Source organism: Arachis hypogaea, chromosome 6 (assembly GCF_003086295.3).
Source record: "Arachis hypogaea cultivar Tifrunner chromosome 6, arahy.Tifrunner.gnm2.J5K5, whole genome shotgun sequence".
Classification (NCBI taxonomy): Eukaryota; Viridiplantae; Streptophyta; class Magnoliopsida; order Fabales; family Fabaceae; genus Arachis; species Arachis hypogaea.
The window spans coordinates 35,631,355-35,703,443 of NC_092041.1; the positions used below are offsets into that span (position 1 = coordinate 35,631,355).

At 39.2% G+C, this 72,089-nt stretch overlaps 1 non-coding gene across 1 annotated transcript; it reads right to left on the reverse strand.

The window, feature by feature from the left end:
• Window positions 1-47,343: 47,343 nt before the first annotated feature.
• On the reverse strand, window positions 47,344-47,447 carry LOC112699935 (small nucleolar RNA R71). Its single transcript, XR_003152866.1, has one exon. It is a non-coding gene; the product is annotated as a small nucleolar RNA R71 (small nucleolar RNA).
• Window positions 47,448-72,089: the final 24,642 nt, after the last annotated feature.

Here is a 72,089-nt window from a genome sequence, read left to right on the forward strand (position 1 = left end):
GGGTAAAAGGATCCAAAGATCCTAAGAGTGTGCTTAAGAACTCTGGACACCTCTATATGGGGATTCCAGCAACGCTGAATCACAATCCTAAGGGGTTCACCTCGTTAAAGTGTCTGTGGCATTTATGTATCCAGTGGTAATACTGGAAAACAAAGTGCTTAGGGTCACGGCCAAGACTTCGAAAGCTGTGTTCAATAATAAAAAAGAACTAAACTAGGAGAATTAATAATATCATCTGGATTCTAAGTTCCTAAAGAGACCAACCATTATGAGTTTCAATGGATAGTGGGATGCCAAAACTATTCAGAAGCAAAAAGCTACCAAGTCCCGCTCATCTAATTGAAACTGAGCTTCATTGGAAACTCTGAGATTTATTGCACTTTACTCTTCTTTTTATCCTACTGTGTTTTTAGTTGCTTGGGAACAAACAATATTTTAAGTTTGGTGTTGTGATGAGTGGATATTTTATACGCTTTTTGGCATCATTTTCATATAGTTTTTACTATGTTTTGTTTAAATTTTATTAAGTTTTTATAGGTTTTAGTGTAAAATTCACATTTTTCGATTATACTTTGAGATTGTGTGTTTTATGCAATTTCAGGTATTTTTTGCCTGAAATTGAGCAGCTGGGATAAAAGCCTGATTCAGAGACAGAGAAAGCACTACAGATGATGTCGGATCTAACCTCGCACTCAAAAGAGCTTTTTTGGAGCTATAGAAGTCCAAATGGAGCGTTCTCAACGGCTATGGAAATCTGACTTCCAAATCTTTCCAGTAATGGCTAATAGTCTATACTTTGCTTTAGAATAGAAGGCCTAAAACTGGCATCTAACGCTAGCCTCCTGCCCCATTCCAGGCGTCCAGCGCCAAAAGGAGGAGACCAGCGTCCAAACGCCCAAAGAGGACCCCCTTGCCAGCGTTTAACACGCTAGAGGCCTCATACCATGTGGATCTCATCAAAGCTCAGCCCAAACACTTACCAAGTGGGCCCCAAAAGTAGATTTTAGCACTAAAAGACTGTTTTACCCTTTCTTATGTAATCCTTAGTCATTAGTTTAGTATTTAAGGGATATTTTACATAATCATAGGGGACTTTATGCCATATTTTCGTGTATCATTATTTTTCCATATCAGTATGTGTTTCTAAACCTCCTAGGTTAAAGGGTGGAGCCCTGCTGAGTTTTATGGATTAATAAAAGTATTACTATTTCTCTTCAATCCGTGTTTGATTTAATTCTAAGATGTATTTTCGTTCTTCAACATGATGAACAGGATGACCCGTGACAATCATCTTCATTCTTCATTCTAAGACTACGTTCCTGACAACCACCCGTGTTATTCCTGGGTTCGTGTGAATACTTAAGTGGAAAGTATTGAACCGCCAGCTTGACTATACATCTCTTAAATGGCTAATCCACGACTTCGTTGGGGACTTCTTGAGACACCAGTTCAACCGAGGTATGGGGAGATTAGGGTCTCTATGGTAGAGGCTAGAACCAAGGTGCAACATCCTTTGATCCGGAAGATTTGACCTTGTTTGTGTCGTTTTGAGTAGGATCACCAAAGAGAATGAACTGCAGGAGCTTCACCCTCAATCAGAATGGATCCGCACTAACACTGAGGTTCAGATCTGAAGGAGTATTGGCGGTTGCTCAAACCAGCGTCAATCACATATAGCCTGCCATAGAAGAAATCATTCACAATTGAAGAAGACAGTAAAACCAGAGTTAATCCAGAAGGACAAAGCATCTCCAAGCCTTAACCATCTAAGATTATCATTGTAAACATATAAACCTAGTTCAAATCTCATAAATCCAACAACTCTTCTATCCGCTTGACTAAGATCTGCAAGATAACCATAACTTGCTTCAAACCACAATCCTCATGGGATCGATCCTGACTCGCTCAGGTATTACTTGATCGACCTTGACTCATTCTCAAGTTCCTAACTCTTCATAACCATCACCGGTTTCCAATTTCTCAAATTACTATCAACTATCACCACCTCTTAAGTTCTCTGAAACATCACCAATATAATACTCCGCCCGTTCAACCATAACTTCAGAAACCTACGTTACCGTCTTCTAAACTTATATGGAAATTTATCTATTTAAATCTCTAACTCATCTTTAATAATATTAGGACCTAAGCACTAGATCGTATTCTTAAATGGAATTTGAAGGAAGTTTGGAAAGTTAGAGAACCCTTAAAAATGAAGAAAAATTATTTTTCAACAAAACAGGGTCTATGCGTACGTATGCCCCATGTATGCGTACGTATACTTAAAATTTTGCCCATCTCGTGTACGCATACAAGTGGTTGCGTATGCATAGGTACCAAACAGAATGGCACGCTCGCGTATGGAGAGGTTCACGTACGCATACCCTTCCAGACTTGTAGAATTTTATAAAGTTGCATAAATCAGTTTTAAACACTAAATTTAAACGTTCATAACTTCTTCTACAGAAAACTAAGGCTCAAGTTATGATTCGTCAAAGTTCACCAAAAATTGGTTTTTACAAAAAATTTGCTAGGTTCTCGAAACTTCCAAAATACACAACCAAACTAAATCAAAATATACCCAATCCATCACAAAATACTACCACACACTACACGTTACCATTCCATTGTACTTTCATCACTTCTACACTTAATTCACTCAATTTTTCCTCCATAATTTAACACAAATCTATAATTTCAATTCAATATTCTCCTACCAATAATTTATACAATCTAATTCTTCATATACACCCTTCATCACTCACAACACCATCACATCACTCCCATAGCATCACAATCATATCATAATTATCACTATTCAATATCATCATTCACCAACATCATCACAATCCTCACAATCCTTATATATCACAATTATCAACAATTAATATCAAACCTATCCTATGGTCCACAAGTCTAAGTGAAACGACCTAACTCCTAGCATGTCATGATCATACTAGAAGCTGAACGTTACCAACTTGTTTCCCCAACTTAAGTAATATTTAATAAATATAAGCCTGTTCGTTGTTAACACCTCGCGAGACTTCGAGTAATTTTTTTTAAAATAATGGTAGTTTAGAGTTGCATATATACAGTATAACAAGGAAACATGAGTACACACATTCAAAGAATAGTAGAAAGCAATACATAGAACATCACACCATAATATACATCATAATACAGAAGTGGCTCAATTATACCAGTATAGAATTATAATACAGCATCTTTTAGTTAGTGACTCACACAATACATACATATATGTACATAAGATGTCCCAGGGCCTGGCCTATCCAAAAGCCCCTAAGCTGGCACCCAGGCTAGCCTAACTCTATGACATGCCTATTTCCTCTGAGCATGCTAGTAAAAGTGAGGGAGACACTCTAAGGTACTGGAGTTAGAGTGGATGCCTCAAAGGTCTCCTCGTCTCTGATCCAAAAGCCCCTCACAGAAAACCATTGGGTAGGTGGTGACGCCCGCTCACTGATGTCTCATCTAGCTCATCACTTCCAGAAGAGATACCTATGATCTCAAAGTCCTCCTCAGGTTGCATCCAAGAAAGAGAAATGTCAGAGGATACATCGGGATCGAAGAAAGGTGTAGTAAATGGACGCTGTACTATATAATCACGTACAAGAGGTGCCACACAACAGATATAATACTCGCAGCCGCGCACTGCGTCGTCGTGGATTTACGGATGATTAATTTCATAAGGCTAGGGTAAGAACTGGGGAGTTCTTAGTAAGGTCGGGGTTTATAGTTAAGTCCATAAAAGGTTTTTGAATATTTGATTGTTAAACCATCAATTTTCAAAGGATTTAGAAACTTGCAAATGACATTATAAATGGACTTAACTATAAACCTGTACTGGATCATAAACATAAAAGTAGTTACCTACGTGGTATGAATGATCATCCTATTCCAAGCATAGGTTCATTAAGTCTATGCTGAAGCAGTCAGATACTTTATACAGAACAAGATGTCAAACAAACCAACCACGGCCTCAGGCCCAACAACTCAATCAACATCCAATAACCACAATCTCAAACAATCAGTTATAAACACAAGTAATGAGGTTCAAACACAATCAAGAGCAGTTATGTCAAGTATAGAAATTAGCAATTAAACATAATTATTCACATAGGCAAACCAAGTACAATTTGCACAAACAAGTATGATGCATGTCTAGTCCTACTGCAGGTAATGAGCTCATTTGTCGGTTTCGACCCGCACCTGACGCAATTTGACCCTCCAAGTTAGATAAGGCCTTCCCAGAACTTAATCCCAGATTAAGTACCGCATACCCTCTACCAAGTACTCTCGACTTGCAGGGCTGGTAATCACAGTGAGCTCATTTCACAATTTTCTGCTTACTCTGTAAGGTCAAGCACACTACTATATAGCTTTTAACTCATTTTCTTTCTAACATGTATGAAAGTTTCTGAATCCTTTTTCATTACCTTACATACCTCAATACCGTCTCTTATACCTTTACTTAGGTGTTTAATAAATAGAATTAAGGAATTCTGGACTCAAAACTGCCTTCTTGAGACTTTTAGGAAAAACTATTTTTTATCAATATTTTATTATTATTAATAAAATAATATTAATAATAAAAAAATATTTTAATATGTTAATATTAAAATAATAATATTTTATTCAACTTTTAGAAATTGCATTTTGACCCCCCAAATTTTTAGAAATTGCATTTTAACCCCCTTAATTTTTAATAATTGCACTTTGACCCTTTAACTTTTCATTAATTAACTTTCAACCTCAAACTTTTTTAATAATTAAATTTTGACCCCAAAATCATCAAACCAACACGTTTTTCTTGTCCTTCCAAAATCCAAAATAATTTTTTTCCAAAAGTTTATCAGATTTCCACTTGGTTTTCAGCTAGTTTTTCAATCTTTTCGGTAACTGATTTTTACCTGATTTTTACCAAACCAAAGAGCAACGTTTCAGCCATCAAATACACATAAAAAAACATAAAATATCTTGAATTTCATGACTGGAAAGCCACGTTTTCTAGCAGCGACAACAACGACTTCAGAACCATCAAAAACTTGATTTTCAAGCATTAAACAACAAGATCTCATGATCAAACCATCACACAAACACTCAAAATCAAGCCTCAAGCAACAAGATCTGGTTTAGAACTTCAAGAACACAACCAATCATTGATTGATTTATCAAACCTTACCTCCTTTGCAGCTGCCAAGAAATGAACCAAGAACAAGCTTCTAAAAGCACTTTTACGCCTATTTTAACATCAAAAATAACTTTAGAACCATATGAACCATGAAGGCTGAAGCTTCATGATGATTAAAAGAAGGTTTTACTCACCTCAAGGCAGCTAGAAATCATGTTTTCTTAGAGCCTATGGTGATTGAACAAGAGATCCTAAGAGAAAACATGAAGAACACATCATCAGCTTGAGTTTCCACCATGGCTGAAACTTCAAGGAGGAGGAGGAGCAGTCATCATGCCTTAATTTACCCCATGAAAATTGATATAAAAATAAAGAGGAGGAAGAGGTAAAAACTTTTGTTGGATTAGATTTTTGATAGGGGTTTAGTTTGAGAAAGAATGGAGAAAGAAGCCTGAAGCTTTCATAGAAGTTCTTCCATTTTTCTCCCATGAAATTTTCGAATTTTGGCTTGCCTTGGAAGAAAAGGTGATGGTAATTATGAGCCTAGGGACCCATGAGGTTAGGATAAGCATTATCCTAAGGTTTGGTGTAAAAATATCTCAAGAAATGATAACTATTGAAGCTAGATGTATTAGAATATAAGTGTTTCTTACTTTTTCCTTTAGAAACCTTTTCTTGAAGAGCAAGAAAGGAAACACGTGGTGGCTAACCTTGGGAGAGCCACATGTCACAGGGTGCTGACTCATCAGAGTTTAATAATAAAATATCATTATGAAGATAATTACTAAAACTAGATACATCAGATTACACTACAAAAGGATAAGCGTGAGCTTTACTATTATAAATGATACTAGTAACATGATAATCATGAGGATAAAAGATATATGATGAAGTATTAGTATTGCTAAGTTCATATAAGAGCTCGGTATTATCCATTACCGGTAGATTTCTAACTCAGTTATTATATTACTAAACATAGATGTTCCGAGGGTTACCTGAAACTGTAGGTCGATCTCGGTCGAGATCTTCTGTGTTGGTCGGAGCCGACGTGTCCAGCAGGTGTATAGCGGCCGGAGCTGGTGTGTCTGACTTGTGGAACTGAGAGTGCTACTGATCCTTTATTACCAAAGGGTGGGGGTACCTGCAAGGGACTCCGATGCTTAAGTTAGCAAGGGTATTAAATAGGTATTGAGTAGAATCAGAATATGAGTTATACTTGGGTGCTCCAGTGTATTTATAATGCTGAGATGTGGCCTTCTGTGGATAAGAAAAGTTAGTTATCTTATCTTATCTTTTATCTTATCTTCAAGTGGGGTCATCTTATCTTCAAGGGAACTGCCCTTCTCTTGTAGGCTTGGGCTGCCTTAGGATCTGGGGCGTGTTCCTCTATTTGGGCCCTTTGTTTGGGCTTTCTCGTGACTTGGCCGAGCTCTTTAAGAAGAGGTCGGATTGTCCTGACCTGAAGAGGTCGGTCGCTTTGTTTGTAGAACATCCCGGGTCGGACAACTCGACCCAGGATATGAACAGTGCCTCTGCTTGAGCTCGGTCTTCTTTTTGAGATCGAGTCCTTGACTTCGGTCTTTCTTTGGTGAAGCTGAACTCAAGCATTTTGTCGACTCCTTTGTAGCAGCTTTGAATGTAGAACGTTTTTTCTAAAAGACGCGCGCTTTTATATCGGCGCTTTTTTGGGAACGTGCGAGGGTTTAACGCCCTCTTTAATTTGAGCATTAATTGCCCCATTTCCCTTTGGTTCTTTACTTTGATTTTGAAAACCCAGAAACGGTTTTTCTTCTTTAGCCTTTTCGTAACTTCTTTTCTCTGCTTTCTTTGCTTTCTGTTCTTTTGTTTGCGCTTCTGCTTTCTCTTGGAGTTCGTAGTTTTCGTGTTTTCTCTTCTATGAAATTGCTCTTTGTTCACGTTTTTGCTTGTGAGAGGGCGTCCCAGATTTCGTTTCAATTTCCTCGAAGCTTGCTGTTCTTTTCCTGGTATGTACTGGCTTTCTTGTAGCTTCGTTTTCAATTTTTGGTGAAGCTTCGATTTTGCATGTTTGAAAGTTTGAATCTTTCGAAGTCTTGTATTTGCTTGTCACTGTAACATGTTCTTCCTGTCTTTCTTTTACGCATTGTCTTGGCTTTTCCGTTGAGGCTTTCTAGGGTTTTATTATCGTTTATGGTTTTTTCCTGCCTGATACTTGATAAAAATCTGCGTTTGTTCCTCGCTTTGTTTGAAGATTTACTTTTTGCCTGATCTTTGAAAAAAGGTTGCACCTTTAATGGTCTCAGCTTGGCGTGTTTGGTAGAGTGCAACGATTTTTTGTATTTCTCCTTGCAGAAAGCTGTTTTACTGTTTTTTTGGATTTTTTTTGTGATATGCTGGGATGTAAGCTTTGTAGATTGATTTCTGGAAACCTTGCTTTGTTACTGCCTCCAAGGGATGCCCAAGGACTTTTGGTTTGAGTCTTGGGGTTTTCCTTTTCTTTGTTCCATCGCCTGAGAAGTATTGACCGAGTTGTTTTCTCCCTTCATCCGAGATGTTTGTGGTAACCCCATTTTCTTTTCTTACTTGTAGGGTTAGTTGGCTCATGTCTTCTCGCAATAACATTGTAGAGATGTCTTCCAGAGTTCCCGAGGGGATGTCCGATTGGCTGGACTCCCTTGTTTTGTTGTGTGTTTCTATTGTGGATGCTGAGTTTTGCACAGAGCTGAGGAAGCGCCATAGGATTTGTGGTATCAATGCCCGTGAAGAGGATTACGAGCTTATTGCTCCTGATTCTGATGAGATAGTTTGTTTTCCGACTTCCATTGAGAGGGAGCGTCCCTTCTTCTATGCCTATGAATACTTCTTCAGCCAGTTGAACTTTACCTTTCCTTTACTGCTTTTGAGACCGACCTGTTGTGGTCGTGTAATATTGCTCCATCCCAGCTTCACCCCAATTCTTAGGGTTTTATTAAAATTTTTCAACTTCTCTGCCGTGAATTAGATGTAACACCTTCCCAGACTCTTTTCCTTTATTTGTTTGTTTCCGCCAAGCCTGGCGGTTCTTCAAAAAAGAAAGCTTCTTGGGTTTCCTTTAGGTCCCCCAGGGCCACAAAGTTTTTGCTATGTATGATGAGTCCTTTAAGGATTTCAAGAATTACTTTTTTAAGGTTCGTGCTGTCGAGGGGCCCGCCCCTTTTTTCTTGATGAAAATGATGAGCCTTCTTTCCCTCTAGAGTGGCAGAGGGATGTGAGAGTGTCTCGCTATACCTGGGAGATACTTGATGATGTTGAGCATGCTTTTGTTGTTGTTCTTGAGGATCTGTAGGGAAAACCACCCCATCTTGATACAAAAAAGGTTTTTGAATGACCCGTCCTTGGTTCAGACTGTTTTGGGTACTTGTCTGACTTGTCTCTTATACTTGTTTCTTAATTTTTTCTTTCCTTTGTTGTGACCATAACTCTTTGCTGTGGCTAATTCTGTATTTGCAGAGATTTCTAAGAACAACGACTCCATGAAGGCCTTTAAAAGGGCAAAGAAGGCAACTGATGCTCTGAACATCTCGGCTAAAGTGACCGGCGAGGGATCTTCTCAGGTCTCAGTGAAGCCTCCTGTGCCGAGTTCTCTCGGACCGAAGAAAGTAAGTCCTACTCCTCGGTTTCATCAGGTCGATCCTCCTCAGACTTCTGCCGTTGCTTCTGGTGTCCCTCCCTTAAAAAAGCAAAAAACATCTGAGCCCTTTAACCTGGATGCCCCGGACTTTGATGCTATCGAGTTTGTTGACCAACAAATTGCCCCCTATGGTGGGCTTTCTATGGACGACGTGTCTCTTCTTTAGCATCTGGATTTTATCACCAAAAGTAGTGTGAAGATGGCTCATATGGGTGCAGCTATTTTCCAAACAGTTCAGGGGATCCCGATTCATGCCATAAAATCCTTCATGGAGGAGGCCAAGTCAGAATTTGATCGGATTAAGGGTCTGAAGGATGAGTTGGAGGTGAAGTTGGCGAAGGTGGAGAAGGAGCTGGAGGGTGAGAAGGCTAGCTCTATTGCCTTGGCTGCTTCTTTGAAGTTGGCTGAGAACATGGCACTGAAGCATAAGGATAGCGATGTCTCGGCTTATAGGGAATTGATGCATCTCCGGGATGATTTGGAAACTGCTCGGATTAATTATGGTGAGCTTCAGGGTCACCTTATGGGCAGCGTAACTGCCGCCTCCAAGAACCTGATGGAGCAGTTCCGGATTGTTGCTCCTGATGCCGACTTGACTCTCATCAGCCTGGACAATGTTGTGAGGGATGGTAAAATTGTCCCTGATGACCAGGATGATGATGAGGCTGACCCTCCCCCAGTGCCTTCTCTTAAAGTGTCGACCTCCTCAGTTCCTCCCGTTACGTCCGATCCGGATTGCTAGATTTTGAATCGGGATGATGGAACTGTAGATGCGGTGCCTATTCAGACTTGCCCTCCTTCTCCCCGTACTGATGCTGCCGGGAAGGCTCCAGATCTTGGTTGATCTCCTTTGAGTATTTGTGTAAATAGCCTGGTTTGTGGGCTTTGAACTCTTTTTTTGTAAATGATGTTTTATTGACTGTTGATACTCCAGTTGCTATTTTTAGCAACTTTATTTTGAAAACAAAATGGTTTCCCTGAGGTTGATTTTGGTGGCCTCTTCGAAGCTTTATCATACTATGCTTTCATTGTGCTTTAGCAGGGTATCTGTTGGAATCTTGCTGCTTGGCCTCTTTAGATTGCTTTCGTATTTTTTGTTTGTAGCTTGGATCCTTCTGAGGTCGTGACTTGTGGGGGATCCAACTTGTTTCTCGGTTTCCTCGCTTTTGTTTGTATTTTTAGCGCCTTATAACCGATTTCTTTATGTTGGTCCCCTTCTAAGTTATTTTTGTAATCCTCTTTCTTGGACCTTTGCCAGGTCTCTTTCAGGGATTACTATTAGGTTTCTTTCAGGGATTACTTTTACAACTTGTTTTGTAGGAGACTGACTTCGTTAGGTCGATCTCTTCTAAATTGTGTAATCCTCTTTCTTGGACCTTTATTAGGTCTCTTTCAGGGATTATTTTTACTACTTGTTTTGTAGGAGACCGACTTTGTTAGGTCGATCTCTTCTAAGTTGTTTTTGTAATCCTCTTTCTTGGACCTTTATTAGGTCTCTTTCAGGGATTACTTTTACAACTTGTTTTGTAGGAGACCGACTTCGTTAGGTCGATCTCTTCTAAGTTGTTTTTGTAATCCTCTTTCTTGGCCCTTTATTAGGTCTCTTTCAGGGAATACTTTTACAACTTGTTTTGTAGGAGACCGACTTCGTTAGGTCGATCTCTTCTAAGTTGTTTTTGTAATCCTCTTTCTTGGACCTTTATTAGGTCTCTTTCAGGGATTACCTTTACAACTTGTTTTGTAGGAGACCGACTTCGTTAGGTCGATCTCTTCTAAGTTATAGCAATTCCTCTTTAATAGGGTTGGCCAGACCTCTTTCCAGGAATTCGCTGATAACTTGGACTGACTTGGTCCGACTTTTTAATGTCGGCCAGTCTTTTTTAAGTTATTATATAGCAATCCATAAGACCTCGTCAGGTTCTTTTTGGGATCACTTTCGATAACTTCTTGCATTATTCTGTGTTCATCTTTTGCCGATTTGTAGATTGTGGTTTTTGTCCTGGTTTAATCGACCTTTAGGTGAATTGTGTTTTTACCTTTGTCGGTCGATTATTCCTATCAAGATCGTATAATGAATTTGTTCTTCACTTTCTGTTCGATCTGTTGCTTTATAATCGGACGATGAATGCTTCAAATTAATGTGTCTTGAGAACTTGTAGAATATCTGAAATGTATTTTATTTAAAGAAAGTGCAAATATATACAGGCGGGAGTTTTTAATACCCTTAAGTCGGATTAAATCTCAATCTTGACGCCTCATTAAAAAACCTTTTCAGGAAAAAGAGTGCATCTTGTGATGAGATCTTTATCTAACTATAGTACCTTCTTAGGTTATAGGCGTGCCATGATCTGGGGAGTTCTCGTTCCTCGAGTTCGGATAGTCTGTAGTAGCCCTTCCCAAGTACCTCTGTGACTTGGTAGGGTCCTTTCTAGTTGGCTGCCAGCTTTCCTTCTCCGGGTCGAGTTGTTCCAATATCATTTCGGATTAAGATGAGATCATTCTCAGCGAAACCTCTTGGTACTACCTTTTGATTATATCTGGAAGCCATTCGCCATTTTAGTGCTTCTTCTCTGATCCGAGCTCTCTCTTGGATTTCCGGAAGTAGGTCGAGCTCTTCTCTTTGAAGTTGAGAGTTGGTTTGTTCATTGTAGTGGACTACTCGGGGAGACCCTTCCTCAACTTCTATTGCAATCATTGCCTCCACTCCGTATGCTAATCGAAATGGGGATTCATTTGTAGTGGAATGTGGAGTTGTTCGATACGCCCATAGGACTTCTGGAAGTTTCTCGGCCCAAGCTCCTTTTGCTTCTTGTAGTCTCCGTTTCAGCCCGGACAATATGACTTTGTTGGCTGCTTCGGCTTGTCCATTGGCTTGGGGATGTTCGACGGAGGTGAACTGGTGTTTTATGTTTAAGTCGGCCACTAGTTTTCTGAAGCTTGCATTTGTGAATTGGGTGCCATTATCCGTGTTGATGGAGTATGGAACCCCAAACCTTGTAATAATGTTCCTATATAGGAATTTCTGACTTCTTTGAGCAGTGGCGTTGGCTAGGGGCTCTGCCTCGATCCATTTTGTGAAGTAGTCTACCCCTACTATGAGGAATTTGACTTGTCCTGATCCCTGGGGAAAGGGTCCGAGAAGATCGAGTCCCCACTTTGCAAATGGCCAGGGTGAGGTTATGCTGATAAGCTTTTCCGGCGGGGCATTATGAAAGTTGGCATGCTTCTGACATGGTGGACATGTCTTTACAAATTCGGTAGCTTCCATTTGTAGAGTTGGCCAATAGAATCCCGCCCGGAGTACCTTTTTGGTGAGAGCTTGCGCTCCGAGATGATTGCCACAAATTCCGCTGTGTACTTCCTCCAAGACTTCCTTTGTATTGGAAGTCGGTACGCATTTTAACAATAGTGTCGAGATTCCTCTTTTGTATAGGGTGTTGTTTATGATAGTGTAGTACTGTGCCTCCCTTTTTGACCGCTTTGCCTCCTTTTCATCTGTGGGGAGCGCTTCTGTTTCGAGGTAGTTAATTATGGGGGTCATCCATCCTTGATTCCGACCTGTTATGGCTAGGATTTTTTCTTCTTCCGATATTGATGGGTTCTGCAGTATTTCCTGGATGAGGCTTTTATTGTTGCCCCCTAGTTTGGTGCTGGCTTGTTTTGAGAGTGCGTCAGCTCGGGCATTTTGCTCGCGGGGTATGTGGCAGATCCTATATTTCCCGAGTTGTCCGAGCTGTTCTTTGGTATTATCCAAATATTTTTTCATGGTAGGATCTTTGGCTTGGTTGCTTCCCGTTATTTGTGAGGTAATGACTTGTGAGTCACTGTAGATGTTGAGTTTCTGAGCTCCAACTTCCCTAGCCAACTTCAAATCAGCTAATAACGCTTCATATTCCGGTTGGTTATTTGAGGCCGGGAATCCGAATTTCAGGGAAAGCTCAAGTTGGGTTCCTTGGTTGCTTTTGATTATCACACCTGCACCGCTTCCAGTTTTATTCGAGGAACCGTCCACGTATATGTTCCATTCTATGGGGATTTCCGTGGTGTCCGTGAATTCTGTAATGAAGTCGGCTAGCTATTGTGATTTGATGGCTGTCCGCGCTTCGTATTGAAGGTCAAACTCGGACAACTCGATTGCCCACTGTAGGATTCTTCCTGCTAGATCTGTTTTCTGCAGTATCCCTTTTATGGGCTGGTTGGTCCGAACTTTGATGGTGTGCGCTTGGAAATATGGGCGAAGTCGTCGGGATGCGAGTATCAGAGCGTAGGCAAACTTCTCTATTTTCTGGTAGTTCAGCTCTGACCCCTGTAGTGCTTTACTAATGAAGTAGACGGGTTGTTGTCCCATTTCGTCTTCTCTAACTAGTGCTGAGGCTATTGCCTGACTTCCTACTGCGAGGTACAGTATGAGTGGTTCTCCCTCTCGTGGTCGAGATAGGATGGGGGGGCTGTCCCAAGAATTCTTTAAAGTCTTGGAAGGCTTGTTCACATTCCGTTGTCCACTCGAAGTTCTTTCCCTTCCTTAAGGTAGCGTAGAAGGGGAGGGATCTTATTGCTGACCCTGCTAGGAATCTGGACAAGGCCGCCAATCTCCTATTGAGTTGTTGTACCTCTTTGACGCAGGTTGGGCTTTTCATGTTGAGTATGGCCTGGCATTTATCTGGATTTGCCTCGATTCCTCTTTGTGTGAGCATAAAGCCCAAAAATTTACCTGCCTCAACTGCGAAGGTGCATTTAGCCGGGTTGGGTCGCATGTCGTGCTTCCGTATGGTGTCGAACACTTGAACCAAGTCGGTTAGTAATGTTTCTTCACTTTGTGTCTTTATCAACATGTCGTCCACATAGACCTCCATGATTTTTCCGATGTGGTTTGAGAAGACTTTATTCATTAGCCTTTGATAAGTGGCTCCCGCGTTCTTAAGGCCGAAAGGCATTACGATGTAGCAATAATTTGCTTTTGGTGTGTGAAACGAGGTTTTTTCTTGATCCGGTGGATACATTGGGATCTGGTTGTACCCCGAGTATGCGTCCATGAATGAGAGATACTTATATCCCGATGAGGCATCTACTAGAACGTCGATGCTTGGGAGTGGATAAGGGTCTTTTGGGTAGGCTTTGTTGAGGTCGGTGTAGTCGGTGCACATTCGCCACTTCTCATTTGACTTTTTCACCCAGACGACGCTTGCTAGCCATAGTGGGTATTTAACTTCTCTTATGAACCCTGCCTCTAGTAGTGCTTGTACTTGTTCTTCTACAACATGAGACCATTCTGGCTCGAGGTTTCTTCGTCTTTGCTGTACCGGCCGGGATCCCGGGTAGACTGCCAACTTGTGGCTCATTAGTTCGGGATCTATGCCTGGCATGTCGGCAGCTTTCCATGCGAAGAGATCGACATTATCTCGTAGGAATTGTATTAGTGATTCCTTTGCGTATCCTTTCAGGATTGTGCCAATAATAGTTTTTTTATTCGAGGTATCCCCGATCTGGACTCTTTCTATTTCTCCCTCAGGTCGTGGGCGGAGTTCTTCTCATCTCTGAACTCCGCCGAGTTCGATTGTGTGGAAATCTCCTCCTTCACCTCGGAGGTTTAGACTTTCGTTATAACAGCGACGTGCCATCTTTTGGTCTGCTTTTATTGTAGCTATCCCTTCTGCGGTTGGGAATTTCATACATAGATGTGGAGTTGAAACTATTGCGCCGAGTTGATTTAACGTTGTCTGACCTATTAATGCATTGTAGGCTGAGCTTACGTCGACCACGATATAATCTATCTTGAGTGTTCTGGATCGGTTCCCCTTTCCGAAGGTTGTATGTAACGATACGTATCCCAGTGGCCGTACTGGGGTATCCCCAAGTCCGAACAGGCTGTTCGGGTATGCTCTTAGCTCTTTTTCTTCTAAGCTGAGCTTGTCGAAAGCAGTTTTGAATAATATGTCGGCAGAGCTTCCTTAGTCAATTAATGTACGGTGGAGGTTGGCGTTTGCCAATATGATTGTGATGACCATGGGGTCGTCATGTCCTGAGATGATTCCGGATGCATCTTCTTTGGTAAATGTGATTGCTGGGATGTCTGGTGTCTCCTTCTTTCCTTCAACATGGTATACTTCTTTGAGGTGTCACTTGCGGGATGATTTGGAGATTCCTCCTCCAGCAAATCCGCCATGTATCATGTGGATGTGTCTGTCTGGTGTGCGGGGTGATCGTTCGAATCGTCCGACATCTTCATCCCTTCTTCTTTTTCTTGGTTCTTCGTCCCGATTGGCCAAGAACCGATCTAGTTTTCCTTCTCTTACTAATTTCTCTATGACGTTTTTCAAGTCAAAGCATTCGTTGGTGGAATGTCCTCGGACTCGGAGATACTCGCAGTATTCGTTCCGATTTCCTCATCCCTTTTTGCCTTTGAATGGCCGGCTGGGAGTATTTTTTCCATGTGGCAGACCTCTTTGTAAACATCTACCAAGGATACCCTAAGAGGGGTGTAGTTATGATATTTTTTGATTTTCTCCCCGGAGCGATCTTCCTTCTTCTTGGATGCTTTATCTTTATCTCGGTAGGCAGAATCGAACCTCGAGGCTTCCCCAAGTCGAGAATTCTCCTCCATGTTAATGTACTTCTGCGCCCGTTCTTGTACTTCGTCTAGGGATGCTGGGGACTTCTTTGATATAGATTGGCTAAATGGTCCTTCTCGTAGGCCGTTTATGTGGCCCATGATGGCAGCTTCTATTGGTAGATTTTGTATGTCCATGCATGTTTTGTTGAATCTTTCCATGTAGTTACGAAGACTCTCCCACTCTCCTTGCTTGATTCCTAGTAGGCTGGGTGCATGTTTGGCTTTGTCCTTTTGTATGGAAAATCTGGCCAGGAACTTTTTGGCCAGGTCGTCAAAACTCGAGATGGATTTTGGAGGTAGGTTGTCGAACCATCTAATGGCTGTCTTGGTAAGAGTTGTTGGAAAGGCTTTGCAGCGAACTGCATCTGAGGCATCAGTGAGGTACATCCTACTTCTGAAGTTGCTGAGATGGTTGTTGGGGTCTGAGGTGCCGTCGTACAGAATCATATCCGGCAGTTTGAAATCCTTTGGAATTTTGGTTTTCATAATTTCCCTGGTGAATGGATCTTGATCTCTGTGAGAGCTATCCTCTGGGGTGGATCGAGTAGCTTTAGTTTTGAGATCAGCTTCGAGTTTCATAAGCTTATCTTCTAATTCTCGGCGCCGCCTTATCTCCAGATGTAAATCCTCTTGTTTTTCGCGTTGGTGTTGAGCTTCTTTCTCAAGTTGCTTTAATCGATCTTGAAGTGCTTCTATCACTCCCGGATTGATGAATTTTTGTCTCCATTGGATTCCGGAGTATCTTTAAGTATAGCATCCATGTTCTTGTGCGGCGTTCTATCTTCCAAACCTGAGTCGTGGTCGTTGTCATGGTTGTCCGCCATGGTGTTGGGATGACTTCTAGGTTCCCGACAACGGCGCCAATGTTCCGATGGTTACCTGAAATTGTAGGTCGATCTCGGTCGAGATCTTCTGTGTTGGTCGGAGCCGACGTGTCTGATGACAAGTCATCATATACCCATTTTTCAAGCTAATTTCACTAGTTTTATTATTCTTTATGCACTTTCTTGCATCCTAAGTAAGTGATTTGGAATGAAAATGCATAACTTCTTTAAATCAAGCAATTACCATTAAATTGATGCTAAATCATGAGGTTTGAGCAAGAATTAATTGATTTTTAATGAATTATAAACCTTGTGAATTTAGAGATACTTTGAGTGGTTGTTTTGGTTTCTTGTAGGTGAAGAAAGAAAGAAAAAAAGGAAAAACGTGGCTTAAGAAAGCTTGGCCCAAGGAGAAAAGAGTGTGGCGCATGGAAGGGAGGAAGCAAACATTGCCCTCCACAAGGGCACACTGCCCTCCAGGAGGGCAACATAATAAAACAAGCTTTGAGAAGCAACACTGCCCTGCCCACAACAAGGGCGGAGTACAAATTGATGCCAAGGATCAAGGAGAGCAAAAACTCTGCCCTGCCCTCCTCAAGAGCAATATCGGGCTCCAATCAAGAATAATTCAAAGGAAATTGCTTCCTAGTGCTTCCTATGGGTTTCAAACCCAAGGACAAGGAGGGAAGGAGTAGCATTCAAACAAAAAGGAAACAAGCTTGCTTTCATTCTCCATGAATCGAACACGGCACCATGAGGAAGTAAGGAACTAGGCGTGACTTTGGTGCCAAGAAAACCAAGGAAAAGAAGCAGCGTGCGCCTCCACCAAGTTTCGAACTTGGAACTTCACTTTTGGAAACATTGCCCTGCCCTCCGCAAGGGCAGGGCAGCATTGTGTGATGCACGGCCAGCGCACAAGAGTTGGCGCACCAAGGGAGTCTCGGCGCAGCAGCACGCACGGGCAGCAGAATCTGGCACACCAAAAAACTCTGCCCTGCCCTCCACAAGGGCAGGGCAGCATCCTGCAGCACCACACGCACCAACACGCACGCACAAGGGCCGCACGCACAATTTCCTGCCCTGCCCTCCACAAGGGCAGGGCAGCCTCTTGGAAGCAATTTTTCATGGGTTGAAAATTGGATTAAAAATCCAATTTAATTCATTTCTTCACCAAATCAAAAGCCCATCCAAATCCCAAGATCTAAGAATAGAAAGTGTATAAATAGGAGATAGTTTGATGTAATTGGAGAGCTTTCTTTACTTTTAAACTTTCTCTTGATTTTTGAATTTTGAGACTTCATTGAGAGCTAGGAACGGAGTTCAGAGAATTGGGGAGGAGAATTGATCTCTCTTCTTCCTCGTTCTTACTTGAGCATTTTTACTTTTCTTGTTTGAGTCTTGGGTGTGAAGAATTGAGGAAATTCTGTCTCAATCTCCATTCAAGATCTCTTTAATTCCTCTTCTGCATAATTAAGTTGAATTACATTTCCCTTGCTTCTTCTTCTTTAATTTCTTGCTAATTGCTTTGTGAACTTAGATCTGGGAAGGCAATTGAGATCTAGATTTTGCTATCTAGTCTCTAGAGTCCTGAGATCCCATTTCCCTTTTTGGTTCTTCTGTGAACCCCTGCTGCAATTTATTTTCATTTCCTATTTGAATTCTAATACTTCCAATTCATCTTCTACTTTATTAATTGTTGCAATTTAATTTCCCTTGCTTAAATTCTGACTTCCCAATCCTCAACTCCCTTTTTCATTCAAGCAAATTATATTTCTTGCACTTTAAGTTACTGTAATTTACATTTCTTGCACTTTAAGTTTCAGTCATTTAATTTCTTGTTCTTTAAGATTCAGCATCTTTACTTTCAGTTCTCTTTAATTTCTGCAATTCATCCCTCTCCCTTTACATTTCCTGCTATTTACTTACTGTTGGATACAAAATCACTCAACTAATACTTGATTCGCTTGACTAAATCAACCACTAAACTAAAATTGCTCAATCCTTCAATCCCCGTGGGATCGACCTCACTCCCGTGAGTTTTATTACTTGATGCGACCCGGTACACTTGCCGGTGAGTTTTGTGTTGGATCGTTTTCCACACATCAGTGTCCAGCAGGTGTATAACGGCCGGAGCTGGTGTGTCTGACTTGTGGAACTGAGAGTGCTGCTGATCCTTTATTACCAAAGGGTGGGGGGTACCTGCAAGGGACTCCGATGCTTAAGTTAGCAAGGGTATTAAACAGGTATTGAGTAGAATCAGAATATGAGTTATACCTGGGTGCTCCAGTGTATTTATAATGGTGAGATGTGGCCTCCTGTGGATAAGAAAAGTTAGTTATCTTATCTTATCTTTTATCTTATCTTCAAGTGAGGTCATCTTATCTTCAAGGAAACCGCCCTTCTCTTGTAGGCTTGGGCTGCCTTAGGATCTGGGGCGTGTTCCTCTATTTGGGCCCTTTGTTTGGGCTTTCTCGTGACTTGGCCGAGCTCTTTAAGAAGAGGTCGGATTGTCTTGACCTGAAGAGGTCGGTCACTTTGTCTATAGAACATCCCGGGTCAGACAACTCGACCCAGGATATGAACAATAGATCAACATTAACCATAGTAGAGGAAATAATAATAATATAATATTCTAAATAAAATAATAATATATGAATATTATATTAATATAATTTTTCTCTCGAAATCGAGACCGGTTCGTCACATAGAGATTAACCACGAAAATCGAAATTTCGAAATTCGGACTCGAAGTGGCTCAAAAACGCAGCTTTTCGCGACGTGCCTACTTAGATTAGGAGAGATGTCTGGTGGAGGTGCTTATATGCTCTAAAATTCCTAAAAATTCCATAAAAATTCTGTTTGATCTTGAAAAAGTGCCTTTTCTTTGGGGCTAAAGGCTAGGCCGTTACACTAAATGTTTAGAAACATTACATATTACATAGAGAAAACTAAAACCGTACCTTGGTCGATTCCCATGCAACTCAAAACACCAAGCAAAGCCACCAAGCTCGATCCAAAGCCTCAAACTAACTCCAATAAACACCAAAACTCAATCTAACATCATACAACATATCACATCAAACATAGAGTTCACAAGAACAACTAAACACAAGGGTTTAGTGAGACCATATCTTACCCAACGAGATTAAAGGCAAAACCCAACAATATTCTTATGATAGATCACCCCTAAACAAACAAAATCACAAAATCTACTCAAGAACTAAAACCAAAATTGCGGAAATGTTAGGGCAGGAAACTGGAGCACAAGTTTCAAGTTCTTACCTACAAAACTTTGTTAGAAATGATGGGCTTGACAAGAGTTTCGCGTGGTCGCAAACAGCTTGTCAATCGGAGCACCGTAGCTTAAGTTTTGGCTCACAGAAGGTGACAATGAATAATGACACCCATTTTCTTCTCCCTTCTCTCTCAATCCGCATTTCACTCTCTCTCTATTTTGTGGTGAAAATGAGCATATATATGTTGAGCCTTAGGCCCGGTCCAATCCGTTAGCGTTTTAGGTCCGTCTGGCCCACTTTGGGCCAAAACCTTTAAAATTAGCGCCAGGTTTTTTATTCTAAATTATTTTTGCCTTTTGAAAGTAATAAATTCAATTTTCAAAATTTTTTTTCCAAAATACGCGGTACCGGACAGACTAGAGCCAGTAGTGCTGGCTTAATCATCGGTATGCATTTTTACAAAATTTTTTCCACCAAACATATATTTTTCCACTCAGAAAAATCCATTGAATTCAAATTTCTCCTATATAATTTAAAAAGAACACTTCTACATTTTCGAACCTATTTTGAGCAATTAAACTATTATTTTATTAAAGCGGTTATTCCGGTTCTTACATTCTCTCCTCCTAATTAGGAATTTTGTCCCCAAAATTTGATTCATGTGATATATCCTCCACGAAGTGTTCTACTACCAGCGTGTCAACCTAAACAAGTCATCATAGCATCTCGTCCATCATAGTCCTACTTGTCAATGTTCCCTCTCGCTTTCTGCTGCATCACTCTGATTATTCAATGCTTACAACTCGAATTACTCTACTACATTGAACAGAAATTTTTCGTTAAACCAAAAACTGCTTTTGTAACATTTTTCAAAACGTTCAAAACAAGTTCAATCTAAACCAGTTCAATGCTAAAGCTTTTTCAAAATACTCAAAAATAATTTATCCTTAAATCAATTAATTTAAATCATGATTTCCTTAAATTTATTAAAATCCTTTAATCATAGCTTTTCAATTTGAACCCTTTCAATAAGTTAAATTACAAACCAAATTCACAAATTAAGAAAATCATAGAACTCACTTTTTTGTAAACCATATTATTCAAACAAAGAGTTCCGACTTAGTTTCAAAACCAAAGCATTTAAATCGAAAGTTCCAAACCAATTTTCAAAATCATTCTAAACTTTAAAACTTTTTCAACATGATTCAAAGCCATACCAGTTAAAAATTAAAAATCCTATTTAAAAACCGTAGAAGCATCAGTCGGTACTTCTCTTGCCACCAGTGTTGTACCTCACCCATTAGCTGATATGCCGCAAACTCCACGAACTGGTTTTCGAAACATATTGAGCTCGTAATACATAGGTGATGTGTGGAAAACGATCCAAAACAAAACTTACCGGAAAGTGTACCGGGTCGCATCAAGAAATAATAACTCACATAAGTGAGGTCGATCCGACAGGGATTGAAGGATTGAGCAATTTTAGTTAGGTGGTTGATTTAGTCAAGCAAACAAGTGTTGATTTGAGTGATTTGTATTCAATAGAAGCTAAATTGCATGAAATTTAAAGGGAGAGGGGGAATTGACAGCAAATTAAAGAGCAGAAGAAGTAAAAGAGCTGAATCTTAAAGAACAAGTAATGTAAATAACTGAAACTTAGATTGCAAGAAATGTAAATGGCAGAATCTTAGAGTGCAAGAAATGTAAAATTGCTGAAAGAGTAAAAGGATTTGGGAGCTGGGAATTTAAAATTAAACAAGAGAATGTAAATAGCAATCAATCAGAGAAGTAAAAAATGAATTGAAATGCAGTAGATCTCAAACATAAAAGGAAAATTGCTTGAAGAAGCAATACAGAAAGTGAATTCAACTCAATTATGAAATCTAAAAGACAAGTTGAAGATCTCAAGGGCTGAATGAGACTAGAAAACAAGTTTAGATCTCAATTCCTTCCTTGATCCAATAGAGAATAATTGTAGAAGAAATAGAGATGAAAGCAGTAAAGAGAACTTAGATCCAAATCACAATTCCTTGAAATTATGTAGAAAGTAAACAAAGAGGGATCTCAGATCAAGAGTGAAACAGAATTCCTTCAATTCTCAATCCATGATTCAAAACAAAGAGTGAAGAGTGTAGAAGTAAGAACAAAGAAGAAGAGAATTCAATTCTCAATCCCAATTCCCAAACTCAAAGCTAAAATCTAAGTTGAGCTCAAAAATGAAAAATGAAAAGTAAAAGTGTCAAAAAGGTCCTCTCTAAATCAAACTAACTTCTATTTATACACTTCCTATTTTTTTGAATTTTAGAATTTGGAGTCGACCTTTAAATTTGGTGAAGAATTGAATTTAAATGGAATTTTAATTGAATTTGGACCATGGGTACTGCTCCCAGTAGAGTGCTCGGTTAACTGATTGAGTGCAGCACTCCCCCTTGCTTTGTGTCTTGCCAAATTGATGCTACCCCAAGCCTTGCCCGTGTCAGCCTCATAGCATTCGGTTGACAAAGAGAGCGTAGCGCTCCACCTTGCTCTTGGCGTGCCAATTTGGTGCGTGACAAGCTCCTAGGTGCTGCCTCCTAGCGTGCCAAATTCTTGAAGGGTGCAGGGAGGAGTAGCGGTCAGTTAATTGAGTGAATTGAGCGCCCATTGCCTTGTTAATGAGCCCCCAACTTCGACCATGAGGGAAGCACTTGTGGAGCCAATTTCTTTTGTGAAGCAAAGAGAGGTAGCGCCTTGCCTTGAGTGGAAAGCCTCAAGTTCGAATCCCAGCAAAGCCATTTTGGCTTTTCTTCTTTGCCCAAGCGCTGCTTCCTTGAGTGTAAGCTCCCAAGTTCGATTCTTAGTGAAGCCATGTTGGCATATTTTCCTTGCAGGTAGCGCTCCTTCCTTCTCGTGGTTCATGGGTTCGAAACTTTGTGGGTTCACTAGCAAACATTTCACCTTGAATTTATTTGAAGTAGAGCCCGAGCGCTATGTTTGTTGCCTTGTTTCCTTGGTTCCTTGTAGCGCTCGGTTAAGTGAGAGAGCGCAACATTCCTTTTCCTTTGCTTTCTTGGATTTGAGTAGCACTCAAATAGAGAGCGTTGTGCTCACTAAGAGAGCGCTACTCCTTGGTTTCTTGATGCGCGACACTTTTCTTCTTCCTTAGGCCACGCTTTCCTTGTTTCTTTCTTTTGTTCACCTACAAGTAATCAAAACAACCAATCAAAGTATCACCAAATTCACAAGGTTTATAAATTATTCAAAAACTAATTAATTTTAGCTTAAACCTCATGATTTAGTGTCAAATAAAGGATGGTTGATTGATTCAACAAAACCATGCAATTCCACTCCAAATCACTTACTTATAATGCAAGAAAGTGCATAAAACCTAATGAAACAAGTGAAAAATGCTTGAAAAGCTAGCATAAGATGACTTGTCATCACAACACCAAACTTAAACTTTCTTGTCCCCAAGCAAGCACTAAACATAAGAGAAAATAAAATGAAATAGAGAAGTATGCATGTCCTTATTTAGCAGATAATTGAACTTGGTTCATGGGGTTTTATGCAGACAATGCTAACTCATTTATTCTTTGCTGATAGATAAGAAATGTTTCCTTAAAGGTTCATTAGACTTGCTGCTATACTGTCTTACTTTTGCTTGATCCCTTGCTAGCTTTTCCTTCTTTATTTTGCTTAGAAAGCTTATTACTTAATGAAGGTTTGGTGGCAAATGTTGCAGCAGCCTTTTGGCTAAATTGTTTGCTCAACATTTCTTTTTCACAAACACATGGCTCACAATTTCTTCCTAAGAACATTGATGCCTAGAATCTCTTTGGATCACTAAATGTTTTCTAGCTAGGTTGCTCTTGATAGTGGACTTTTGGTTGGCAATCCAAAATCAGTTGATCTAAGTGGCCAAGTTTCAAAATACTCCTCAGAACCTACTTGTCCAAGCATATCCTAGTACAAAAACACCACAAGCATATGTCCTAGGGTCTAAGCTATTGGTGTCTAGCATTATTGTTTGTTTCTTTGCCAAATTAGTTGATCTAAGTTGCTTGCTTCTCAAGCCCTTAAGCAATTGGTTAATATGCATGAATTGAGTATGGCTTGTGAACACCAAACTTAGTCCCTTGCCATTTTTTCTTATGCATCAAGTTAACCATATGTGAAATCCTTTTGTCTTTTCTAAAGGTACTAAAACTAAAGACTAGAAAATAGCAAATTGGTTAAATGGTTTATCTGATTGCTTGGAGATAGCGTTATGCAGAAGGTGAAAATGTGTTTTTAAATGAGATTTTTGGTGAAACACCAGACTTAGAATTCTTCATTCTCCCTAAATTATTTTGGTGTGCAACAGCAAACTTAGCTCCTTGCAATACAGATAAAACTAATTAACCTTTGTATTGAAATAAGTAGAAAAGAAAACTACCTCAGGTTGGGTTGCCTCCCAACAAGCGGTTCTTTATTATCACTAGCTTGACATCTTTCATTCTTGCTCAATCAGGTTCTGAACCTCCTTTTCTTTGTCCCATTGGCCTCCCAAATAATTCTTTGCCCTGTTACCATTTGCTGTGAAATGACTCTTTGTTACTTCATTTAGCAATTCAAGGATTCCATAAGGAAAAACCTTTGTCACCAAGTATGGACTAGTCCATTTGGATTTGAGCTTGCCAGGGAAAACCTTAAGCCTGGAGTTATATAAGAGTACTTGTTGTCCTGGTTTGAACTCCTTCTTTGAGATCTTCTTGTCATGCCACCTCTTTGCTTTTTCATTGTATATCTTAGCACTTTCATAAGCTTCTAGCCTAAACTCATCCAACTCTTTTAGTTGTAGCAGCCTCTTCTCCCTTGCTGCTTGAGAATCAAGGTTGAGAAGTTTAGTGGCCCAAAAAGCTTTATGTTCAAGCTCTACAGGGAGGTGACAATATTTGCCATATAACAGCTGAAAAGGGGACTTCCCAATAGGAGTTTTGAATGCTGTCCTATATGTCTAAAGTACATCTTCTAGTTTTCTGGCCCAATCTTTCCTGGTTGCTCCCACAGTCTTCTCCAAAATCTTCTTTAACTCCATATTTGCAAGCTCTGCTTGGCCATTGGTCTGTGGGTGATATGGTGTGGCTACTTCATGCATCACCCCATATTTGTGGAGTATTTTCTCCATCTACTTGTTGCAGAAATGGCTGCCATCATCACTAACCAGACCCTTAGGTACTCCAAACCTGGTGAATATGTGCTTCTTTAGGAATTGAAGGACAACTTGTGCATCACACGTGGTTGTGGCTATAGCTTCCACCCACTTTGAGACATACTTCACTGCTACAAATATGTATTTGAAAGAGTATGAAGGAGAAAAAGGGACCATGAAATCAATGCCCCATAAATCAAAGAGTTCTACCTCCAGGATGTAGTTCTGAGGCATCTCACTCCTTTTTGTTAATCCTCCACCCCTTTGGCACTCATTGCACTGATGAACAAACTCTCTAGCATCCTTAAATATGGTAGGCCAATAAAATCCACTTTGAAGTACCTTGACTGCTGTTCTTTCTGGCCCAAAATATCCACCATAAGCTGAACCATGACAGTGCCACAATATGCTTCTCATCTCACCTTCAGGAACACATTTCCTTATCATCCCATCTGAACATCTTCTGAATAAGAATGGTTCTTCCCATAGGAATTTTTTTGCTTGATTAAGTAGCTTTTTTACTTGTTGCTTGCTGAATTCCTTGGGAATCTTTCTTCCAACCTTATAGTTTGCAATGTCCGCGAACCAAGGGGCTTATTGAATCTGTAAGAGGTGTTCATTTGGAAAGCTTTCATTCATTGGATGTGAGGCTTCTTGAATTTTTTCTTGTGGAAATCTTGATAGATGATCAGCAACTTGATTCTCACTGTCCTTCCTGTCCTTTATTTCAATGTCAAACTCTTGTAGAAGCAATATCCATCTGATAAGTCTTGGTTTAGCATCCTATTTTGACATCAAATAATTAAGGGCATCATGGTCAGTATAAACTACAATTTTGGATCCAATCAAGCATGATCTAAACTTATCAAATGCATAGACCACAGCCAATAATTCCTTTTCTATTGTGGTGTAATTTTTCTGAGCTTCATTCAATACTTTGCTTGCATAGTAGATGACATGGTGTAAATTTCCCTTCCTTTGTCGCAACACAGCACCAATTGCTATGTCACTTGCATCACACATGAGTTCAAAAGGTAATCCCCAATCTGGAGGTGTGATGATTGGTGCAGTTGTGTGTTTGGTTTTTAAAGTTTCAAAGGCATGTTGACAGCTTTCATAAAAAATAAAAGGATTGTCAACCATTAAAAAATACTTAATGGTTTGGCTATTTTTGAAAAATCCTTGATAAATCTTCTATAAAATCCAGCATGTCCTAAGAAACTTCTAACAGCTTTCACATTGGTTGGTGGAGGGAGTTTCTCTATGATTTCTACCTTTGCCTTGTCAACTTCTATCCCTTTTCTTGAAACTTTGTGGCCAAGAACAATCCCTTTAGGTACCATAAAATGGCATTTTTCCCAATTTAAAACCAAATTGGTTTCTTGGCACCGTTTCAAGACAAGGGTAAGATGATGCAAGCAAGTACTAAAAGTGTCACCAAAAATAGAGAAATCATCCATGAAAACTTCAATAAAATTTTCTACCATATCTGAGAAGATTAATAGCATGCATCTTTGAAATGTTGCTGGGGCATTACACAATCCAAAAAGGCATCCTTTTGTATGCGAAAACTCCAAAAGGATAGGTGAAAGATGTCTTCTCTTGATCCATGGGGTCAACTACTATTTGATTATAGCTAGAATATCCATCAAGGAAGCAGTAATATGCATGGCCAGCTAGCCTCTCAAGCATCTGGTCAATGAAAGGGAGGGGAAAGTGATCCTTGCGTGTGGAATCATTCAGCCTCCTGTAGTCAATACACATCCTCCATCCTGTCACAGTTCTTATGGGAATGAGCTCATTCTTCTCATTAACAACAACTGTCATCCCACCTTTCTTCGGTACCACTTGAACTGGGCTTATCGATGAACTGTCAGAGATAGGATAGATGATCCCTGCATTCCATAACTTCATTACTTCCTTCTGGACAACTTCCTTCATTGTGGGATTTAGCCTCCTTTGGGGTTGAACCACTGGTTTGGAATTGTCTTCCAAAAGGATCTTATGCATGCATACTACAGGGCTAATACCCTTCAAGTCATCAATGGTCCATCCTAATGCATCTTTGTGAGTCTTTAGTACATTAAGGAGCTTTCCTTCTTCTGCTTCAGTCAGGGAAGAGTTGATGATCACTGGAAAGCTATCTGCTGTGACAAGGAATGCATATTTAAGATGAATAGGAAGATGCTTCAATTCTTGTTTTGGCACTTTTTCCTTCATGTCTTGTTTCACCTCTTTCTCAATGGAAATTTCAGCCACTTGTGTTTCCATTGTCTCCTGATCTTCTTCTCCTTCTTCTTCTTGTTGCTCATGATGATTGGCTTCCAACATTTCCTCCACCAAATTTTCCATCATATCTACTCTTATGTAATCTTCTTGCTCAGGGGGGTGTTGCATTGCTTTGAAAACATTGATGACCGTTTGCTGATTGTGCACCCTGAATATCATTTTTCCCTTCTCCACATCAATAATAGCTCTTGCTGTGGCTAGAAATGGCCTTCTCAAGATGATTGAATTGTTTCCTTCCTTTTCTGTATCCAAAATCACAAAGTCTACAGGGAAAATAAACTCTCCAACCTTCACCAATAGATTTTTCACAATGCCATTGGGTGTCTTGATTGATCTGTCGGCCATTACCAAAGACATCCTGGTAGGTTTGAGTTCTTCTATGGCAAGCTTTCTCATCATTGATAGGGGCATCAAATTGATACTAGCACCAAAATCACAGAGAGCTTTGTCTAAGGTCATCTTGCCTATGGTACATATAACTACAAAACTTCGTAGATCTTTAAGCTTTGGTGGAATGCCCCTTTAAATCATAGCACTGCATTCTTCAGTGAGAAGCACTGTTTCCTTTTCATGCCAACTTCTCTTTTTATTGATAAGTTCCTTCAAGAACTTTGCATATAGAGGCATCTGCTCTAATGCCTCAACCAGTGGAATATTAATCTCCAATTTCTTGAAGACTTCAAGGAATTTGGGGAAGTGTTGATCCTTGGTTTCCTTGATGAACCTTTAAGGATATGCCAAGGGAGGTGTGAAAGTCTTCTCCACTTGATTCCATCCTTGAGATGATTCTTCCATTATTTGCTTCCCTTTCCTTAAATCTTGTGGCTGGTCATCCTTTTTAGGCTTCTCTTGGTCATCCTTATTGAGTGTAGCATCTTCCTTGCTGATGGTTTCATCATTCTCAGTTGGCTTCTTGTCATTCACTAAGATTTTTCCACTCTTTAGCTGTATAGCTTTGCATTCTTCCTTGGGGTTAGGAATGGTATCACTTAGGAGTGAGCTTGATGGCCTTTCACTCACAGCTTGCTTGGAAAGCTGTCCAATCTGCCTTTCTATGTTTCTTATGGAAGCTTTATTGTTCTTGTTTGTAAGTTCTTGCTGTTTCATCATTTTTTCCATGAATATCTCCAAATTGGAGATTCTTTGAGAGTCTTATGGGATTTGTGGTTTGTTGTGAGCTGGTGAGGGTGGGCGATAGTTTTTTTGGTTGGTGGTTTGGTTATTGGATGGATAATGGTTGGAATTAGGGTAATTGTTTTGGGGTTTTCTATATGGATTTTGGTTATTGTTCTGCTAGTTGTTTCTTGAGTTGTTTTGGTTTGAATTTCTTTGCCATGGCTGCTGATTTTGATGGTTGTTATCTCCCTATATAAGATTGGGGTGGTTCTTCCATGATGGATTGTAAGTGTCACCATAAACTTCACTTGATCCAGAACCTTGGTTGTGCACATATTGAATTTGTTCCTGCTGCTGATCTTCTTGATTCTCTTTATTCTGCCCCCAAATGGTTGATGGTTGGCTTGTATTCACTGTTGAAACTTGGAGGCTATCAATTCTCTTAGCCATTTGCTTAAACTGTTGCTAAATTTACTGCTGCATCATTTTGTTTTGAGCTAGGATTGAGTCCACTCCTTCCAACTCTAGCACTCCTTTCCTTTGTGATGGTTGCCGTTATCTTTGATGAGCAAAGAAATATTGATTGTTTGCCACCATATCAATGAGATTTTGGGCCTCCTCTGCAGTCTTCATCAATTATAGGGAGGTTCCTGCTAAGTAATCTAGTGCTTCTTGAGCCTTCAGAGTTAAGACTTCATAAAAATTTTGAAGTATGTCCCACTCATTGAACATTTCAGGGGGCACTTTCTGATCAGGGTCTTGTATCTCTCCCAAGCCTCATAGAATGATTCCTCATCCGTCTGAGTGAATGTTTGGACCTCCGTTTTGAGTCTAATGATCCTTTGGGGACGATAGAACTTGGCTAAGAACTTGTTCACTAGATCTTCCCAATTGTTGATGCTATCTCTTGGAAATGACTCCAACCATTGAGTAGCTTTGTCTCTGAGGAAAAATGGAAATAACAACAGCTTGTAAACGTCAGGATGCACACCATTAGTTTTGACAGTATCACAAATTCTCAGAAAAGTGAATAAGTGTTGGTTTGGATCTTCAAGTGGTCCTCCTCCATAGGAACAATTGTTTTGCACCAAAGTGATGAGCTGTGGCTTTAATTCAAAGTTATTTGCATTGACATTTGTGGTAAGAATGCTACTCCCACAATGCCTAGGATTTACAAATATATATGAAGGCAAGACTCTCCTCTGTGGTTGACCATTGTTGTTGGCCACTCCTACTGGTGAATTTGTTGGATTCTCCACCATTTCTTGATATTCTTCTTCAGAAGTTTGTCCTCTAATGACTCCTTTTCCTCTGGCTTCCCTTCTCAGTCTTCTAAGGGTTCTTTCGTCATGATCACCAGAGGTGGAGACCTCTCTCCTAGCTTCTATCATAAAACCACAACAACAAGAAACATAAGAGCACTCTGTAGTTTGAGTGCAGTGAGAGTTAGTAGAGATAAAGTCTCAAATAGTTAGTATGGTGGTAAAAAAATAAAGGAAATGAACAAAAACAAAGAAAAAGTGCTTAATCTAGACCACCACCTTCCTTAATCATTGTCAATCTGATCAATCCCTGGCAACGGCGCCAAAAACTTGATGTGTGGAAATCGATCCAACACAAAACTTACCGGCAAATGTACCAGATCGCATCAAGTAATAATAACTCACATGAGTGAGGTCAATCCCACAGGGATTGAAGGATTGAGCAATTTTAGTTAGGTGGTTGATTTAGTCAAGCAAACAAGTGTTAATTTGAGTGATTTGTATTCAACAGAAGCTAAATTGCATGAAATTTAAAGGGAGAGGGGGAATTGACAGTAAATTAAAGAGCAGAAGAAGTAAAAGAGCTGAATCTTAAAGAACAAATAATGTAAATGACTGAAACTTAGATTGCAAGAAATGTAAATAGCAGAATCTTAGAGTGCAAGAAATGTAAAATTGCTGAAAGAGTAAAAGGATATGAGAGCTGGGAATATAAAATTAAATAAGAGAATGTAAATAGCAATCAATCAGAGAAGTAAAAGATGAATTAAAATGTAGCAGATCTCAAACATAAAAGGAAAATTGCTTGAAGAAGCAATACAAAAAGTGAATTCAACTCAATTATGAAATCTAAAAGAGAAGTTGAAGATCTCAGGGGCTGAATGATACTAGAAAAAAAAGTCTAGATCTCAATTTCTTCCTTGATCCAACAGAGAATAATTGCAGAAGAAATAGAGATGAAAGCAGTAAAGAGAACTTAGATCCAAATCACAATTCCTTGAAATTATGCAGAAAGTAAACAAAGAGAGATCCCAGATCAATAGTGAAACAGAATTCCTTGAATTCTCAATCCAAGATTCAAAACAAAGAGTGAAGAGTGTAGAAGTAAGAACAAAGATGAAGAGAATTCAAATCTCAATCCCAATTTCCAAACCCAAAGCAAAAATCTAAATTGAGCTCAAAATGAAAAATGAAAAGTAAAAGTGTGAAAAAGGTCCTCTCTAAATCAAACTAACTTCTATTTATAGACTTTCTATTTTTTTGAATTTTAGAATTTGGAGTCGGCCTTTAAATTTGGTGAAGAATTAAATTTAAATGGAATTAAATTTGGACCACGGGTGCTGCTCCCAGTAGAGTGATCGGTTAAATGATTGAGCACAACACTCCCCCTTGCTTTGTGTCTTGCCAAATTGATGCCGTGCCAAGCCTTGCCCGTGTCAGCCTCATAGCACTCGGTTGACAAAGAGAGCGCAACGCTCCATCTTGCTCTTGGCGTGCCAATTTGGTGCGTTACAAGCTCCTTGGTGCTACCTCCTAGCGTGCCATTTTCTTGAAGGGTGAAGGGAGGAGTAGTGCTCAGTTAATTGAGTGAACTGAGCGCCCCTTGCCTTGTTAATGAGCCCCCAACTTCAAACCATGAGGGAAGCACTTGTGGAGCCAATTTCTTTTGTGAAGCAAAGAGAGGTAGCGCCTTGCCTTGAGTGGAAGGCCTCAAGTTTGAATCCCAACAAAGCCATTTTGTCTTCTCTTCTTTGCCCAAACACTCCTTCCTTGAGTGAAAGCTCCAAAGTTCGATTCCTAATGAAGCAATGTTGGCTTATTTTCCTTGCAAGTAGCGCTCGTTTCTTCTCTCGGTTCATGGGTTCGAAACTTTGTGGCTTCACTAGCAAACATTGCACCTTGAATTTATTTGAAGTGGAGCCCGATAAAGTTAAGTGAGTTAACCGAGCAATATGTTTGTTGCCTTGTTTCCTTGGTTCTTTTTAGCGCTCGGTTAAGTGAGAGAGCGCAGCATTCCTTTTCCTTTGCTTTCTTGGATTTGAGTAGCGCTCAAATAGAGAGCGCTGCTCCTTGGTTTCTTGATGCGCCACACTTTTCTTCTTCATTATTAGGCCACGCTTTCCTTGTTTCTTTCTTTTCTTCACCTACAAGTAATCAAAACAACCAATCAAAGTATCACCAAATTCACAAGGTTTATAAATCATTCAAAAACCAATTAATTTTATCTTAAACCTCATAATTTAGTGTCAAATAAAGGATGGTTGATTGATTCAACAAAACCATGCAATTCCACTCCAAATCATTTACTTATAATGCAAGAAAGTGCATAAAACCTAATGAAATAAGTGAAAAATGCTTGAAAAGCTAGCATAAGATGACTTGTCATCAATAGGCTAGGTTAGTCATCATCATTACCTCTTCGTTAACGTGATCGACCTCGTCTGTGAGTTTCCATTCAGGTTTCCTTTCCACACCAAACAATCGATATCAAGGAGATCAATCTCAATATCTCAAGCTCAGTGCTTCAATTATCCCGAAAGTACTCACAAACAAGCATAATATGCATATCAAACAGATATCCTAAATAGAACAAAAGAAAAATGACCCAGAGTGTGCAACGATGCACAATTGGTCCATCCCTCAGGCTCACGAGAACGAACAGCTCTGATACCACTAATGTAACACCCCGTTATGCTAAGCGTTACCTCTAGCCGTAAAGCCAAGGATAACATAGTGCCACAACAGTTCTAAAGCTCATAATATAGTATATATTCAAGAATTTATATACTAGAAGCCCGATGAAGGATGATGAGCGGATATTTTATACGCTTTTTGGGGGTAATTTTATGTAGATTTTAGTGTGTTTTAGTTAGTTTTTAGTATATTTCTATTAGTTTTTAGACAAAATTCATATTTCTGGACTTTACTATGAGTTTGTGTGTTTTTCTATGATTTCAGGTATATTCTGGCTGAAATAGAGGGAGCTGAGCAAAAATCTGATTCAATTTGAAAAAGGACTGCTGATGCTGTTGGATTCTGACCTCCCTGAACTCGAAATAAATTTTTTGGAGCTAAAGGAGTCCAATTAGCGGGCTCTCACTTGGGTTGGAAAGTAGACATTCAGGGCTTTCCTGAAATATATAATAGTCATACTTTGCACGAAGATAGACGATGTAAACTGGCGTTTAACGCCAGTTCCATGTTGCAGTCTGGCGTTCAGCGTTAGAAACAGGTTGCAAGTTAGAGTTCAACGCCAGAAACAGGTTACAACCTGGCGTTCAACTCCAGAAATAGCCCAGGCACGTGGGAAGCTTAAGTCTCAGCCCCAGCACACACCAAGTGGGCCCCAGAAGTGGATTTCTGCACTATCCATCTTAGTTTACTCATTTTCTGTAAACCTAGGTTACTAGTTTAGTATTTAAACAATTTTTAGAGACTTATTTTGTATATCATGACATTTTTAGATCTGAATTTTATACTCTTTGATGGCATGAGTCTCTAAACTCCATTGTTGGGGGTGAGGAGCTCTGCAGCGTCTCGATGAATTAATGCAATTATTTCTGTTTTCCATTCAAACACGCTTGTTCCTATCTAAGATGTTCATTTGCGCTTCACTGTGAAGAAGGTGATGATCCGTGACACTCATCACCTTCCTCAATCCATGAACGTGTGCCTGACAGATACCTCCGTTCTACATTAGATTAAATGAGTATCTCTTAAATTCCTTAATCAGAATCTTCGTGGTATAAGCTAGAACTTTTTGGCGGCCACTCTTGAGGATCCGGAAAGTCTAAACCTTGTCTGTGGTATTCCGAGTAGGATTCAAGGATTGAATGGATGTGACAAGCTTCAAACTCGCGATTGTTGGGCGTGATGACAAACGCAAAAGAATCAATGGATTCTATTCCGACATGATCGAGAACCAACAGATGATTAGCCGTGCTGTGACAGAGCATTTGGACCATTTTCACTGAGAGGATGGGAAGTAGCCATTGATAATGGTGACGCCCTACATACAGCTTGCCATGGGAGGAGCCTTGCATGTTTGAAAGTGAAGAAGCATTATGTTACAGGAATTCAGAAGACAAAGCATCTCCAAAACTCCAACATATTCTCTATTACTGCATAATAAGTACTTATTCCAAACACTTTCACTTTTTACAATTGAAATTAAAGAACCCTATTGGTATCCTGACTAAGAATAATAAGATAACTATAGCTTGCTTCAAGCCAACAATCTCCGTGGGATTCGACCCTTACTCACGTAAGGTATTACTTGGACGACCCAGTGCACTTGCTGGTTAGTTGTGCAGAATTACATATTGTGAAGTAATTTTCGTGCACCAAGTTTTTGGTGCCGTTGCCGGGGATTGTTTGAGCTTGAACAACTGACGGTGAATCTTGTTGCTTAGATTAGGAAAAATTAGTCCTTTTGGTTTAGAGTTACTAGAATTGCATCCTTTATTATCCCTTTTAAAAAATTTTCAAAAATATTATTTTTCTTTATTAATTTTTAGTTTTTTTGTGAATTTAATGTCATGTTTTAATTTTGGTGTCAATTGCATGCTATTCTTTGTCTTTCAATTTTCGAATTGCATGTTCTTTGTTTTTCCTTGATCTTCAAATTGTTCTTGTATGATCTTTGGTTTGTCTTGTTTTGTGTCTTTTCGTGTTTTTCTTGTGCTTTTTCAAATTTTTTTTGTTTTCAAAAAATTTTTATTTATTACATACCTTGTTAAAACACATTAAATTTATAGCTCAGTTGCATCCTTTATTATCCGTTTTAAAACTTTTTCAAAAATAATTTTTCTTTGATTAAATCTTGTGCCAAACTTTAAGTTTGGTGTTCTCTTGTTAATTTTCTTTAATTTTCAAAAAATTATTTTGGTTTTCAAAAAAAAAATTTAAGTTTGGTGTTCTTTCTTTTGGTTCTTGTTATTCTTGTGAGTCCTCAAAGTGTTCTTGAGTCTCCCTTATGCTTTGATCTTAAAATTTTTAAGTTTGGTGTTCCTTGGTGTTTTCCCTCCAAAATTTTCGAAAACAAGGAGCATTAGATCTAAAAATTTTAAGTCTTGTGTCTTTTGTGTGTTTTTCTCTTTCATCATAAAATTCAAAATTCAAAAAAAAAATTATCTTTTCCTCAAATTTCTCATAATTTTCAAATTACTTGGGTTTACTTGGTCAAAATTTTTCAAATTATAGCTCCTTCAAAAATATCCTAACCACTTTCTCTCTCCTCATTTTTTCGAATATCTTCATAAAATATTTTCAAATTTTTATTTTTATTTCTGGTTCGGTTTTTATTTTATTTTATTTTATTTTGAAAATAATTTTTTTATAATTAAATAAATAAAATAAATCCAAATCATCGTCCTTTCTCCATCTTGGACCTAAGTGGAAATGAATAGTCCAGAAGGATTCTGGGGTCATATGCTAACCCCACTACTGCTTCATATGGGAGTAGTATCTGTATACCCTCCATCGGAGTCAGTAGCTTTGAGTTGAATCCTTAGCTCATTATCATGGTGCAGCAAAGCTGCCAGTATTCTAGTCTTCCACAGGAAGAACCTACACAATTTCTGGCACAATTTTTACAAATTGCTGACACAATACATGATAAGGAAGTAGATCAGGATTTCTACGGATTATTACTATTTCCATTTGCTATAAAAGACCAAGCTAAGAGGTGGTTAAATAACCAACCTAAGGACAACATAAAGACATGGAAACAACTGTCAGAAAAATTCCTGAATCACTATTTTCCTCCAAAACGGATGACACAGCTAAGGCTGAGCATCCAAGGCTTCAAACAAGGAGATAATGAATCCCTTTATGATGCCTGGGAGAGAAACAGAGAGATGCTAAGAAAATGCCCCTCTAAAATGTTTTCAGAGTGGGTGCAGTTAGACATCTTCTACTATGGGCTTACAGAGAGAGCTCAGATTTCTCTAGACCAATCAGCTGGTGGATCTATACACATGAGAAAAACAATTGAAGAAGCTCAAGAGCTCATTGATACAGTTGCTAGAAATCAGCATCTGTACCTGAGTAGTGAACCTTCCATAAAAGAAGAGGCTAAAACAGTAATTGCTGAACTCAGTCCTGCAAACAAGTTACTGAATTCAATCAGCAACTGAATTTTCTAACAAAACAGCTAGCCGAATTCAAGGAGATACTACAAGAAACAAGAATGGCTAATATGAATATGGAAGTACAGTTGAAGCAAACAGAATAGCAATTATGAAAACAAATAACAGAAGAGAGCCAAGCAGTTCAATTAAGAAGTGAAAAAACATTAAATACCTTACTTCAAGGTAGCAGGAAGCCAAGAAATGAGCAAACTACCCAAAATCCATCTCAGGACAGTAAGAGCCCAGAAAGGAATAATTCTGGCGCTCAAACACTAGAAAATGGGTGGAAAGCTGGCATTGAACGCCCAAACCATGCTCAGTCCTGGCGTTCAATGCCAGAAACAAGCAAGGAATTGGCATTGAACGCCCAAAGGAAGCACAGTTCTGGCGTTCAGACGCCAGAAATAGGTGAGGAGTTGGCATCTAACGCCACTCCAGCTTCCACCCCTGGCATTCAAACGCCAGTGGGGGATCAGACACATACGAGTGCTGATAACAACCTTTCTAAAAAGGCTTCTCAGCCCACATCTGTAGACAATAAACCTACAGTAACTAAGGTTGAGGAATACAAAGCCAAAATACCTTATCCTTAGAAACTCTGCCAAGCGGAACAGGATAAGCAATTTTCCAGCTTTGCAGACTATCTTAGGGCTCTTGAAATAAAAATTCCGTTTTGCAGAGGCACTTGAGCAAATATCCTCTTATGCTAAGTTCATGAAAGAGATCTTAAGTCATAGGAAGGATTGGAGGGAAACTGAAAAAGTTTACCTCACTGAAGAATGCAGTGCAGTCATTCTAAAAAGCTTACCTGATAAGCTTAAAGATCCCGGAAGCTTTATGACACCATGCACATTAGAGGATACTTGTACCAAGCAAGCTCTATGTGATCTTGGAGAAAGTATCAACCTAATACCTGCATCTACTATCAAAAAGCTTGGGTTGACTGATGAAATTAAACCAACCCAGATATGTCTCCAACTTGCTGATGGCTCCATTAAATACCCATCAGGCATGATTGAAGACATGATTGTCAAGGTTGGGCCATTTGCCTTTCCCACTGACTTTGTGGTGCTGGAAATGGAGGAGCACAAGAGTGCAACTCTCATTCTAGGAAGACCTTTCCTAGCAACTGGCCGAACCCTTATTGATGTTCAAAAAGGGGAAGTAACCCTGAGAGTCAATGAGGACGAGTTCAAGTTGAATGTTGTCAAAGCTGTGCAGCATCAAGACACCCCAAATGACTGCATGAGCATTGATATTATTGACTCTCTGATAAAAGAGGTCCATATGACTGAGTGTCTCGAATCAGAGCTAGAGGCTATCTTTAAAATGTTCAGCCTGATCTGGAGGAATCAGAGAGAATAATAGAACCTCTGAAAATCCCTCAGAAAGAGGAGAAACCTCCTAAATCCGAGCTCAAATCATTACCACCATCCCTGAAATATGCATTTCTGGGAGAAGGTAATACCTTCCCTGTGATCATAAGCTCTACGTTAGAGCCACAGGAAGAGGAAGCACTAATTCAAGTGCTAAGGACACACAAGACAGCTCTTGGGTGGTCCATCAGTGATCTTTAGGGCATTAGCCCAGCCAGATGCATGCACAAGATCCTATTGGAAGGTGACGCTAAGCCAGTGGTTCAACCACAGAGGCGGCTAAATCCAGCCATGAAGGAGGTGGTGCAGAAGGAGGTCACTAAATTACTAGAGGCTGGGATTATTTATCCTATTTCTGATAGCCCCTGGGTAAGCCCTGTCCAAGTCGTCCCTAAGAAAGCTGGCATTACAGTGGTTCATAATGAAAAAAATGAACTGGTTCCTACAAGAATAGTTACAGGGTGGCGTATGTGTATTGATTATAGAAGGCTCAATACAGCTACCAGATGAGCGGATAATTTATACGCTTTTTGGCACTGTTTTTAGTATGTTTTTAGTATGTTTTAGTTAGTTTTTATTATATTTTTATTAGTTTTTATTTAAAATTCAATTTGCTGGACTTTACTATGAGTTTGTGTGTTTTTTTGTGATTTCAGGTATTTTCTGGCTGAAATTCAAAAATCTGATTCAGAGGCTGAAAAGGACTGCAGATGCTGTTGGATTCTGACCTCCCTGCACTCGAAGTGGATTTGCTGGAGCTACACAAGCTCAATTGGCACGCTCTCAACTACGTTGGAAAGTAGACATCTAGGGATTTCCAGCAATGTATAATAGTCCATACTTTGCCCGAGATTTGATGGCCCAAACAGGCGTTCCAAGTCAGCTCAAGAATTCTGGCGTAAAACGCCGGAACTGGCACAAGAATGGGAGTTAACCGCCCAAACTGGCACAAAAGCTGGCGTTTAACTCCAAGAAAAGTCTCTACACATGAAAGCTTCAATGCTCAGCCCAAGCACACACCAAGTGGGCCCGAAAGTAGATTTTTATGTCATTTACTCATCTTTGTAAACCCTAAGCTACTAGTTCTCTACAAATAGGACCTTTTGCTATTGTATTTGACATCTTTTGATCACTTTAGATCATTAGATCATCTTTGGACATTTAGTTCTTAGATTATAGGGGCTGGCCTCTTGGCCATGCCTAGACCTTGTTCTTATGTATTTTGAACGGTGGAGTTTCTACACACCATAGATTAAGGTGTGGAGCTCTGCTGTACCTCGAGTATTAATGCAATTACTATTGTTCTTCTATTCAATTCAGCTTATTCTTGTACTAAGATATTCATTCGCACCCAATAACATGATGAATGTGATGATTATGTGACGCTCATCATCATTCTCACTTATGAACGCGTGCCTGACAACCACTTCCGTTCTACAAGCAAATAAGGCTTGAATGTTTATCTCTTGGATTTCTTAATCAGAATCTTCGTGGTATAAGCTAGAATTGATGGCGGCATTCAAGAGAATCCGGAAGGTCTAAATCTTGTCTGTGGTATTCTGAGTAGGATTCAAGGATTGAATGACTGTGACGAGCTTCAAACTCCTGAAGGCTGGCGTTAGTGACTGATGAGCAGATAATTTATACGCTTTTTGGCATTGTTTTTAGTATGTTTTTAGTATTTTTGAGTTAGTTTTTTGTATATTTTTATTAGTTTTTAGTTAAAATTCACTTTTCTGGACTTTACTATGAGTTTGTGTGTTTTTCTATGATTTTAGGTATTTTCTGGCTGAAATTGAGGGACTTGAGCAAAAATCTGATTTAGAGACTAAAAAGGACTGCAGATGCTGTTGGATTCTGACCTCCCTGTACTCGAAGTGGATTTTCTGGAGCTACAGAAGCCCAATTGGCACGCTCTCAACGGCGTTAGAAAGTAGACATCCTGGGCTTTCCAGAAATATATAATAGTCCATACTTTGCCCGAGATTTGATGGCCCAAATCGGCGTTCCAAATCAGGTCAAAACTGCCCGGCGTTAAACGCCGGAACTGGCACAAGAATGGGAGTTAAACGCCCAAACTGGCACAAAAGCTGGCGTTTAACTCCAAGAGAAGTCTCTACACGAAAATGCTTCAATGCTCAGCCCAAGCACACACCAAGTGGGCCCGGAAGTGGATTTTTATGTCATTTACTCATCTCTGTAAACCCTAGGCTACTAGTTCTCTATAAGTAGGACCTTTTACTATTGTATTTTCATCTTTGGATCATTTTAGATCTTTTGATCATATTTGGACATCTAGTTCTTAGATCATTGGGAGGCTGGCCTCACGGCCATGCCTAGACCTTGTTCTTATGTATTTTCAACGGTGGAGTTTCTACACACCATAGATTAAGGTGTGGAGCTCTACTGTACCTCGAGTATTAATGCAATTACTATTGTTCTTCTATTCAATTCAGCTTGTTCTTATTCCAAGATATTCATTCGCACTCAAGAACTTGATGAATGTGATGATTATGTGACACTCATCATCATTCTCACTTATGAACGAGTGCCTGACAACAACTTCTGTTCTACAAGCAAATAAGGCTTGAATGTTTACCTCTTGGATCCCTTAATCGGAATCTTCGTGGTATAAGCTAGAATTGATGGCGGCATTCAAGAGAATCCGGAAGGTCTAAACCTTGTCTGTGGTATTCTGAGTAGGATTCAATAATTGAATGACTGTGACGAGCTTCAAGCTCCTGAAGGCTGGGTGTTAGTGACAGACGCAAAAGAATCACTGGATTCTATTCCATCCTAATTGAGAACCGACAGATGATTAGCCGTGCCGTGACAGGGTGCGTTGAACATTTTCACTGAGAGGATGGGAGGTAGCCACTGACAATGGTGAAACCCTACATACAGCTTGCCATGGAAAGGAGTAAGATGGATTGGATGAAGACAGTAGGAAAGCAGAGAGACGAAAGGGACCAAGCATCTTCATACGCTTATCTGAAATTCCCACCAATGAATTACATAAGTATCTCTATCTTTATCTTTATGTTTTATTCATCATTCATAACCATCTGAGTTTGCTTGACTAAGATTTACAAGGTGACCATAGCTTGCTTCATACCAACAATCTCTGTGGGATCGACCTTTACTCGCATAAGGTTTATTACTTGGACGACCCAATACACTTGCTGGTTAGTAGTGCGAAGTTGTGATAAAGAGTCGAGATTACAATTGAGTGTACCATGTTGATGGAGCCATTGATGATCACAATTTCGTGCACCAGTGACAGACGCAAAAGAATCACTGGATTCTATTCCAACCTGATTGAGAACCGACAGATGATTAGCCGTGCTGTGACAGAGCGCGTTGAACATTTTCACTGAAAGGACGGGATTGTAGCCACTGACAGCGGTGATGCCCAACATACAGCTTGCCATGGAAAGGAGTAAGAAGGATTGGATGAAGACAGTAGGAAAGCAGAGAGACAGAAGGGACAAAGCATCTTCATACACTTATCTGAAATTCTCACCAATGAATTACATAGGTATCTCTATCTTTATTTTATGTTTTATTCATCTTTTAATCATTAATCCTCCATTACCATTTGAATCCACCTGACTGAGATTTACAAGATGACCATAGCTTGCTTCATACCAACAATCTCCGTGGGATCGACCCTTACTCGCGTAAGGTTTATTACTTGGACGACCCAGTGCACTTGCTGGTTAGTTGTGCGAAGTTGCGATAAAGAGTTGAGATTGCAATTGAGCGTACCATGTTGATGCCGCCATTGATGATCACAATTTCGTGCACTACTACCAGAAAGGATCATTTTCCTTTACCCTTCATAGACTAGATGCTAGAAAGACTAGCAGGTCATGAATACTACTGCTTCTTGGATGGATATTCAGGCAATAATCAAATTGCAGTAGATCCCCAGGATCAAGAGAAAACAGCATTCACATGTCCATATGGAGTATTTGCATACAGGAGAATGCCATTTGGTCTATGCAATGCACCTGCAACCTTTCAAAGGTGTATGCTCTCTATTTTCTCTGATATGGTAGAAAAATTTCTGGAAGTCTTCATGGATAACTTTTCAGTTTTTGGAGACTCATTCAGCTCCTGTCTTGACCATCTAGCACTTGTTCTAAAGAGGTGCCAAGAGAGTAACATGGTTTTAAACTGGGAGAAATGTCACTTTATGGTGACTGAAGGAATTGTCCTTGGGCACAAAATTTCGAACAAGGGAATAGAAGTGGATCAAGATAAGGTAGAGGTAATTGAAAAATTACCACCACCTGCCAATGTTAAGGCAATCAGAAGCTTTCTGGGGCATGCATGATTCTATAGGAGGTTTATAAAGGATTTTTCAAAAATCGCCAAATCTCTAAGTAATCTGCTAGCTGCTGACACGCCATTTATCTTTGATAAGGAGTGTTTGCAGGTGTTCGAAACTCTGAAAGCTAAGCTGGTCACAGCACTAGTCATCTCTACACCAGACTGGACATTACCATTTGAACTAATGTGTGATGCCAGTGACCATGCCATTAGTGCAGTGTTGGGACAAAGGCATGACAAGCTTCTGCACATCATTTACTATGCCAGTCATGTTTTAAATGACGCACAGTCAACCACAGAAAAAGAGTTACTTGTAGTAGTTTACGCTATTGACAAGTTTATATCTTATTTAGTAGGATCAAAAGTGATTGTGTACACTGACCATGCTACTCTTAAATATCTACTCACGAAGCAGGATTCAAAACCCAGACTCATCAGATGGGTGTTGCTTCTGCAAGAGTTTGATATAGAAATAAGAGATAAAAAAGGGACAGAGAACCAAGTAGCAGATCACCTGTCCCGAATAGAACCAGTAGAAGGGGTGTCCCTCCCTCTTACTGAGATCTCTGAAAACTTTCTGGATGAGCAACTCTTTGCCATCCAGGAAGTGCCATGGTTTGCAGACATTACAAACTACAAGGCAGTGAGATTCATACCCAAGGAGTGCAGTAGGCAGCAATCAAAGAAATTGATTACTGATGCAAAGTACTATCTTTGGGATCAGCCATATCTCTTCAAGAGATATGCAGACGGAGTAATCCGTAGATGTGTGCCTAAAGAAGAAGCGCAGAAGATCCTCTGGCACTGCCATGGATCACAATATGGAGGACATTTTGGAAGTGATCAAATAGCCACAAGAGTCCTCCAACGTGGCTTCTATTGGCCTACTCTCTATAAAGACTCCCGAGTGTTTGTACTTAATTGTGACAGTTGCCAAAGATCTGGCAATCTACCTCACAGTTATGCCATGCCTCAACAAGGGATCTTGGAGATTGAGTTGTTTGACGTATAGGGTATTGACTTTATGGGACCTTTTCCACCATTATAGTCAAACACTTATATTCTGGTGGCAGTGGATTACGTATCCAAATGGGTGGAAGCTATTACAACACCCACGAGTGATACTAAGACAGTGCTAAAATTCCTCCAGAAACACATATTCAACAGATTTGGTATCTCTAGAGTAATAATCAGTGATGGGGGTACTCATTTCTGCAATAAACAGCTTTACTTTGCTTTGGTTCGATATGGAGTTAGCCACAGGGTGGCCACTCCATATCATCCACAGACAAATGGGCAAGCTGAGGTCTCTAATAGAGAACTTAAAAGAATCCTGGAACGGACTGTGATTAATCGTAGAAGGGATTGCGCAAGAAGCTTGGATGATGCTCTGTGGGCATACAGAACAGCATTCAAGACTCCGATAGGAACTTCTCCATACCAGCTTGTGTATGGAAAAGCCTGTCACTTGCCAATGGAACTGAAACATAAGGCCTATTGGGCAACCAGATTCCTAAACCTTGATGCCATGTTAGCTGGAGAAAAATGATTGCTCCAGCTAAATGAGATAGAGGAATTCAGACTCAATGCTTTCGAAAATGCAAAAATTTACAAGGAGAAAGCAAAAAGATGGCATGACAAGAAGCTGTCATCCAGAGTCTTTGAGCCAGGGCAAAAAGTTCTGCTGTTTAATTCTAGGCTCAGATTATTCCCCGGAAAATTGAAATCCCGGTGGAGAGGTCCATATGTGATTACAAGTGTGTCACCATATGGTTACGTGGAGCTTCAGGATAATGATTCTAACAAAAAGTTCATTGTTAATGGATAGAGAGTTAAACATTATCTTGAAAGAAATTTTGAGCAAGAATGCTCAAAACTGAGACTTGATTAAAGCTCAGTAATAGTCCAGCTAAAGACAATAAAGAAGCGCTTGCTGGGAGGCAACCCAGCCATTTACAAAGCTTATTTGTTAATGAATTGATTTTTACAAGTTAATGTCAATTATCTTCAAGGTAAAATAGCAATTACTTGAGTTCACAGAGTTACAGAAGGATTCGCAGGATAAAACAGCAAAAAGGAAGCTCACTGGTGCGAAAAAGCCAGTAAGAGCTGCTTTGGGCGTTGAATGCCCAAAAGAAGCATCTATTGGGCATTCAACGCCAGTAAGGATAGCCATCTGGGCGTTAAACGCCAGAAAGAAGCATCTTTTGGGCGTTGAACGCCAGAAAGAAGCACCTTCTGGGCGTTCAACGCCAGATTTACAGTGTCCTGGGCGTTCAGAAAAACACCCAGTGACAAGGGAGTTCCTAGCGTTCAACGCCAGCTAGAAGCAACAGCTGGGCGTTGAACGCCTAGGAGAAGCTACAAATGGGCGTTTGATGAGCGGATAATTTATACGCTTTTTGGCATTGTTTTTAGGTAGTTTTTAGTAAGTTCAAGCTACTTTTAGGGATGTTTTCATTAGTTTTTATGTGAAATTCACATTTCTGGACTTTACTATGAGTTTGTGTGTTTTTTTGTAATTTCAGGTAATTTCTGGCTGAAATTGAGGGACTTGAGCAAAACTCTGAAAAAGGCTGACAAAAGGACTGCTGATGCAGTTGGAATCTGACCTCCCTGCACTCAAAATGGATTTTCTGGAGCTACAGAACTCCAAATGGTGCGCTCTTAACGGCGTTGGAAAGTAGACATCCAGAGCTTTCCAGCAATATATAATAATTCATACTTTATTAGGAAATTGACGATGTAAAGTGGCGCTCAACGCCAAGTACATGCTGCTGTCTGGAGTGAAACGCCAGAAACACGTCACGACCCGGAGTTGAACGCCAGAAACACGCTATAACTCGGCGTTCAACTCCAAAAGAAGCCTCAGCTCGTGGATAGATCAAGCTCAGCCCAAACACACACCAAGTGGGCCCCGGAAGTGGATTTATGCATCAATTACTTACTCTTGTAAACCCTAGTAGCTAGTTTATTATAAATAGAACTTTTTACTAGTGTATTAGAGATCTTGGGACGATTAGTTCTCAGATCATGGGGGCTGGCCATTCGGCCATGCCTGGACCTCTCACTTATGTATTTTCAACGGTGGAGTTTCTACACACCATAGATTAAGGGTGTTGAGCTCTGCTGTACCGCAAGTTTCAATACAATTACTATTACTTTCTATTCAATTCTCTTTATTCCTATTCTAAGATATTCGTTGCACTTCAACTTGATGAATGTGATGATCCGTGACACTCACCATCATTCTCACCTATGAACGCACATGACTGACAACCACTTCCGTTCTACCTTAGGCCGGGCGCATATCTCTTAGATTCCCCAACAGAATCTTCGTGGTATAAGCTAGATAGATCGCGGCATTCATGGGAATCCGGAAAGTCTATCCTTGTCTGTGGTATTCCGAGTAGGATTCCAGGAATCCGAAAAGTCTAACCTTGTCTGTGGTATTCCAAGTAGGATTCTGGGATTGAATGACTGTGACGAGCTTTATACTCCTGAAGGCTGGGCTTTAGTGACAGACGCAAAAGAATCAAGGGATTCTATTCCAACCTGATTGAGAACCGACAGATGATTAGCCGTGCTGTGACAGAGCATAGGACCATTTTCACTGAGAGGATGGGATGTAGCCATTGACAACGTTGATGCCCTACATACAGCTTGCCATGGAAAGGAGTAAGAACGATTGGATGAATGTAATAAGAAAATAGAGATTCAAGAGGAGCACAGCATCTCCATACGCCTATCTAAAATTCCCACTATTGATTTACATAAGTATTTCGATCCTATTTTATTTTCTGTTTATTATTTATTTTCGAACTTATCATAAACCATTTAATCTGCCTAACTGAGATTTACAAGGTAACCATAGCTTGCTTCATACCAACAATCTCTGTGGGATCGACCCTTACTCACGTAAGGTATTACTTGGATGACCCAGTACACTTGCTGGTTAAGTTGAACGGAGTTGTGACCACACATAGTTGTAAACCATGGTATTGGCATCATGTTTTTGGCGCCATTGCCAGGGAAAGAAAAAGTAACGAATTTTACAAAATGCAATAACATATGAATCACAATTTCGTCCACCAAGTTTTTGGCGCCGTTGCCGGGGATTGTTCGAGTATGGACAACTGACGGTTCATCTTGTTGCTCAGATTAGGTAATTTTCTTTTCAAAAATTTTTCAAAAATCTTTTTCAAAATTTTTCTTTTCTTTTTCGTTTTTCCAAACTTTATTTTCGAAAAATATAATAAAAATACAAAAAATCATAAAATCATAAAAATAAAAAATATTTTGTGTTTCTTGTTTGGGTCTTGAGTCAATTTTTAAGTTTGGTGTCAATTGCATGTTTTTAAAATTTATGCATTATTTTCGAAAATTTCATGCATTCATAGTGTTCTTCATGATCTTCAAGTTGTTCTTGACAAGTCTTCTTATTTGATCTTGATGTTTTCTTGTTTTGTGTTGTTTGTTGTTTTTCATATGCATTTTTCGTTTGTTAGAGTCCATGCATTAAAGATTTCTAAGTTTGGTGTCTTGCATGTCTTCTTTGCATAAAAAATTTTTCAAAAATATGTTCGTGATGTTCATCATGATCTTCAAAGTGTTCTTGGTGTTCATCTTGAAATTCCTAGTGTTCTTGCATGCATTCCTTGTTTTGATCCAAAAAGAAAAGAGGAAAACACAATTATGACGTTTTAATTTTAATTATTTTTCTCTCTCTTAATTAAAATTTCAAAAATCAAAAAAATATCTTTTCCTTGTTTTTCTCATAATTTTCGAAAATTTGAGTTGACTTAGTCAAAAATTTTCAAAATTAGTTGTTTCTTACAAGTCAAGTCAAATTTTCAAAAATTTAAAAATCTTATCTTTTCAAAATCTTTTTCAAAAATCATATCTTTTCCAATTTTTCCTCTTTTTCGAAAAATTCAAAAAATTCTTTTTCAATTTGTTTTCAAAATCTTTTTCTTATCTTTATATCAAATTTTCGAAAACTCGCTAACAATTAATGTGATTGATTCAAAAATTTGAAGTTTGTTACTTTCTTATTAAGAAAGGTTCAATCTTTAAATTCTAGAATCTTATCTTTTAGTTTCTTGTTAGTTAAGTAATTAATTTTAATTTTAAAAATTAAATCTTTTTCAAAATATCTTTTTCTTAAAAATCTTATCTTTTTATCTTATCTTTTTCAAAATTTGATTTCAAAATATCTTATCTAACTTATCTTCTTATCTTTTCAAATTTGATTTTAATATCTTTTTCAACTAACTCTTTGACTTTGTGTTTGTTTCTTATCTTTTTCAAAACCACCTAACTACTTTTCCCTCTCTAATTTTCAAAAACACCTCTCTCTTTTTCAAAAATTCTCTTTAATTGTTTTAAATTTTAATTTTAATCATATCTTATCTTTAATTTTCGAAATTACTAACCCCTTTTTCAAAATTATTTTTGAAATTCTCCCTCTCTTTTCTTCTTCTATTTAATTATTTAATTACTAACACTTCTCTTCACCTCTCTTCACCTCTCTTCATCTAAAAATCCGAACCCATTCTTCTTCACTCTTCCCCCTTTCTTCTTCTACTAACATAAAGGAATCTCTATACTGTGACATAGAGAATTCCTTTTCTTTTCTTGTTTTCTTCTCTTTCATATGAGCAGGAACAAGGAAAAAGGCACTCTTGTTGAAATTGATCCTGAACCTGAAAGGACTCTGAAGAGGAAACTAAGAGAAGCTAAATTACAACAATCTAAAGGTAACCTTTCAGAAACATTAGAACAAGAGAAGGAGATGGCAGTCGAACCCAACAACAATAATGCAAGGAGAATGCTTGGTGACTTCACAAAGCCAACGTCCAAATTTGATGGAAGAAGCATCTCCATTCCTTCCATTGGAGCCAATAATTTTGAGCTTAACCCTCAACTAGTTGCTTTAATGCAACAGAACTGCAAGTTTTACGGACTTCCATCTGAAGATCCTTACCAGTTTTTAATTGAGTTCTTGTAGATTTGTGAGACTGTTAAGACGAATGGAGTTGATCCTGAAGTCTACAGACTCATTCTTTTCCCTTTTGCTGTAAGAGACAGAGCTAGAATATGGTTGGATTCACAACCTAAAGACAGCCTGGACTCCTGGGAGAAGCTGGTCACGGCCTTCTTGGATAAATTCTTTCCTCCTCAAAAGCTGAGCAAGCTTAGAGTGGATGTTCAAACCTTCAAACAAAAAGATGGTGAATCCCTCTATGAAGCTTGGGAAAGATACAAGCAGTTGACCAAAAGGTGTCCATCTGACATGTTTTCAGAATGGACCATATTAGATATATTCTATTATGGTCTATCTGAATTTTTGAAAATATCACTGGACCATTCTGCAGGTGGATCCATCCACCTAAAGAAAACACCTGCAGAAGCTCAAGAACTCATTGACATGGTTGTAAATAACCAATTCATGTACAGTTCTGAGAGGAATTCCGTGAATAATGGGACACCTCAGAGGAAGGGAGTTCTTGAAATTGATGCTCTGAATACCATATTGGCTCAGAACAAAGTGTTGACTCAGCAAGTCAACATGATCTCTCAAAGTCTGAATGGATGGCAAAATGCATCCAACAGTACTAAAGAGGAAGCTTCTGAAGAAGCTTATGATCCTGAGAACCCTGCAATGGCAAAGGTTAATTACATGGGTGAACCTTATGGAAACACCTATAATTCATCATGGAGAAATCATCCAAATTTCTCATGGAAGGATCAACAAAAGCCTCAACAAGGCTTTAACAATGGTGGATGCAATAGGCTGAGCAATAGCAAGTCTTTTCTATCATCTTCTCAGCAACAGACAGAGAATTCTGAACAAAACACTTCTAATTTAGCCAATCTAGTTTCTGATCTGTCAAAAGCCACTTTCAGTTTCATGAGTGAAATAAGATCCTCCATTAGAAATCTGGAGGCACAAGTGGGCCAGCTGAGTAAGAAAGTCATTGAAACTCCTCCCAGTATTCTCCCAAGCAATACAGAAGAGAATCCAAAAGGAGAGTGCAAGGCCATTGATGTGATCAATATGGCCGAATGCACAAGGGAGGAGAAGGATGAAAATCCTAGTGAGGAAGACCTCCTGGGACGTCTCTCAAGCAAGAGGGAGTTTCCTATTAAGGATCCAAAGGAATCTGAGGCTCATATAGAGAGCATAGAGATTCCATTAAATCTCCTTCTGCCATTCATGAGCTCTGAAGACTATTCCTCCTCTGAAGAGAATGAAGATGTGACTGGAGAGCAAGTTGCTCAAAATTTAGGAGCTATCATGAAGATGAATGCCAAGTTGTTTGGTAATGAGACTTGGGAAAGTGAACCTCCCTTGCTCATTAGTGAACTAGATACCTGGATTCAGCAAATTTTACCTCAAAAGAGACAAGATCCTAGCAAGTTCTTAATACCTTGTACCATCGGTACCATGACCTTTGAAAAAGCTCTATGTGATCTGGGGTCAGGGATAAATCTTATGCCACTCTCTGTAATGGAGAAGTTGGGGATCATTGAGGTACAACCTGCCTTGTTCTTATTATAATTGGTAGACAAGTCATTAAGACAAGCTTATGGAGTAGTAGAGGATGTGTTAGTAAAGGTTGAAGGCCTTTACATCCCTGCTGATTTCATAATCTTAGACACTAGGAAGGAAGAGGATGAGTGCATTATCCTTGGAAGACCTTTCCTAGCCACAGCAGGAGCTGTGATAGATGTCAACAGAGGTGAATTAGTCCTTCAATTGAATGGGGACTACCTTATGTGTAAGGCACATGGCCATCCCCCTGTGACACAAGAGAGTAAGCATGAAGAGCTTCTCTCAGTTCAGAGTCAAGAAGAGCCCCCACAATCAAACTCTAAGTTTGGTGTTGGGAGGCCACAACCAAACTCTAAGTTTGGTGTTAAGACCCCATATCCAAACTCTAAGTTTGGTGTTGGGACTATACAACATTGACCTGATCACCTGTGAGGCTCCATGAGAGCCCACTGTCAAGCTAATGACATTAAAAGAGCGCTTGTTGGGAGGCAACTCAATTTTTATTTATCTAATTTTTATTTTATTTTATTGTTATTTTGTGTTTTATTAGGTACATGATCATGTGGAGTCACGAAAAAATATAAAAATTAAAAACATAATCAAAAAAATAGCAGAAGAAAAATCACACCTGGAGGGAGGACATACTGGCGTTCAACGCCAGTAAGGAGCATCTGGCTGGCGTTCAACGCCAGAACAGAGCATGAATCTGGCGCTGAACGCCGGAAACAAGCAACATTCTGGCGTTTGAACGCCAGGAATGTGCCTTGAGGAAAGCTGGCACTGAACGCCAGTAACAAGCATGGAACTGGCGTTCAACGCCAGAAACATGCTACACATGGGCGTTGAACGCCCAGAACGTGCATCACCTCGGCGTTTAAACGCCAGAACGGTATGCAAAGGCATTTTACATGCCTAATTGGTGCAGGGATGTAAATCATTGACACCTTAGGATCTGTAGACCCCACAGGATCACCTCAGGATCTGTGGACCTCACAGGATCCCCACCTACCTCGCCCTCTCTCTCTCCATTCATGGTCATCCCTTCTGTTTTCCATTCACCACTCACATCCATCCACTCGTCCCCATACACCCCACCTACCTTCAAAATTCAAAATCTCTTTCCCACCCAATCCCACCCATATAGCCGAATACACACATCCCTCCATCTCCTCCATATCTTCTTCTTATTCTTCATCTTTTCTTTCTTCTCTTGCTCGAGGGCGAGCAATTTTCTAAGTTTGGTGTGGTAAAAGCATAGCTTTTTGTTTTTCCATAACCATTGATGGCACCTAAGGCCAGAGAAGCCTAAAAAAAAAAGAGATAGAGAAAAAGGAAGACAAAAACTTCCACCTCTGAGTCATGGGAGATGGAAAGACTCATCTAAAGGGTTTATAGCTCAGTGGTAGAACATTTGACTGCAAATCAAGAGATCCCTAAGATACCTCAGGGGATAAATTGTCCTCCACACAATTATTGGGAGCAACTAAGGATAGGAGCACCAAAATTACTAGGGATCATCCAACAGAAGCAAGGAAGAGACATAAAGGAGCTCAAAGAGCACCATTGGTTCTCCAAGAAGGCGCCACCCTCACTAAGGTGGACTCATTCCTTGTTCTTATTTCTCTGTTTTTCGATTTTTATGCTTCATGTTTATCTATATTTTGTGTTTCTACTTCATGATCATTAGTGTTTAGTAACTATGTCTTAAAGTTATGAATAATTCCATTAATCCTTCACCTCTCTTAAATGAAAAATGTTTTTAATCAAAAGAACAAGAAGTACATGAATTTCGAATTTATCCTTGAATTTAGTTCAATTATATTGATGTGGTGACAATACTTTTTGTTTTCTGAATGAATGCTTGAACAATGCATATTTTTGATCTTGTTGTTTATGAATGTTAAAACTGTTGGCTCTTGAAAGAATGATGAACAAAGAGAAATGTTATTGACAATCTGAAAAATCATGAAAATTGATTCTTGAAGCAAGAAAAAGCAGTGAAAAGTAAAAAGCTTGCGAAAAAAAATGGCAAAAAAAATAGAAAGAAAAAGAAAAAGCAAGTAGAAAAAGCCAATAGCCCTTAAAACCAAAAGGCAAGGGTAAAAAGGATCCAAGGCTTTGAGCATCAATGGATAGGAGGGCCTAAGGAAATAAAATCCAGGCCTAAGCGGCTAAATCAAGCTGTCCCTAACCATGTGCTTGTGTCATGCAGGTCCAAGTGAAAAGCTTGAGACTGAATGGTTAAAGTCGTGATCCAAAGCAAAAGAGTGTGCTTAAGAGCTCTGGACACCTCTAATTGGGGACTCTAGCAAAGCTGAGTGATGAGCGGATAATTTATACGCTTTTTGGCATTGTTTTTAACATGTTTTTAGTATATTTTAGTTACTTTTTATTATATTTCTATTAGTTTTTAGTTAAAATTCACTTTCCTGGACTTTACTATGAGTTTGTGTGTTTTTCTGAGATTTCAGGTATTTTCTGGCTAAAATTGAGGGTCCTGAGCAAAAATCTGATTCAGAGGCTGAAAAGGACTGCAGATGCTGTTGGATTCTGACCTCCCTGCACTCGAAGTAGATTTTTTGGAGCTACAGATACCCAATTGGCGCGCTCTCAACGGCGTTGGAAAGTAGACATCCTGGGCTTTCCAGCAATGTATAATAGTCCATACTTTGCCCAAGATTTGATGGCCCAAACCGGCGTTGTAAATCAGCTTCAGAAATTGGAGTTAAACGCCCAAACTGGCATAAAAGCTGGCGTTTAACTCCAGAAAACGTCTCTACACATAAAAGCTTCAATGCTCAGCTCAAGCACACACCAAGTGGACCCCGAAAGTGGATTTTTACATCATTTACTCATTTCTGTATACCCTAGGTTACTAGTCCACTATTAATAGGATCTTTTGACATTGTATCTGTACCTCATGACACATTACACATTTCTTATTGTATCTTCTACGGCATGAGTCTCTAAACCCCATGGTTGGGGGTGAGGAGCTCTGCTGTGTCTTGATGGATTAATGCAATTACTACTGTTTTTCATTCAATCACGCTTGCTTCTATTCTAAGATATCACTTGTTCCTCAACTTGATGAATGTGATGATCCGTGACACTCATCATCATTCTCACCTATGAACGTGTGCCTGACAACCACCTCCGTTCTATTTTAGATTGAGTGAATATCTCTTGGATGCCTTCATCAGAATCTTCGTGGTATAAGCCAGAATTGATGGCGGCATTCAAGAGAATCCGGAAGGTCTAAACCTTGTCTGTGGTATTCTGAGTATGATTCAAGGATTGAATGACTGTGACAAGCTTCAAACTCCTGAGGGCTGGGCGTTAGTGACAGATGCAAAAGAATCACTGGATTCTATTCTGACCCAATTGAGAACCGACAGATGATTAGCCGTGCTGTGACAGAGCGCGTTGAACATTTTCACTGAGAGGATGGGAGGTAGCCATTGACAACGGTGAAACCCTGCATACAGCTTGCCATGGAAGGAGCCTTGCGTGCTTGAAGAAGAAGACAGTAGGAAAGCAGAGGTTCAGAAGATAGAGCATCTCCAAAACCTCAACCTGTTCCCCATTACTGCAAAACAAGTACTTATTTCATGTTCTGTTGCTTTTTACAATCAACCCTGATAATTATTGATATCCTGACTAAGAGTTACAAGATAACCATAGCTTGCTTCAAGCCGACAATCTTCGTGGGATCGACCCTTACTCACGTAAGGTATTACTTGGACGACCCAGTGCACTTGCTGGTTAGTTGTGCGGAATTGCAGAAGTGTGATTGCAATTTCGTGCACCAAGTTTTTGGCACCGTTGCCGGGGATTGTTCGAGTTTGGACAACTGACGGTTTATCTTGTTGCTTAAATTAGGACTGTTTTATTTTTGTTGGTTTAGAGTCTTTTATTTGAGTGTAGTTTCATATTTTAAGTTTGGTGTCAATTGCATGATTTTGTTTTTCTTTTAATTTTCGAATTTGCATGTCCTTAGTCCCTTTTTGATCTTTAAAAATTCAAAGTTTGGTGTCTTCTTTGTGTTTTCCTTTAGGTTTTCGAAAATTTGTGTTGATTTTTTTTAAATTCTAAGTTTGGTGTCATTTTGTTGTTTTTCTCTCTCCTCATTTCAAAAAAAAAATCAAATCTTTTTCAAAACAAATTTTCAATCATATGTTTTTAATTGCTAATTCCAAAATCTTTTTAATTTAGTTTTCAATTTGCTTTGATTTTATTCTATTTTGGTTTTCCAATTTTTTTCTATTTTCCATTGATTTTATTTTATATTTTCGGCTAAAAGAAAATAATAAAAAAAAATAATCTACTTGCAATCCATATCATTTCCCTTTCTCCATCATGGACCTAAGTGGAATTGAGCAGTCCAGAAGGACTCTGGGGTCATATGCTAACCCCATTATAGCTGCATATGGGAGTAGCATCTGTATACCTCCCATCAAAGCAAGCAACTTTGAGCTAAATCCTCAACTCATTATCATGGTGCAGCAAAATTGCCAGTATTCCGGTCTTCCACAGGAAGAACCTACTGAGTTTCTAGCACATTTCTTACAAATTGCTGACACAGTACGTGATAAAGAGGTGGATCAGGATGTCTACAGACTATTACTGTTTCCATTTGCTGTAAAAGATCAAGCTAAGAGGTGGTTGAATAACCAACACACAGCAAGCATAAAAACATGGAGACAGTTATCAGACAAATTCCTGAATCAATTTTACCCTCCAAAAAGGATGACACAGCTAAGGCTGGACATCCAAGGCTTTAAACAAGAGGATAATGAATCCCTTTATAATGCCTGGGAGAGGTATAGAGGTATGTTAAGAAAATGCCCCTCTGAAATGTTTTCAGAGTGGGTACAGTTAGACATCTTCTACTATGGGCTTACAGAAAAAGCTCAGATGTCTTTAGACCACTCAGCTGGTGGATCTATACACATGAGGAAGACGATTGAAGAGGCTCAAGAGCTCATAGATACGGTTGCTAGAAATCAACATTTATACTCAAGCAGTGAGTCCTCTATAAAAGAAGAAGCTATAGCAGTAACTACTGATCCTAACCCTCAAGAACAGATGGTTGAGCTTAATCAGCAATTACTCCTTATGACAAAATAATTAGCAGAATTTAAAGAGATGCTCCAAGACACTAAAAATGCTAACAAGAATATGGAAGCACAATTGATTCAGACAAGACAACAACTATCTAAACAGATAACAGAAGAATGCCAAGCTGTTAAATTTAGGAGTGGGAAGACATTGAATGTATCAACTCAAAGCAGCAGAAAGCTAAGAAAGGAACAACTGACAGAGGATGACCAACCAACTACCCAAAATCCCTCTGAGGACAGTAAGAGCCCAGAGAGGAATAATTCTGGCGTTCAGACGCCAGAAAAGGGTAAGAAAGTGGCGTTAAACGCCCAATGGGTAGCCACTTCTGGCGTTCAAACGCCAGAAAAGGGTTGCAATCTGGCATTAAACGCCCAAAAAGCATCCAATCCTGGCGTTCAAACGCCACAAAGGGGTCAGACACTTGCAAGTGATGATAATAACCCCCTTAAGCATTCTTCTCCAACCACTTCTGTAGGAAATAAACCTGCAGCAACTAAGGTTGAAGAATATAAAGGCAAGATGCCTTATCCTCAGAAACTCCGCCAAGCGGAACAGGATAAGAAATTTGCCCGCTTTGTAGACTATCTAAGGACTCTTGAAATAAAGATTCCGTTTGCAGAGGCACTTGAGCAAATACCTTCTTATGCTAAGTTCATGAAAGATATCTTAAGTCATAAGAAGGATTGGAGAGAAACTGAAAAAGTTTTGCTCACTGAAGAATGCAGTGCAGTCATATTAAAGAGCTTATCAGAGAAGCTTAAAGATCCTGGAAGCTTTATGATACCATGCACATTAGAGGGTACTTGTACCAAGAAAGCTCTATGTGATCTTGGGGCAAGTATCAACCTAATACCTGCATCCACTATCAGAAAGCTTGGCTTGACTGAAGAAGTCAAACCAACCAGGATATGTCTCCAACTTGCTAATGGCTCCATTAAATACCCATCAGGCATAATTGAGGACATGATTGTCAAGGTTGGGCCATTTGCCTTTCCCACTGACTTTGTAGTGCTGGAAATGGAGGAGCACAAGAGTGCAACTCTCATTCTAGGAAGACCTTTCCTAGCAACTGGACGGACCCTCATTGACGTCCAAAAAGGGGAATTAACCCTGAGAGTCAATGATGATGAGTTCAAGTTGAATGTTGTCAAAGCTATGCAGCATCCAGACACATCAAATGACTGCATGAGCACTGATATTATTGACTCTTTGGTGGAGGAGGTCAATATGACTAAAAGTCTTGAATCAGAGCTAGATGACATCTTTAAAGATGTTCAGCCTGATCTAGAGGAACTAAAGGAAATAAAAGAAATTCTGAAAATTCCTCAGGAAGAAGATAAGCCTCCTAAACCAGAGCACAAGCCACTACCACTATCCCTGAAATATGCATTTCTGGGAGAAGGTGACACTTTTCCAGTGATCATAAGCTCTGCTCTAAATCCACAGGAAGAGGAAGCACTAATTCAAGTGCTAAGGACACACAAGACAGCTCTTGGGTGGTCCATAAGTGATCTTAAGGGCATTAGCCCAGCAAGATGCATGCACAAGATCCTATTGGAGGATGATGCTAAGCCAGTGGTTCAACCACAAAGGCGGTTAAATGCAGCCATGAAGGAGGTGGTGCAGAAAGAGGTCACTAAGTTACTAGAGGCTGGGATTATTTATCCTATTTCTGATAGTCCCTGGGTGAGCCCTGTCCACGTTGTCCCTAAAAAGGGAGGCATGACAATGGTTCATAATGAAAAAAATGAACTAGTTCCTACAAGAACAGTTATAGGGTGGTGCATGTGTATTGACTACCGAAGGCTCAATACAGTCACCAGAAAGGATCATTTTCCTTTACCATTCATAGACCAGATGCTAGAGAGACTAGCAGGTCATGAATACTACTGCTTTTTGGACGGCTACTCAGGTTACAACCAAATTGCAGTAGATCCTCAGGACCAAGAGAAAACAGCATTTACATGTCCTTCTGGAGTATTTGCCTACAGAAGGATGCCTTTTGGTATGTGCAATGCACCTGCAACCTTTCAGAGGTGCATGCTCTCTATCTTCTCAGATATGGTAGAGAAATTTCTGGAAGTCTTCATGGATGACTTTTCAGTATTTGGAGACTCATTCAGCTCCTGCCTTAACCATCTAGCACTTGTTCTGAAAAGATGCCAAGAGATCAACCTAGTTTTAAACTGGGAAAAATGTCACTTTATGGTGACTGAAGAATTGTCCTTGGGCATAAAATTTCAAACAAAGGAATAGAGGTGGATCAAGCTGAAGTTGAAGTAATTGAAAAATTACCACCACCTACCAATGTTAAGGCAATCAGAAGCTTTCTGGGGCATGCAGGATTCTACAGAAGGTTTATAAAGGATTTTTCAAAAATTGCCAAACCTCTGAGTAATCTGCTAGCTGCTGACACTCCATTTATTTTTGATAATGAGTGTCTGCAGGCGTTTGAAACTCTGAAAGCTAAGCTGGTCACAGCACCAGTCATCTCTGCACCAGACTGGACATTACCATTTGAACTAATGTGTGATGCCAGGGACCATGCCATTGGTGCAGTATTGGGACAAAGGCATGGTAAGCTTCTGCACGTCATTTATTATGGCAGCCGTATTCTAAATGATGCACAGAAGAACTACACAACCACAGAAAATGAGTTACTTGCAGTTGTTTATGCCATTGACAAGTTCAGATCTTATTTAGTTGGATCAAAAGTGATTGTGTACACTGACCATGCTGCTCTTAAATATCTACTCACAAAGCAGGATTCAAAACCCAGGCTCATAAGATGGGTGTTGCTTCTGCAAGAGTTTGATATAGAAATAAGAGACAGAAAAGGGACAGAGAATCAAGTAGCTGATCACCTGTCCCGGATAGAACCAGTAGCAGGAGCATCCCTCCCTCCTACTGAGATCTCTGAAACCTTTCTGGATGAGCAATTGTTTGCTATTCAGGAAGCTCCGTGGCTTGCAGACAGTGCAAACTATAAGACTCAAGGTTCTCCTTCTGTAACCATGGAGAGGAAGCATGAAGAGCTTCTCTCAAAACAGAGTCAAACAGAGCCCCCACAGTCAAACTCTAAGTTTGGTGTTGGGAGGCCACAACCAACCTCTAAGTTTGGTCTTGAACCCCCACATTCAAACTCTAAGTTTGGTGTTGGGAGGTTCCAACATTGCTCTGAGTATCTGTGAGTTTCCATGAGAGCCCACTGTCAAGCTACTGACATTAAAGAAGCGCTTGTTGGGAGGCAACCCAATGTTATATTTAATCTATTTTCCTTTGTTATTTTATGTTTTCTGTAGGTTGATGATCATGAGAAGTCACAAAATCAATTGAAAAAGCAAAAATAGAATAAAAAAACAGAAAGAAAAATAGCACACCCTAGAGGAAGACCTTGCTGGCGTTTAAACGCCAGTAAGGGCAGCAAATGGGCGTTTAACGCCCAGTCTGGCACCATTCTGGGCGTTTAACGCCAGAAAGGGGCACCACCCTTCATAAAACCCCACCTACCCTACCCCTCTCTCCACCCCTATATAAACCCATCTTCACCCCCTCATTTTCACACATCATACACACTACTTCTCCATCTCCTCCATTTTCTTCTTCTTCTACTCTTTTCTTTTTTCTTTTGCTCGAGGACGAGCAAACCTTCTAAGTTTGGTGTGGTAAAAGCATTGCTTCTTGTTTTTCCATAACCATTTATGGCATCTAAGGCCGGAAAAACCTCTAGAAAGAGGAGAAGGAAGGCAAAAACTTCCACCTCCGAGTCATGGGAGATGGAGAGATTCATCTCAAAAGCTCATCACTAAGAAAAGGATGGAGCAAACAAGAGCTTGAGCAAATTTCTCATCATGAAAATCCTGAGATGCCTCAAGGGATGCACTTCCCTCCATAAAACTATTGGGAGCAAATCAACACCTCCCTAGGAGAATTGAGTTCCAACATGGGACAACTAAGGGTGGAGCACCAAGAACATTCCATCCTCCTCCATAAAATTAAAAAAGATCAAAGAATCATGAGAGAGGAGCAACAAAGGCAAGGAAGAGACATTGAGGAGCTCAAGCACTCCATAAGATCTTCAAGAGGAAGAACAAGCCACCATCACTAAGGTGGACCCGTTCTTGAACCTCCTTGTTCTTTATTTTCTGTTTTTCAAATTTTTATGCTTGATGTTCTATCTATGTTTGTGTCTTCACTACATGATCATTAGTATCTTAGTGTCTATGCCTTAAAGCTATGAATGTCCTATGAATCCATCACCTCTCTTAAATGAAAAATGCTTTAATCACAAAAGAACAAGAAGTACAGGATTTCAAATTCATCTCTGAAACTAGTTGAATTAGTTTGATGTGGTGACAATACTCTTTGTTTTCTGAATGAATGCTTGAACAGTGCATATGTCTTTTGAACTTGTAGTTTTAAGAATGTTAAAATTGTTGGCTCTTGAAAGAATGATGGAAAAGGAGAAATGTTATTGAGGATCTGAAAAATCATCAAATTGATTCTTGAAGCAAGAAAAAGCAGCAAAAAAAAAAATAAAGTTGTGATCCAAGGCAAAAAGAGTGTGCTTAAGAACCCTGGACACCTCTAATTGGGGACTTTAGCAAAGCTGAGTCACAATCTAAAAACGTTCACCCAAGTATGTGTCTGTGGCAGATATGTATCCGGTGGTAATACTGGAAGACAGAGTGCTTTGGGCCACAGCCAAGACTCATAAAGTAGCTATGTTCAAGAATCATCATACTTAACTAGGAGAATCAATAACACTATCTGAGTTCTGAGTTCCTATGGATGCCAGTCATTTTAGACTACAAAGGATAAAAGTGAGATGCCAAAACTGTTCAGAAGCAAAAAGCTACTAGTCCCGCTCATCTAATTGGAGCTAAATTTCTTTGATATTTTGGAGTCTATAGTATATTCTCTTCTTTTTATTCTATCTTGATTTTCAGTTGCTTGGGGACAAGCAACAATTTAAGTTTGGTGTTGTGATGAGCGGATAATTTATACGCTTTTTGGCATTGTTTTTAATATGTTTTTAGTATATTTTAGTTAGTTTTTATTATATTTCTATTAGTTTTTAGTTAAAATTCACTTTTCTGGACTTTACTATGAGTTTGTATGTTTTTCTGAGATTTCAGGTATTTTCTGGCTGAAATTGAGGGTCCTGAGCAAAAATCTGATTCAGAGGCTGAAAAGGACTGCAGATGCTGTTGGATTCTGACCTCCCTGCACTCGAAGTGGATTTTTTAGAGCTACAGAAGCCCAATTGACGCCCTCTCAACGGCGTTGAAAAGTAGACATCTTGGGCTTTCCAGCAATGTATAATAGTCTATACTTTTCCCAAGCTTTGATGGCCCAAACCGGCGTTGCAAATCAGCTTCAGAATTCCCGGCGTTTAACGCCGGAACTGGCATAAGAATTGGAGTTAAACGCCCAAACTAGCATAAAAGCTGGCATTTAACTCCAGAAAACGTATCTACACATAAAAGCTTCAATGCTCAGCCCAAGCACACACCAAGTGGACCCCGGAAGTGGATTTTTACGTCATTTACTCATTTCTGTATACCCTAGGTTACTAGTCCACTATTAATAGGATCTTTTGACATTGTATCTGTACCTCATGACACATTACACATTTCTTATTGTATCTTCTATGGCATGAGTCTCTAAACCCCATGGTTGGGGGTGAGGAGTGATGAGCGGATAATTTATACGCTTTTTGGCATTGTTTTTAGGTAGTTTTTAGTAAGTTTAAGCTACTTTCAGGGATGTTTTCTTTAGTTTTTATGTTAAATTCACATTTCTGGACTTTACTATGAGTTTGTGTGTTTTTCTATGATTTTAGGTAATTTCTGGCTGAAATTGAGGGACTTGAGCAAAACTCTGATAGGAGGCTGACAAAGGACTGCTGATGCTGTTGGAATTTGACCTCCCTGCACTCAAAATGGATTTTCTGGAGCTACAAAACTCTAAATGGCGCGCTCTTAACGACGTTGGAAAGTAGACATCTAGAACTTTCCAGCAATATATAATAGTCCATACTTTATTTGGGAATTGACGACGTAAAGTTGCGCTCAACGCCAAGTACATGCTGCTGTCTGGACTTAAACGCCAAAAACACGTCACAACCCGGAGTTGAACGCCCAAAACACGTTATAACTTGGCGTTCAACTCCAAGAGAAGCCTCAGCTCGTGGATAGATCAAGCTCAGCCCAAACATACACCAAGTAGGCCCTGGAAGTGGATTTATGCATCAATTACTTACTCATGTAAACCCTAGTAGCTAGTTTAATATAATTAAGACTTTTTACTAGTGTATTAGTCATCTTTTGACCATTCGGTCTTTTGACCACGTTTCATCTTTGGTCTCAATTTTGTTTTATTCTTTATCTTAGGAGGCTATTGATCACGTTTTAGGGGGGCTGGCCATTCGGCCAGGCCTGAACCTTTCACTTATGTATTTTCAACGGTGGAGTTTCTACACACCATAGATTAAGGGTGTGGAGCTCTGCTGTACCTCAAGTTTCAATACAATTACTATTATCTTCTATTCAATTCTCTTTTATTCTTATTCCAAGATATACGTTGCACTTCAACTTGATGAATGTGATGATCCGTGACACTCATCATCATTCTCACCTATGAACGCGCGTGACTGACAACCACTTCCGTTCTACCTTAGGCCGGGCGCATATCTCTTAGTTTAATATAATTAAGACTTTTTACTAGTGTATTAGTCATCTTTTGACCATTCGGTCTTTTGACCACGTTTCATCTTTGGTCTCAATTTTGTTTTATTCTTTATCTTAGGAGGCTATTGATCACGTTTTAGGGGGGCTGGCCATTCGGCCAGGCCTGAACCTTTCACTTATGTATTTTCAACGGTGGAGTTTCTACACACCATAGATTAAGGGTGTGGAGCTCTGCTGTACCTCAAGTTTCAATACAATTACTATTATCTTCTATTCAATTCTCTTTTATTCTTATTCCAAGATATACGTTGCACTTCAACTTGATGAATGTGATGATCCGTGACACTCATCATCATTCTCACCTATGAACGCGCGTGACTGACAACCACTTCCGTTCTACCTTAGGCCGGGCGCATATCTCTTAGATTCTCCAACAGAATCTTCGTGGTATAAGCTAGATAGATGGCAGCATTCATGGGAATCCGGAAAGTCTAACCTTGTCTGTGGTATTCCGAGTAGGATTCCAGGAATCTGGAAAGTCTAACCTTGTCTGTGGTATTCCGAGTAAGATTCTGGTATTGAATGACTGTGACGAGCTTCAAACTCCTGAAGGTTGGGCGTTAGTGACAGACGCAAAAAAATCAATGGATTCTATTCCAACCTGATTGAGAACCGACAGATGATTAGCCGTGCTGTGACAGAGCATTTGGACTATTTTCACTGAGAGGATGGGATGTAGCCATTGTCAAGGGTGATGCCTCCAGACGATTAGCCATGCAGTGACAGCGCATAGGACCATTTTCCCGAGAGGATGAAAAGTAGCCATTGACAATGGTGATGCCCTACATACAGCTTGCCATGGAAAGGAGTAAGAAGAAATTGGATGAATGTAATAAGAAAGTAGAGATTCAAGAGGAGCACAACACCTCCACATGCCTATCTGAAATTCCCACCATTAATTTACATAAGTATTTCTATCCTATTTTATTTTCTCTTTATTATTAATTTTCGAAATCCATAACCATTTAATCTGCCTAACTGAGATTTACAAGGTGACCATAGCTTGCTTCATACCAACAATCTCTGTGGGATCTACCCTTACTCACGTAAGGTATTACTTGGATGACCCAGTACACTTGCTGGTTAAGTTGAACGGAGTTGTGAGCTTCTCTAACAGTGCCTGTAACTCTTTTGGTCCAACAACAACACTAAGCTGTTGGTGCCATTACCAGGGATTATTAAGATCCCAATTCATCATACCATGATCTCTTTGGGGTATTTTTGATTTCATACAAATACAAAGAGACCAATTTTGAGGATCACAATTTCGTCCATCAAGGAGCTCTGCTGTGTCTTGATGGATTAATGCAATTACTACTGTTTTTCATTCAATCACGCTTGCTTCTATTCTAAGATATCACTTGTTCCTCAACTTGATGAATGTGATAATCCGTGACACTCATCATCATTCTCACCTATGAACGTGTGCCTGACAACCACCTCCGTTCTATTTTAGATTGAGTGAATATCTCTTGGATTCCTTCATCAGAATCTTCGTGGTATAAGCGAGAATTGATGGAAGCATTCAAGAGAATCCGGAAGGTCTAAACCTTGTCTGTGGTATTCTGAGTAGGATTCAAGGATTGAATGACTGTGACGAGCTTCAAACTCCTGAGGGCTGGGCGTTAGTGACAGACGCAAAAGAATCACTGGATTCTATTCTGACCCGATTGAGAACCGATAGATGATTAGCCGTGCTGTGACAGAGCGCGTTGAACATTTTCATTGAGAGGATGGGAGGTAGCCATTGACAACGGTGAAACCCTGCATATAGCTTGCCATGGAAGGAGCCTTGCGTACTTGAAGAAGAAGACAGTAGGAAAGCAGAGGTTCAGAAGATAGAGCATCTCCAAAACCTCAACCTGTTCCCCATTACTGCAAAACAAGTACTTATTTCATGTTCTTTTGCTTTTTACAATCAACCCTGATAATTATTGATATCCTGACTAAGAGTTACAAGATAACCATAGCTTGCTTCAAGCCGACAATCTCCGTGGGATCGACCCTTACTCACGTAAGGTATTACTTGGACGACCCAGTGCACTTGCTGGTTAGTTGTGCGGAATTTTAAAAGTGTGATTGCAATTTTGTGCACCACTGAGTCACAATCTGAAAAGGTTCACCCAATCATGTGTCTGTCGCATTTATGTATTTGGTGGTAATACTGGAAAACAAAGTGCTTAGGGCCACGACCAAGACTCATAAAAGTAGCTGTGTTCAAGAATCAACATACTTAACTAGGAGAATCAATAACACTATCCGAAATTCTAAGTTCCTAGAGATACCAATCATTCTAAACTTCAAAGGAAAAAGTGAGATGCCAAAACTGTTTAGAAGCAAAAAGCTACAAGTCCCGCTCATCGAATTAGAATTAATATTCATTGATATTTTGGAATTTATAGTATATTCTCTTCTTTTTATCCTATTTGATTTTCAGTTGCTTGGGGATAAGCAACAATTTAAGTTTGGTGTTGTGATGAGCGGATAATTTATACGCTTTTTGGCATTGTTTTTAGGTAGTTTTTAGTAAGTTCAAGCTACTTTTAGGGATGTTTTCATTAGTTTTTATGTTAAATTCACATTCCTGGATTTTACTATGAGTTTGTGTGTTTTTCTATAATTTCAGGTAATTTCTGGCTGAAATTGAGGGACTTGAGCAAAACTTTGAAAAAGGCTGACAAAAGGACTACTGATGCTGTTGGAATCTGACCTCCCTGCACTAAAAATAGATTTTCTGGAGCTACAGAACTCCAAATGGCACGCTCTCAATGGCGTTGGAAAGTAGACATCCAGAGCTTTCCAGCAATATATAATAGTTCATACTTTATTTGGGAATTGATGACGTAAAGTTGTGCTCAAAGCCAAGTACATGCTGCTGTCTGAAGTCAAACGCCAGAAACACGTCACGACCCGGAGTTGAACGCCAGAAACACGCTATAACTCGGCGTTCAACTCCAAAAGAAGCCTCAGCTCGTGAATAGATCAAGCTCAGCCCAAACACACACCAAGTGGGCCCCGGAAGTGGATTTATGCATCAATTACTTACTCCTGTAAACCCTAGTAGCTAGTTTATTATAAATAGAACTTTTTACTAGTGTATTAGAGATCTTGGGACGATTAGTTCTCAGATCATGGGGGCTGGCCATTCGGCCATGCCTGGACCTCTCACTTATGTATTTTCAACGGTGGAGTTTCTACACCCCATAGATTAAGGGTGTGGAGCTCTGCTGTACCTCAAGTTTCAATACAATTACTATTACTTTCTATTCAATTCTCTTTATTCCTATTCTAAGATATTCGTTGCACTTCAACTTGATGAATGTGATGATCCGTGACACTCATCATCATTCTCACCTATGAACGCGCGTGGCTGACAACCACTTCCATTCTACCTTAGGCCGGGCGCATATCTCTTAGATTCCCCAACAGAATCTTCGTGGTATAAGCTAGATAGATGGCGGCATTCATGGGAATCCGAAAAGTCTAACCTTGTCCGTGGTATTCCGAGTAGGATTCCGGGAATCCAGAAAGTCTAACCTTGTCTGTGGTTTTCCGAGTAGGATTCTGGGATTGAATGACTGTGATGAGCTTTAAACTCCTGAAGGCTGGGCGTTAGTGACAGATGCAAAAGAATCAAGGGATTCTATTCCAACCTGATTGAGAACCGACAGATGATTAGCCATGCTGTGACAGAGCATAGGACCATTTTCACTGAGAGGATGGGATGTAGCCATTGACAACGGTGATGCCCTACATATAGCTTGCCATGGAAAGGAGTAAGAAGGATTGGATGAATGTAATAAGAAAATAGAGATTCAAGAGGAGCACAGCATCTCCAAACGCCTATCTGAAATTCCCACCATTGATTTACATAAGTATTTCGATCCTATTTTATTTTCTGTTTATTATTTATTTTCGAACTTATCATAAACCATTTAATCTGCCTAACTGAGATTTACAAGGTAACCATAGCTTGCTTCATACCAACAATCTCTGTGGGATCGACCCTTACTCACGTAAGGTATTACTTGGATAACCCAGTACACTTGCTGGTTAAGTTGAACGGAGTTGTGACCACACATAGTTGTAAACCATGGTATTGGCATCATGTTTTTGGTGCCATTGCCAGGGAAAGAAAAAGCAATGAATTTTACAAAATGCAATAACATATGAATCACAATTTTGTCCACCAGCGTTAAATGCCCAAAACATGCAGTGTTTGGGCGTTTAACACCAGGATTGTGGGGAGGAGGTAAATTCATTTTTACTTCACATTTTTTTCCAATTTTCATATTTCAATTCATGATTTCTTGCATAAACATGTTCCAAACTCTCATCCTTCAATTCCAGAAATTTTAATCCAAATTTCTAAAATCCCTTTTTCAAAAATATCAAATGTATCTTAATTCATAAACACAAATCCTTTTCTAATCCCATCCAATTTCTTTTCAAATTTTTTAAACTCAATTATCTTTTCAAAAAATTTTTTAAAATAAAAATTCAGAGTTATCTTTTTTCAAATATCTTTCACAACTTTTTAAATTTAAATTATATCTTTTTCCTATCATATTTATCTTTTACAAATCATATCTTCTATCTTATCTCTCTTCAAAATTTTCGAAAACCCACCCCCTCCCTTTAAATCCACATTCGGCCTCCCTCTTCTCATCCACCATTCGATACTAGCTCTCCTTCTATCCCTCTCCTTTCCTTTCTTTTGCTTGAGGACAAGCAAACCTCTAAGTTTGGTGTGTTTATCTGTGATCACTAAACCATACCCACTAAGATCATGGCTCCTAAAGGAAAACAACCCACTCCAAGAGGCAAGAAAGAGAGTATTCCAAAACCACTTTGGAATCAAGGGAAGTTCTTAACCAAAGAACATTCAGACCATTACTACAAAATAATGGGTCTAAGGTCAGTGATCCCGGAAGTCAAATTCGATCTGAAAGAAGATGAATATCCAGAGATCCAAGAGCAAATTCGAAACAGGAAATGGGAAATCCTAGCTAATCCTAAAACAAAGGTGGGAAGAAACATGGTTCAAAAATTCTACGCTAATCTGTAGCAAACAGACAGGCAGAGAATATTTGGAATTGCCCTCTATGACTATTGGACCTTGGTCAGAGGAAAGATTGTTCACATCTACCCTAACAAAATCAGGGAGATATTTAAGCTACCTCAGCTGAAAGATGACCCAGACTCCTTTAATAGGAGAATGATGAGAACAAATAAGGGCCTGGACAAGATTCTAGAGGATATATACATCCCTAGAGCCAGGTGGACCACCAGCACCAAGGGCGTCCCAAATCAACTCAAGAGAGAAAATCTCAAACCAGTCGCCAGAGGCTGGCTGGACTTCATTGGGCGTTCTATATTGCCCACTAGCAACCGTTCTGAAGTCACCGTTAAAAGAGCAGTGATGATCCACTGCATTATGTTGGGAAGAGAAGTAGAAGTTCATCAGCTAATTTCGTGTGAACTTTACATAACTGCAAACAAGAACTCCAAAGATGCCAAATTGGCTTATCCAAGCTTAATCTCTATGTTATGTAAAGATGCTGGAGTAAAGATGGGAATAACTGAGTATATCTCAGTTGAGCGACCAATCACTAAAATATCAATAGAAAAATAACAAGTGCAGGATGACCCCATCAAGAGGAGAGCACAGGAATTCCTCCCGGAAATCCCTCAAATTGAATACTGGGAGCATCTTGAAGCATCTGTTACCAAGTTGCAAGAAGCTATGGACCAAATAAAGGAAGAACATAATAATCAAAACAGCATGCTATGTATATTGCTTGGAGAACAAGAAGAGCAAGGGCGTGACTTGAAGGAACTTAAGCGTAAAAAATTATCTCTTGAAGAATCAAGCATCCCACAGACTAGAGGAACATCCACTTCCCAAAATAAAGGTTGTTGAGTTCTAATTTTAGCTTTAACTCTATGATAGTTATTCTTATAGGAATTTACCTTAGAAGTTATATAGGAGTAGTAATAATTAGTATATCTATTTTAATTTTATTTCCAATTAAGTTATAATTTATTTTTCTCATCATCATCAAACATGAATAAAATAGTAGATTTTTAGAATAAAGAGGCCATTTAATTTCGAGTTCTTAATAAGGAAAATTCTAATTATTTATATGTGGTGGCAATACTTTTTGTCTTCTGAATGAATGCTTGAACAGTGCATATTTTTTATCTTGAATTTTATGAATGTTAAAATTGTTGGCTCCTGAAAAAATGATGAACAAGAGAAATATTATTGCTGATCTAAAAATTCATGAAATTGATTCTTGAAGCAAGAAAAAGCAGTCAGAAAAAAAAAAGAAAAAGAGATAGAAAAAGATGGAAAAAGCCAATAGCCCTTAAAACCAAAAGGCAAGGGTGAAAAGGATCCAAGGCTTTAAGCATCAATGGATAGGAGGGCCCAAGGAAATAAATCCATGCCTAAGCGGCAAAATCAAGCTGTCCCTAACCATGTGCTTATGGCATGCAGGTCCAAGTGAAAAGCTTGAGACTGAGTGGTTAAAGTCGTGATCCAAGGCAAAAGAGTGTGCTTAAGAACTATGGACACCTCTATTGGGGACTTTAGCAAAGCTAAGTCACAATCTGAAAAGGTTCACCCAGTTATGTGTCTGTGGCATTTATGTATCTGGTGGTAATACTGGAAAATAAAGTGCTTAGGGTCACGGCCAAGACTCATAAAGTAGCTGTGTTCAAGAATCAACATACTAAACTAGGAGAATCAATAATACCATCTGAATTCTGAGTTCCTATGGATGCCAATCATTCTGAATTTCAAAGGATAAAGTGAGATGCAAAAACTGTTCGGAAGCAAAAAGCTACTAGTCCTGCTCATCTAATTAGAATTTGAACTTCACTTAAAACTCTGAGATATTATTGCTTCCTGATTTCTTTTTATCCTATTTTATTTATCTAGTTGCTTGAGGACAAGCAACAATTTAAGTTTGGTGTTGTGATGAGTGGATATTTTATACGCTTTTTGGGGGTAATTTCATGTAGATTTTAGTGTGTTTTAGTTAGTTTTCAGTATATTTCTATTAGTTTTTAGACAAAATTCATATTTCTGAACTTTACAATGAGTTTGTGTATTTTTCTATGATTTCAGGTATTTTCTGGCTGAAATTGAGGAAGCTGAGCAAAAATCTGATTTAAGCTGAAAAAGGACTGCTGATGTTGTTGGATTCTAACCTCCCTGAACTCGGAATGGATATTTTGGAGCTACAGGAGTCTAGTTGGCGCAGTCTCAATTGGGTTGGAAAGTATACATCCAGGGCTTTCCAGCAATATATAATAGTCCATACCTTGCACGAAGATAGACGATGTAAACTGGCGTTTAACGCTAGTTCCATGTTGCAGTCTAGCGTTTAGCGCCAGAAACAGGTTGCAAGTTAGAGTTCAACGCCAGAAACAGGTTACAACCTGGCGTTCAACTCCAGAAATAGCCCAGGCACGTGAGAAGCTTAGGTCTCAGCCCCAGCACACACCAAGTGGGCCCCAGAAGTGGATTTCTGTACTATCCATCTTAGTTTACTCATTTTCTGTAAACCTAGGTTACTAGTTTAGTATTTAAACAACTTTTAGAGACTTATTTTTTATCTCATGACATTTTTAGATCTGAATTTTATACTCTTTGACGGCATGAGTTTCTAAACTCCATTGTTGGGGGTGAGGAGCTCTACAGCGTCTCGATGAATTAATGCAATTATTTCTGTTTTCCATTCAAACACGCTTGTTCCTATCTAAGATGTTCATTTGCGCTTCACTGTGAAGAAGGTGATGATCCGTGACACTCATCACCTTTCTCAATCCATGAACGTGTGCCTGACAAACACCTCCGTTCTACATTAGATTAAATGAGTATCTGTTAGGTTCCTTAATCAGAATCTTCGTGGTATAAGCTAGAACATTTTGGCGGCCACTCTTGAGGATCCGAAAAGTCTAAACCTTGTCTGTGGTATTCCGAGTAGGATTCAAGGATTGAATGGATGTGATGAGCTTCAAACTCGTGATTGTTGGGCGTGATGACAAACGCAAAAGAATCAATGGATTCTATTCCGACATGATCGAGAACCAACAGATGATTAACCGTGCTGTGACAGAGCATTTGGACCATTTTCACTGAGAGGATGGGAAGTAGCCATTGACAACGATGACGCCTTACATACAACTTTCCATGGGAGGAGCCTTGCATGTTTGAAAGTGAGGAAGCATTATGTTACAGGAATTTAGAAGACAAAGCATATCCAAAACTCCAACATATTCTCCATTACTGCATAATAAGTACTTATTCCAAACACTTTCACTTTTTACAATTAAAATTAAAGAACCCTATTGGTATCCTGACTAAGAATAATAAGATAACCATAGCTTGCTTCAAGCCAACAATCTCTGTGGGATTCGACCCTTACTCACGTAAGGTATTACTTGGACCACCCAGTGCACTTGCTGGTTAGTTGTGCGGAATTACATAGTGTGAAGTAATTTTCGTGCACCAAAGGAGTAAAGCTCAAAGTCACATAAAGCAGAATTACAAAACGCGAAGCATTCACACACGGTAACTAAACCCATAGGTACGAACAGGATAAGACATAATACATATAAAACCTTGTAGATAGCTCCAGGATACACAAGGTAATAAATAAATTAACAAGATATATATATATATATATATATATATATATATATATATATATATATATATATATATATATATATATATATATGTACGAACAGGATAAGACATAATACATATAAAACCTTGTAGATAGCTCCAGGATACACAAGGTAATAAATAAATTAACAATATATATATATATATATATATGACATACAAAAAGAGGACTAGTCACAGCCTGCAGAGTTAGGCCGGCTATATCAAAATAAAGCAAAATATAACAAAGATGGAATCATACTCCGCTCTGTCACCATCTCGCAACTCGCTGAAGTGGGTTACGACCTGCATCTGAAAAGCAACAACAACATATGGTATGAGAACCAGAGGTTCTCAATATGGTAACAGTTCCCGGTATATAAGATGTAAGGTTCTTGGACACCAGTGGTAATCCTAGAACTTCACACCACAGATATTCAAACTTAACAAAATAAATAAATAAACCATAACCATAGATAGAGTTATATAAACTTAGGAGATTTCTAACTAATACTAAACACATCGCTGTATCCCACAGTCTTCACCAACCTAACCTCTTTGCGATCCCATCGCCACTGCCTACCAAGCCTCCTCAATTCCAGCAAAAAACACAAGTAATGCAAATAAGTAAAACACAAGTAATATACATATATAGCAAGTAAACAAATAACAAGTAGACATGTGATTCTTTTAGGCATAAGTGAAGTTACTCAAAGAAAACAAGCATATAGAAGATGCATATGATGAATGCTTGTCCTATTGGCTCGTGATATCACTTGTCGGTCTATAAATGTCAACCCGACACATCCTCCCGGATGTAGCCTTCCTTGCCACGCCAGAGATATAGGCTCTGCTCACTCATGCAGCAGGGAAGGTTATGCGATCGGGATAAAACCCCAGCCCTTACATCTCAATATAAGCGGGAGACTGCCTCGGCCCTTATGCTGGCACCGCTACCTCGACAAGCGGCAGAGTGCCACAGCCCTTGCCCGAGGTGCATTGCGACTTGCCAAACATAACAATTTAGTAACACAGCATAGCTCATTAACCAATATCAGTATACATCAAGTTCATCAATCTCAAATTAATCACAACTCATTCTCAGGTTCTCAACTCCTTATAACCATCACTGGTTTCCAATTTCTCAAATTACTATCAACTATCATCACCTCTTAAGTTCTCTGAATCATCACTAATATAATACTCTGCCTGCTCAACCAAAACTTCAGAAACCTAAGTCTCCGTCTTCTAAACTCATATAAAAATTCATCTATTTAAATCTCTAACTCATATTTAATAATATTAGAACCTAAGCACTAGATCGTATTCTTAAACGGCATTTGAAGGAAGTTTGTAAAGTTAGAGAACCCTTAAAAATGAAGAAAAATAATTTTTCATCAAAACAGGGTCTATGCATACGCATGCCCCATGTATGGGCGTATACTTAAAATTTTAGCGTATGCATAGGTGCCAAATAGAATGGCACACTCGTGTATGGGGAGGTTCGCGTACGCATACCCCTCTAGACTTCCTTTACAGAAATCAGTTTTAAATATAAAATTTTAAACATTCATAACTTCCTCTACAAAAATTCATTTTCATCAAACTTTATATCAATCTAAAGATCTTTAGATGAACTTTAATTTAAAATAAATTTCAATCAATTTCGAAAACTAAGGCTCAAGTTATGATCTATCAAAGTTTCCCAAAAACTGGTTTTTACAAAAAATTTGCTAGGTTTTCAAAACTTCCAAAATTCACAACCATACCAAACCAAAACATACACAATCCATCACAAAATACTAACACGCACTACACCTTGCCATTCCATTGTACTTTCATCACTTCGACACTTAATTCACTCAACCTTTCCTCCATATTTGAACACAAATCTATAATTCCAATTCAATATTTTCCTACCAACAATTTATACAATCTAATTCTTCATATACACCCTTCATCACTCACAACACCATCACATCACTCCCATAGCATTACAATCATTATATCACAATTATCACTATTCAATATCATCATTCACCAACATAATCACAATCTTCAAAATCCCCATACATCACAATTATCAACAATCAATTTTAAACCTATCCTATGTTCCACCAGCGTAAGTATCCAGAAATATGACGATCAGATTTTTGTGTGGTTTAGAATTTCACAAATAAATTCTCATTACAAGTATAGTTTCTAAACCAACTAAAATCCTTTCATACAAAAATTTGGTTGTCACAAGTAACAAACCCCTAAAAATATAAACCGAAGTATTTAAACCTCAGGTCGTTCTCCCTAGGAATTGCAATAAAGTGTTCTTGTTATTGGTTAGAGGTATGTTTTGTGGTTTTTGGAATACGAGACAAGAATTGTAAATTGCAAAGGAAATAAACTAATACTAAGAAAGCTCTTGGCAAGGTATGAGAACTAGAAGTCCTATCCTAGCTATCCTTATTAATTGTGATGAGAATTGTTCATTGCTCCCACTTAGTCAACTTCTAACTATGAAAGAAAGTCAAGTGGATGAATCAATTTGATTCCTCAAGTCCTAACCAACTCCTAAGGAAAGACTAGATTTTGTGGAATTTAAATCAATTAGCAACTTTCAATTATCAATCAACAAAGGAGTTTGATAACTCAAGAGTCTCCAATTACTCTACCAAAGCCAAGAGGAACAAAATCTAACTCATAACTAATAGAAGCATTTCATCAGACACATAAAAGGCAATAAAGGTAAACACATGAATTGTAAGAATTAAAGAGAGATCTAACTACAAAAGCAAGAGATTAACAATAGAAAGACAAAACAATTATGAAACAAC